This window comes from Canis lupus, chromosome X (genome assembly GCF_003254725.2).
Source record: "Canis lupus dingo isolate Sandy chromosome X, ASM325472v2, whole genome shotgun sequence".
Lineage (NCBI taxonomy): Eukaryota > Metazoa > Chordata > Mammalia > Carnivora > Canidae > Canis > Canis lupus.
Genome location: NC_064281.1, coordinates 91,488,708 through 91,560,395, shown reverse-complemented (window position 1 = coordinate 91,560,395; position 71,688 = coordinate 91,488,708). Strand labels below are relative to the sequence as shown.

The window sequence follows — 71,688 nt, the reverse complement described above, 5'->3', positions numbered from 1 at the left end:
ATCATGAAATGGGCAAAAGACATGAACAGAAATCTCACAGAAGAAGACATAGACATGGCCAACATGCACATGAGAAAATGCTCTGCATCACTTGCCATCAGGGAAATACAAATCAAAACCACAATGAGATACCACCTCACACCAGTGAGAATGGGAAAAATTAACAAGGCAGGAAACAACAAATGTTGGAGAGGATGTGGAGAAAAGGGAACCCTCTTACACTGTTGGTGGGAATGTGAACTGGTGCAGCCACTGTGGAAAACTGTGTGGAGGTTCCTCAAACAGTTAAAAATATACCTGCCCTATGACCCAGCAATTGCACTGTTGGGGATTTACCCCAAAGATACAAATGCAATGAAACGCTGGGACACCTGCACCCCGATGTTTATGGCAGCAATGGCCACGATAGCCAAACTGTGGAAGGAGCCTCGGTGTCCAACGAAAGATGAATGGATAAAGAAGATGTGGTTTATGTATACAATGGAATATTACTCAGCTATTAGAAATGACAAATACCCACCATTTGCTTCAACGTGGATGGAACTGGAGGGTATTATGCTGAGTGAAGTAAGTCAGTCGGAGAAGGACAAACATTATATGTTCTCATTCATTTGGGGAATATAAATAATAGTGAAAGGGAAAATAAGGGAAGGGAGAAGAAATGGGTGGGAAATATCAGAAAGGGAGACAGAACATAAAGACTGCTAACTCTGGGAAACGAACTAGGGGTGGTAGAAGGGGAGGAGGGCGGGGGGTGGGAGTGAATGGGTGACGGGCACTGGGTGTTATTCTGTATGTTAGTAAATTGAACACCAATAAAAAAAAAATTAAAAAAAAAAAAAAAAAAAAACAAAAAAACAAACAAACAAACAAAAAAAAAATAAAATAAATTTAAAGAATTAAAAAAAAAAGAAAGGCTATGGCAAATCGGTCATTTTGTTTCGAGGGTGGGGGGTGGGTAGTCAAAGCACAACCAGCTCTGAAATTGGCTTTCTGAGCCTGTTGTGGGAAAGACCTGGTAACATTTAATGGAAACTCACTTGCAGACTTTTCTTTCTCTGGAGGAAAAAAGAAGGATGGAAGGAAGGAAAAAAGAAAGAAAGAAAGGAAGGAGGAAAGAGGGGAGGAAGGAAAGAAGGAAGGAAGGAAGGAAGGAAGGAAGGAAGGAAGGAAGGAAGGAAGGAAGGAAGGGAGGGAGGGAGGAAGGAAGGAAGACATGCAGTGAAAAACATCTTGATTAATGCACTATTCCCAGAGAAAGAAACTAGCAAAATAGCCTTCAATTTGAGGACTGGTCAGTTCCACTGTCTGAGTATGTGAGAGTGACCAAGAGACACCTATAAGGGACATCAGAGGTGCAGGGAGCTCAGGGGGCATCCAGGTGGCCAAAGGATACTTTCTACTGACAGTAAGAACAATAGCACTTTTCTAAATGGGTTGGACAAACCATTCCATTAGCATAATTGTGGAAAAGCCTGGGACAACTCTGCCCTTGGCAGAAGTCTGACAAACAGAAGGTAGTTAGAGCATGATCTGTTTCTTACCATGCACAGGGGTAAGGGATGGGGGGCACAGAGAGAAGCCCGGGTCTCACACACAGCTCTGTGGGGTATGTGCCCTTTGATGTGACCAAACACATGCTTGGGGCTGGTCCTTAGGTTTTAAGAGGCAGAAATTTGATGGGGTCACTGCCTCCTCCTCTGGGGTGATTAGGTTCCAAGGAAAACATTCTCACTAACCAAGCTCATCACAGACTGATTTGCCAAAAGCTTTCCAAAATAATTGGGGGGCATGACTTCCTAATGATTCACAACCTTCAGGTACTCACCCTGTGACAGGAACTCTGAAAAAAAAATCATTTACGTGACTTATTTCATTTAAACTTCACAATAATCCTGCGCTGTAATATGGAGGAACTGTTTCATCCCCACATGGTCGGTAAGGAAATTAAGCCTCGGGTGGAGGAAGTCATCTATAGACGATAAATGGCAGCTCTGTGTGACTCCCAATCCATTAGGACATTCATAAAAGGAAGAGAGGACACAGCCCCCTCCTCAAGCAGCTAGGGAGACTAGGGGAGGAGAGAGAGAAGAAGGCATGCGAGAGGCAAACAGTCTCTAGCCTCCTGCCTATGACTCAGCCGCAGCTGAGTCTTCCCGGTGACTCAGGGAAGACTGAAGGTCACTGAGCAAGTTGGAAATGACCCTGGACTTTAGCATGAGAGCCAACGCTTGAGTGTGCTAGGGCTGCTTGTTAACCCCAGCTGCCACCTCTTCCCACCACTCCACACTCGCCTTCTTCCCATCTTTACTCCTACCTGCTTTCGGACAAATGGGATCAAATGGGACCACAAATAAGGTGCCCAAGTTGGCTGCCTGGAGGGGGGATGGAGAGGGGAGAGGTGGGTTCCGAGACCCAAAGGAGGTTGACCGAGGAGCCACTTCTAGGGTCCGGGAAGTGGTTTTGCACTGGCGTGCCTGGCGAGGTTAGGGACTCTGACCCCTCTGCAGGGGGCTGATGTTGATCAGGTGACAGACTTCCTCCCCGCCCGCCCCCCCAGGCGGAGGAGGGTGTGGGTGGGTGTCTCTCCTTTAGTGTATGACCCAGACTGGAAACAAATTTCCCTAAATCGAACCCCATTCTTAGCAGCAGGTGCAGAATAGAAGAACCGCCTTACATAATGCCCCGCAGGCCCCCACACCCAACGAAAACGGGTTGATTAATTTATTTCCGTCGCGTTTGCAGAGCTGTCGCTGAGATGAAAGAAACGAATGGTGGGTACTCCTTTCCCGCAGTCTCCGTGTTAATCCTCGGCTTTCACCTGACACTTGCAGGCACAACGGGAAGGGCCATGGTGGTTGTCAGAGGTCGTGGCATGCGAATGAGGGCAGGGGATGTGGCGACCCGGGCAGATTAGCCCATTTAATCTTGGAATTAAACCCCGCTGGCCCCCCAAGCGTGGGTTTGGTCTTGGTTGGGGGTTTTGCGCGCGTATACCCACGAGCAGGCACCTCCTGGGCTTTCTGGGTGTCTTGCCCACGCATGGCTCTGCTCTCACGGCCGGTGGCCTGGACTCGCCTGCGCCCTGGCCTCCCAGACAGAGGCCTGCCAGCTCTTGCCAGCGCAGCAGACCGTGGGGGGTCTCCTCGCCAAGGAGCGCCAGGCTTGCAGAGCCGGGTCTTAGGCTTTCTGCTGTGTCGTGTTCTTCTGTCCTCCGGCACCCCCCTCCTGAAGACCTAGCCGCCGCCACCACACTCCCAGTCCCCACAGCCTTCCCACACCAGGGCTGCCTGACCGGCCTCGGGCGTTTGTAAACACCTGCTGCCTCCTCCTCGGCCACTGGGGGAGTGGCCCGGGCGAAACCTTCGCTCACTCCAGTTACGTAACTAACTACTGGTCAGCCCATTCCCAGAAGGCTCTTCTCTGACCTACTTGCACCTCATAATGTAATGATTTCATAGGTTACAAGAGGTACAGCTGCCAGGTTGCTATAGAAACCTTTGCTCTACTGACCTTTTTTTTCCCCCCAGGAAAAAGCTATTTGTTTGTTTGTTTTTTTTTTTTTTAAAGATTTTATTTATTATTTATTCATGATAGTCACACAAAGAGAGAGAGAGGCAGAGACACAGGCAGAGGGAGAAGCAGGCTCCATGCAGGGAGCCTGACGTGGGATTCGATCCCGGGTCTCCAGGATCACGCCCTGGGCCAAAGGCAGGCGCCAAACCGCTGCGCCACCCAGGGATCCCTGTTTGTTTGTTTTTAAAAGTTAACTATTCAAGGAGGGATTGGGTAAACTTTTAAGTATAATATGCTCCTTCATACAGGGAATGCCCGAAGGCCTTCTACTTCAGACAAATTCAATTTGTCTCCTGGGTTTTTGGTTTTGTTTTGTTTTTTATTATTTATTTATTTGTTTTGTTTTTGAATTCATGAGAGACACAGAGAGAGAGGCGGAGACATAGGCAGAGGGAGAAGCAGGCCTCTTGCGGGGAGCCTGGTGCAGGACTCGATCTCAGGACCCCGGGACCGTGCCCTGAGCCAAAGGCAGATGCTCAACCACTGAGCCACCCAGGTACCACCCCCTGGGTTTTTTTGTTTTATTTTGCATTTTCACCTTTTCAGTTGAGTAATCCTATTGAGTTCCTCCAGAGGAGGAAGAAATCCGGAATCACCCCCTTAGCTGTCCGTGCTGCTGCCCAAGGATTAACTTCCAAGTCATGCCCGGACTCCACAGGCTGGAATGGAGCGAGGAAGACCAAGGGATTGCTAAGACACAGCTGAGGAAGGTTGGAGGTATCAGAAGTCCGAGTCAGAGCCTCAGGTCACATTAAAAATCCCTCAGCCGGGTGTTCCCCTTGCCGGCACCTCAGATGGCTGGAGCACTGCCCAAATTGCCTGATGCCCGAGATGCCTGACGTCACCCCCAGCAGACTTTGAACCTGCCTGACACTTAGCAGCATCTGTAACTGAGTGACCCTCAGGAGACTTTGTAGACCTGAATCATAGAAGTTGGTGGTCTTGATTAGAAGCCGCAGAAACCATTTCTAATGGATTTAGGGAGAAAATGTAGTTATTTCCAGGTGTTTAGTAGCTCCTAGAGTCCCGGGGGGGGGGGGGCCTAGGGAGACAAGATCAGGTCAGTGCAAGCAAGAATGATGACGAACTCCATCCTGATGCACCTTTTGCTGCTGCTAGAGAGGCCTTGCCCCCCGCCCCCCAGTGCTCATCAGTGGAGGCTTCCCCCAGCCCCATAAGCAGGAGGTTTAGAGCCTAGGAAGTAAAAAAGAGAGACCGGGTGTGTTCGCTAGAGCTGCCATGACAAATAAGAGACTGGAGGGCTTACGTGACAGGAATTTACTTTCCCACAGCTGTAAAGGCTGGAAGTCCAGCCGGCAGGCCTGGTGCTTCCTGCCTCTCTCCTTGGCTTGCAGATGGCCATCCTCTCTCTGTGTCCTCATGTGGCCCTTCCTCTTATAAGGACACCAGTCAGATGGGATCAGTGCTCACTCTGATGGCCTCATTTTACCTTAATTACCTCTCTAAATGCTGTATCTCCAAATACAGTCACATTCTGAGGTTCTGGGGACTTAGGGTTTGTGCATGTGAATTTTGTGTGTGTGTGTGGGGGGCACACAAATCAGCCCACAACAGGGACAAATGTCTATTTCCCCAAGTTTGCCACTCTGTCGTGGCCACCACTGGTTTGGGACAGCTCGCTACTCCACTCCCTCTCCCCCTTCCAAGGGCAAACCAGGCAATCTCTCCACCTTCCATCTTACCTAATGCTGCTTTCTCTTCTCTACCAGGTCTCTATCGAAGTCCCAGCCTGCTTCGTGGCTGCACTTTCCCAAATTAAAACACCTGGAGTTCTTAAACCTCCTGCTCCGATATTTTTCTAGATGAACTATTGAGACTCCAAACTGGCACAGTTAGTGGCACATTGTTCCTGTACAAGTATCAACTCATGTCCCAAGGACCAGATGAGTGGAGATACTTAGGAACATTTGACTATCATGTTCCTCAAGATAAGTTCTGGAGACAATGATTCAGAATGCAGTTCCACTGCCCTTGAAAAGATCACAGTATGGGACGCCTGGGTGGCTCAGCGTTTGAGCGTCTGCCTTCGGCTCAGGGCGTGACCCCGGGGTCCTGGGATCGAGTCCCACATCGGGATCCCCGAGGGGAACCTGCTTCTCTCTCTGCCTGTGTCTCTGCCTCTCTCTGTACGACTCTCATGAATAAATAAACAAAATCTTAAAAAAAATTACAGTGTATATGCATCACTGTTAATTTAAAAAGGCTAGGGAGAGATGCCATTTATTCATTATCAGAAATGCACTATTTTCTTCCCGCAATGTACTTTTAGGTCAATGAGGAATGTTCACCCAACAGTTATCTAGCTCCCATTTTGCAGATTTCCATAATCCTGTTTTGTAAACTGATAGTCCTTCTCTCCCCCCCACCCCCCGTTCATGGCTGTTAGTAGAATTGATCTAGCTAAAATGCTGTTTGAAGAGAATGAAATGAGGTCACTTTGTTTATGAGCCCCCACATATATGCCTATGGGTTCAATCTGATGATGTCTTTCCTTTAGCCAAGTAGAAACAATGTTCTAGTCTTTAGCTGCCCAGCTCAGGGGTGGGAGAGGTCGGGAGAGGTGCATTGCTACTCCTGGCAATGGGGGAGATTTGAATGGTAGAAGCCAAAGGAAGAGAGGATAGTCAGATTAGACTTAAAAAAATGTGTCACTGTGGCTTCCTGAGTTGTGGGGTTAAAAAAAGTTTTTTTATTCTTGAAGTATTATAGTTGGCAAACAATGTTATATTAATTTTTGGTGTACAATATAGTGATTTAATAATTTCACACATCTTGCAATGCTCATCACGTTAAGTGTAATCTCCTTCGTGGATTTTGTTTTGTTTTGGCAAAGCTGAAATCCATGGGAATCATCATCTCAATGCAAATCTGTGTTAGAAAGCCATAATGGACCTCTTCAGAAGAATAAGGTGCAGCCCATTTGTGGGAGACCCTGGGCTGGGAGAGCCATGCAGTGTTCAGAGGCTACTGGGGGAAGAGAGGACAGAACAGTGTCATGCCGGCCTCAAGAACATAAGCACTTAAAGGATCAGGGGAGGGAAACAGGAAATATGACAATGGATCCAGGACAGCAGGGCTCAAGTGTGGCGAGACAAGGACAGAGACAACCAGATGAGTAAGACAGGAAGTCAATGTCCACGTGGCTGTAGTCAGGATCCCTGGGTGGCGCAGCGGTTTGGTGCCTGCCTTTGGCCCAGGGCGCGATCCTGGAGACCCGGGATCGAATCCCACGTCGGGCTCCCAGTGCATGGAGCCTGCTTCTCCCTCTGCCTGTGTCTCTGCCTCTCTCTCTCTTTCTGTGTGTGTGTGTGTGTGTGTGTGTGAGTATCATAAAAAAAAAAAAACCCTAGAGTCAGAGGACTATTTCCAAGAAGGGTCCACATCAGAAGCCAGGAAGCAAATAGGGAACGATGGGTGATGGATACATGTCAGGGGGCTGAGAGCCCCCAGATATACGTACCTATGTATATGGCTTTTAACTGATTCTCAAAGGCAGAAAAACTTATATACATTTTCTCTTTACACAGAATGGCCCCAGAGAGACTTGGTGAGTATTTGTATTTGCTTGTCTACAGCTAAACAATTCTAGGCTGTAGCCCAGCAGCCAGCATGTCAGGGAGACTGAGTCAGAGGGAGGTGTGGGGGGCTGTCCTTGAACTTCTCAAACTGGAAAAGTTGGGAGTTTGGGTCAAGTCCAAATTCAGCATATCATCCTGATGTGCTGAACCACTACCAAGTCCCTGGACTGTGATGGGCTCTCATGTTAACCTTGGTGGCTTCAAAACACTTCTGGCTTACAGCTTCCTGTTCAAGATTGTGGACTTAAGTGTGTAGCAAGTTCATTTACAGAAAATACATGAATGGACTTCATGGATTCAGAGGTTTGTAAACTCTACACAGGGTATATTTAAAATAGTGCGTCTGTGTGCATGTGTTCACGTGGGCGTGTCTTTTTCTAAAGAGCAGATATGTAATGTTCTGCATTTGTGTGTGACACAATCATGATGACAACCACTGAGGTACAGCAATATAAAGAACGATGGAATAAAGCTCAACCATCTGCTCAGATGACCAAAGCGTCAGGACAAGATGGTCTTGGCCTGGAAGGTCTTTCAAGCTTTTGCTGTTTCTCCAGAAGCTACGGGGAGAGCCAGGGCCATGAAACCCAGTAGCCCTGATGGTAAATGTGAGGGACCGTCTGCTACCAAAAGCCACATGTCAGAACACAACATGGATGGGCAGCATTTGATCGAGGCCTTGCATTCACGGACACTGTTTTTCATACATTCACCAAGCTTCACCCACAGGACTGGACAAAGCCAATATTCACCATTTGACTTAAAATTCATGTTCCATTTCCAGAGCATACTGCATATAGCTTAGTACAAATTAGTTTTTATATAAACCCTGAGTTTGGATCTGCTTGCTTGTTTGTTTTTTTATTCTTTGGAAGGATCATACGATGGCAAGGATCGGGGACTTTCTCAGCTTCTGTGATTTTCTCACGTTAACACTCAAGTTCAGCCATTCGGCTAGTGCCCCTGTGTGTGCCAACCTGCAACGACCAGGCAGGAGGAAAAGGCTGGTCAGAGAGAGCAAGGGCTGAGCCCAGGCCGAGCCATGGGGAGGGCCACCAGGGCAGCCCTGATGGGAGAAAGCTCCCTGCCGTGGTGAGATGGGAGAGCTCTGGAAACAGGCTGACTGCCTCGTTTACATCTCCCTCCACCGCTTGATTGCTGTGTGCCTCCCTGCAAGTTCCTCAATCTCTCTGAGCCTCGGTTTGCTCGTCTATAAGATGAGGATGGTAATTAATAGTATTTGCCTTATAGACCTGTTGTTGAGTGTTAAGGCACATTGTAAGCACTCAATATCTATTAGCTGCTGCCAGCTATGATTATGATTATTATTTTTAATCCTTGTGTAGTGGTGGTGGAAGGAAAGCTCCCTAAGTTGGGAGTACCTGGGCTGGGAACAAAATGTACATCCATTTTTGTCACGACCTCAGTGGGAATGAATGGGATTCAGTGGCTTAATTCCACTGAAATCCTAAGCAGGGGGAATGATTGCAGCCTGTGGTTCAAAGGGGTGGGTGCTGACCGATGATCTTAAGCAAAAGCGTAGGAGATTGTAGTCTATCATGTACGTTTCTTTCTTTGAAAAAAAAAGATTTTATTTATTTTTTTTGAGAGAAAAAGAGCACAAGCAGCAAGGAGGGGCAGAGGGAGAGGGAGAAGCAGACTCCCCGCTGAGCAGGGACCACCTTGCAGGGCTCAGATCTCAGGACCCTGAGAGCATGACCTGAGCGGAAGGCAGACGCTTCATCAACTGAGCCCCCCAGGTACTCCTATCGTCTACATTTCGACCGCCTCTGGAAAGGCAGGTCTAAAAATATCTCTTGATCATACCATCATGGCCACTCCGGAAGATCTCTGCTGAAGAACAAACTACCTAAGAGCCCAAGCCAGAAATCTAGACTCCTGGCACTTCGCATATCCACATAAATTAGTTTTCAGGATTGCTCTTTTTCCTGAAAACAGCGATTGGCCTTGGAGGTAAGTACAGAGAGGGAGAAAGAAAAGGACCCAGAGCCAGGGGTGTGCTGGTAAAAATGCAGCAAATTGCTCTCAGGGAGGGGAGCCTAGTTTCTAGTGTGGTGTAAATACCCCCACCCTGGCTAATTTCAGCCAGGGACCTGACTTGTTACTGAACAGGGACTTGGAAAGAGATGCTCAGTGGCAAGCTATTATGTAGCATTTCCACCCTAAGGACACAGTAGGACCTAAATAAGAGCTTAGTATAAGAGTAAAAAGTGGTACAATCATTAGGATGTGATGAGCTTTGAGTATATACTTTGTTTCTAATGTAATCTATTTAATTGTGTATATATTTGTTTTTGAAGTAATCTATTTCATTGTAAGTGTATGCAATTTATCTTTAAAGTAAAGGCCGCAACAACTGGCTTGTAAGATTTCTGAAACCTTAACGATTGGCTCTCATTCCCACAAACCCTCGTTGTCTTCCTCCCCTCCCAACCCTGAGGGGGCTGCTGGGCTCAGCGCCAGAAGTCAGACGGTGCCAAGAGGTCACCCGTGGCGGTTACACAACAAACCCTGACCTGGTCAGCAAGCAGGGCTCTCGTTCACGAGGCCCCTCCGCCGTGCCGGGTGTGCCACCCAGGTCTCCCGAGGCCAGCTGGTGGTTTCAAGTCAGGGCAAAAAGAAAGTGTCCGAGATCGGGCCCTGCTTTCCCACTCTGCCGTCAGCCCTGTGCTCTGAGAGGCTGAATTGCTCACCATATTCTGGACGGCTGGCAAGTCCTCTTTCTATAGACCGCCAGATCCTTTCACATGTATCTTCTGCCTGGAATGTTCCTCAACCCTTTTCCATTCTTTCATCTGGAAAACTTATCCTTCATGATTCAGCTCCTGCATCACCTCCTCCAGGAAGCCTTCCCTGAAGCCCTCCCCAAGCAAGATGAGGTGCCTTTCCTCTGAGGCACCACTATGCTCTGTGTGACGCTCTGTGTTTTCCTCCCTAGGTTGCGAGCCGCTCAAGGGCGCAGAGAGTGTTGTGGTCCTCTCTGTACCCCAATGCCTAGCATATGTGTCCTGCAAACATTTGTTCCATTAAGAAGTGAATGAGCTGGGGGCATCTGGGTGGCTCGGCGCTAGTGTCTGCCTCTGGCTCAAGTAGTGCTCCCGGGATCCTGGGATGGAGTCCTGCATCAGGCTCCCTGCAGGGAGCCTGCTTCTCCCTCTGCCTATGTCTCTGCCTCTCTCTGTGTGTCTCTCATGAATAAATAAAAAAAATCTTTAAAAAAAAAGAAGTGAATGAGCTAGAGGTTTTAATGTCTGTATAGAGCCTGAACTAGAAATTGCCACTATAGCTGAGCCTCTATTTTCCTGGCAGTTCCTATAGGTGGAAATGCCTGTGGTGAACACCCCCACATCTGAACTTTGAGATAGATGTGAGTGCCAGAAGGTTCCTTTCCCACTTCATTTATTTTTTAATGTTAAACATGTTTAAGATTTTATTTAACTCATTAATTAGTAAGGGAACCAGTAAGATGTTACAACCTGCTCCCAGGAAAATTCAAAGCACCTTTAACCAACCGTAAAAGTTCCTTGTCTGTGGACTTACAACCCTGTATTGCTGATGGTCAACAAAACCCTCCCCTTCGGGGGAATCGGCTGAGTATGTGTTAATAGCCTGCCCCAGAAGGCCATGTTTGGACAAAAATGTAAATGAGGAGAGGAACCCATTCATCACCCGCTAAGATCACATATGTATTAAGTGGCAGGGGGCAAGAGTCTAACCTAAATAGCCTGACTCTAGAGTTTGTTGCTCCCAAATAGCAGGTTGGGAGAAATACAAGCTCCTTGAATGGAGAAGCCATCTGAAGAGAAAAAGGCGAGGCAGTGGGTGAATGGGGGCAGGGGGAAACACCGAGAAAGAATCATCCCCAAAGGGGCCTTACCAACTAGGCTGTAGCTGCTTTAAAAAAATTCTTTGTTCTTCCCAGTGAAAGCTCCATCTCCAAGATACCCGCCCCCATCAGAACATTCACCAGGTGAAGAGGGGCAGCTGGGAGCCCCCCTGGTGTGTAGAGTGTGCATCAAATATGAGGTTCTAAGTTGGCCATGACCTCATGGAGAACAATACCAGCCAGAAGCAGGAAACTGGGCTTGATGATTTCTTCAGGCCTCCTCCGGCTCTGGGATGTATGACTTTAGAACCATGTGGTTGCAGCATCTGGATTTTCTCCCTTGTTTTACCTTTTGGATCTCCAAATCTACACTTGTATTTCGCTGACGGGAGAAGAGTCAGGTAGCCACAGAAGTGGGTAGGGGAGAGGAGCTAGCTGGGCAAGCCGTGTTGACAGCCAGGCGCCCCTGAGTTTGTAGTCACTTAGGAGGAGGGCTCCAAAGATGGAAGAGGGGTAAGTCTCTGGGGGTTTAGAATTAGAAAGAATACACTAGAACACAGGAATTAAGGCCTGCCACTCTCCTCCCTGGGGCTCACAAAGGGAAAGCAACTCATGGAAGGCCACAAAGCAAGGAAGGAAGGAGGCCAGGCCTGGAATCCAGGCTGTCTGACCTCACAGTGTCCTCAGTCAACAGCGGGTAGCAATAGCACCTGCCTCAGGACTAACCCAGACTGTGATGAGCACAGTGCCCCCGCCTGTAGTGCACCCCCAATAAATGGGGGCTGCTAGTGCTGCTGTTTTGCTGTCATTATTATTGGAAGTTCCCCCGCAGGGTACCCACGAGCTGAGCCGCTGTCCTGGGTCCACGCCACTGCATCATGGGTGACTCATAGTAGCATTTAAAGGTGTGGCCTCTGGAATCAGACTGCCCGGATTTTCACTGGGAGGACCATAGGCAAGTCACATAACCAACCCTGTGCAGCAGTTTATTTACCCAGAATATGGGAATAGAGATCTACTCTGTAGATTATAGTGAGGCTCGAATGAGAAGCTAAATGCTTAAAAAGCAAAACAAAACACCCTAGTAAAGAGCCTGGCATGCAGTGAACATTTAATGGATATTAGCTGGGCCTGTGGATGCCTCGGGGTGTAAGAACATGACTCCTGCTTGCTGAATAGATGACCGCTGTTTGGGTTTGGGCATAAACAGCCTCCCTGATCAGGATGGAGGACCAAACCCAGTGACTATGAGAAGAGAACGCATGAAGCTCTGCCCAGGAAGTGAAATGTAGCAACTTCAGTCATCACAGTTAGCCACTTCCAAGTGAACTCATCCCTGTAGAGGGCCTAAACAGAGGGCTTGATGCCACTTGTGGGCACAATGTTCCCCCGTCATGGCTGGTCCTTGTAGGGCTTATAGGAGGAGCATGTGGCCCTGAGAATGTAGCTGTATGCTGGGAGTGGCAATAGGTAGCCTGAGGGCCAAAGGGGCAGTGATCTCCCTTGCCCCCATGACTCTGCTGAATATTCCTTCAATGTACCTCTAAAATGGAAGAGAAACAAGATTTTGAGAGCAAAACTGGACTTCGCGTGAGTGGGTTATTTCAGAACTTAATTTGTTGCACTTTGTGGCATCCAGAAATGGTTAATATGAACTCACTGGAAGCTAGGCAGCACTCTGCAGTGGGGTTTGGAGCCAGCACTTCAGTAGATGGAAGAGAAGGGTTTTTCAGGGCTTTTAAAGGTAATAATTATATTTGCTAATACATGTGTATAAAGGTGGGCAGTAAACATGGATGGCTGGTCAATCCAAGTATAGGTTGGAATGGGAAAGTCAATCACAGAAAACCAGAAAGTGGGGGGAAAGGGGGGCTCAGAGATCCAGAAGCAGGGCTCCTTGGGGCCTGTATCCTCCTTCCTTGACCAGGGCATGCCTTTACATTGGGCTGAACGTGGACAAATACAGTTGGGAAATTCCTGCATTACTTGGAAGAAGCCAATATGGGGAGTACTGACACCGGTCCCTCCCCATCCCACCTCAGCCCCTCCTGGGAGTGATGAAATCATCAGAGAGAGGAAGGAAAAGTTGAAGTATCTGGTAGCCTGTGGGTCTAGGGCATTTGTTCTTTCTTTTTCTTGCTCTGATCTCATTTTGAGACTGGGCGTTCCTTCCAGGGTGGCATCTTTGGCCCCAGAGAACTCATAGGAGCTGTGCCAGGGTGGATCCCAGAAAAGCAGCAGAAAGTGTTGGTTTTGGCTTTGCTCAAGGCCAGGAAGACAACTGCAAATGAGACCTTCTTTTTAGATGACCCAATGCAGTTCTCCAGAGAGGGTTATGCAGGCATTCTGGGCAGGACTGCCTGAGAGGGAAGACCGTGCCTTTGGCCAGGGTGCGCTCTATCTCCTGACCGCCAGAGAGTGGCAGACTGGGCACACAACTCCAAAAGAGCCAAGTGTTTCCTCCGGGATCTACTGGGATCTACGTGGTCAGGAGTTCTCCTTTTTCTCAATTACCCAAAAGACCTTGTCACACAAAGGTCAAGCCAAGTGGGATTTGCTATCATTCTAATTGTCCCGGCTCCACTTGTACTTTGTTTCCCAGGGGCAAAACAGAACTTGTGCAAAGTCACTGATGGCAGGAGACTAAAACTGGTACCGAAAAGGAGAGGTTGCTGAATCTCTCTTGCTGGACTCAGCTCGGTCAATATCGCTCACTATCCCAGGCAGTTTGACCAATTTTCTTGTCAAAAGGTTTGCGCTTTGGGCCTTAGCTTTAGCCTATCGTGGAGACTTGGTTTAATGGAAATAAAAACACGTAACTTGTTTTTCACAAACATTTTATAATGGCAGAGGAAACAGAGTAGGTAGTGTATTCTGCTTTAAGCAAACTCAACATACGAACAGATTTACAAACAAACCCGGGGTGGATTGTTGGCAAAAATGTTTACAACATAAGTCTTTAACAGGATTTTCTGGTGCATTTTTAAAAAACAGTTTATGGCCAGATTTTCTAACACATCAGTCACATTAACTAACTCACGGCAGCCTCACTCTCAAATACATGAGAGCTTACTCTCTGAGGGCAAGTCTACTTTCTTGAAAGATCTGGTCAAATGTATTATAAGCAAACAGGAACAAGAACAAAATAGATGGTCCGATAGCTTTCCTTTCTATTCTGCTTCCAACAAAATGATAACTTATTTTGGGTCATTCTTGACCTAAGGTTACGGGTACAGTTTCGTTAGATACAAAGTGAAACAACAGTAAACATTTCTAATGAATGAACAGCTTTCACAGCAACTGTCTGTATCAATCACATTGTTGTTACAACATAGATAAGCTGAAACTGCATTTTTGTACAGATCCGGAGGAAAGAAATCCCTAAAGAGAAACCAAGCATATAGAGGTAGTTGAATAGCAATGGGGGGGAAGCATTATCTTAATTCCCCTTTCAGTTTATTACAGTGCGAAAATAAAATGGCTGCTGAACAAACAACTAGACTAACAAACACACAGACATATTTGTGACTGTTTGAGTGGTTTGCTTGATATTTTAATCCTGGCATGACTGAGGGCTACATGAAATGATGGAACTAGTTTATCTAAATAAGCCTATGATGCCACATTGACCTATTTGCTCTCCTTTTATTTTGTTGTTTATTGTTGCTTTGACAATAGATAAATGTTAGGCAATTTTGAACATGACGCATAAGCTACAGTGGTGCTTTGTAAACTTCTGTTAATCACATTTGCTGCAACAAATTTTTAAACGGCTATAGAGTCATGAAGCAAAAGCTTTCAAATGACACCAAAAACAGAGATTACAGGCACTTCTCTCTCAAGGTTAACTTAGCGCATTTATAAGTGAAAATGTCTTTATTTCACCTCTGGATGTGCACTATCCAGAATCTTAAACAGTTGAACAGTGGGAGCTATCGTTCTAAGAGGAACTGAATGTGTACACTTTATGTGACTCCTTTTCCTTTTTTCTCTCTGCACTCAGGAAGGGCCACAAACTGAAACCCATGCAGCTGGCTGCTTTTCAGAACTGCTTTCAATCATAAATCAAAGCCTCATTTCTCAAGCCCCAGATGGGCTGAAAAAATGTGTCCTTTTCCATTATTTGGGCTGCCTTCCATTTGTATCTATATTATACACTTCTGATATGATTTTGCCTTGGTAAACAGAAATGGATGCAAAGTTAATTATGTTGGGAACTCAAGGAATGAGTCCTTAAATGAAGCTCCCAATTTGGAAAAGGAGTTAGCAGGGGGGAACACAATCCCCGATGGATTTTGGTCTATCAACAGCATGCAATCTGTTGACAGTAAGAGACCTCTGGGTGCTGTGAACCAGCCTCAGGAGCTCCACTGCTCCAATGGCCAGTCACAGGGGATTATCTGAGCCAGGCCAGCCCCACAGGCAGAGCTGGAAATGCCATGGGGCTAGAAGCAGTCAGCCTTCGGAAAAGGCAAATTCTCAACATAGTCAGTTCTCTGCTCCATTAAGTCAGGGGCAGGCACTCTTTTCTCCAGGATGTCTACAGAGAATTAGTTTATCATTGTTCATTTTCTACATTTTGCTGGTTATTAGCTAGCAGCAGTGGTACAGTACAAAGCAGAAAGGCATAATATCTGCTTGGTACCATATATATACGTATGTATACACACACACACACACACACACATATATATATATATATATATACACACACACACAAACACAGAGAAAATAATCTAGGTTATGATAAGAAAATTAACCAAATAAACGGCACTATCTACCAAAGGGGAAGTCTTGTACTTCTGGCCTAGACTTAGGCTTATGTTTTTTCTCTGTACACTCTTTATACCAGAACTTGGCAGCAAAATGGGCAGCCGGGGTGGCTCAGTGGTTTAGCGCCGCCTTCAGCCCAGGGCGTGATCGTGGAGATCCGGGATAGAGTCCCACGTCGTCGGGCTCCCTGAATGGAGCCTGCTTCTCCCTCCCTCCCTCCCTCTCTCTCTCTCTTTCTCTCTCTGTGTGTCTCATAAATAAATAAAATCTTAAAAAAAGAAGCGATGAATTGGTTATTCTAACGGAGGTAGAACTTCAGGTTTCCACTATATCAGAAATTCTAGACCTCCAAAGAGCACTACTTTTTAGTCCTACTGAAATAGGGAAAATGTACTGGCCTAGAAGTCTCCTTTGTCTCTAACCTCATTTGTTTTCTAGTCTTTTCATTTTCCCAAGCAGACCTGGCTCTAAAAGGAATTAACTGGAAAGCATCAAGTTATGGTCTCAGAATCAGTGGTGTGGATCCCTCCAACCACATTTAAAGGGGGTAGATATGGGTACTGTGTATAAAGCCAGTGTTTTATGCAAATGTGGGCCCTTGATGATATTCTATGACCATGAATAACCTAATCATGGCTATTATGTTTTTAATGTCTCATAGGTGCTAGGCACTCTGCTAAGTGATTTACATATACTACCTTATATAACGTTCATAACAACCCTATATGTGATAATTACTACCATTTGCTATATGAGGAACCTGTGGGCTCAAAAACAAGTTAAATCACAAAACAAAAACATCTACCAAGGGGAGATGCTTATGACATTTTCTTTGCTGCATTTACACTAGATAACAGGAGAATATTTTACTAGGACTGTGCTACGATTAGTGGTTGGGCACCGAGTGGGAGGGGGAGCCTTTAATTTCCCACTCCCTGAGCCTTGTAGAGTTTGCTTAGGCAATGACCATGCCTATACTTCCATTCTTCACTAGCTAAGTCTGGCTGCAAACATCAAGCCTGGTAACATAATGCTCTGACATATAGCATCCACTTAGGAAGTACAGAAAAGATCATTTGGTTTCTGCTTATGTGAATCTTTTTTCTGTTGCCTGGATCACCTCACTCTCCCTTCTCTGTTTCTGGCCAGAGGTGAGGACGGAAGAAGTCAGATTGGTTACGTGAGGCACTCACCTCTTCTCAATGAGGTGGATGGGCTGCACTGCATCCGTTTAGCATCTGTAAGGGGATCATTTGCAAGACAGTGCGAATGGTAGGATTCACTTCTTGCCTGCCCTAATCTCTTTACTCCATCACTGTATACCCCATTCTCATGGCATTTCTCAGATTCTCCTGGCACTAAAGGAATCACACCAGCACAAAGCAGGCTAAACAGGAGCTCCTTCTTACCTTCTTACTCACTATTCTTCCCCTATATTGAAATCTTTGGCCCACAGCAGCTAGGAGGAAAGGCAGTGCTTAGATAAAAACCACTGTTTCCTTTAAAGAGATTTACAAACCAAAACAACAGTTTGTTTTTTTTAAGGGTTCTACTTTTTCTACTGGCTTCTTTATACTTGTAGTAACAAACAGCCCTTTTTCATGTGTTTCTACACATGTTAGCCAGGTTGTGAATCTCAGAGCCCTGAGAAGAGGTGGGATATGGAGGCTATGATGTGACAAAGTGAAAACCATTCCCTCTGAAGGGTTAAATATCATCCTGCCTCAAAATCCCACTCCTAACTGCACTGAGGGGAAATGATTTACCTTTAGAATTAGACTGTTGAGATAAATGCCTATAATAGATCATACTAAATGATGCTCCTCTGATTCAACTCTTCATTCAAGGAAAAGCATTCCTTCAGCCCTGCTCTGTATAACATATAGAACATGTTTTATTTTACTTTACCATGGCTTATTCTATAATGTATACCAAATCGCTTATGTATTTTATATTGTTGAATTCAAACTGAAAGTCAAATGGAACCTGTGAAGATTGGTGATCTCAATGTCACTCTGAACTTCCTTTAAGCATCCAATGGGGTAGATAGAAAAATGGCTCGAGAACTGGGATCAAACATAGTAAAATGTGATAAAAGCAAAAATGGCACATTTCTAATACTGTTACTTCCCCCTTGGTAAATGGTAAACCACGTTAATAAATAAAGCAACTGGCTTTTCAGTAACGAACACTTAAATAGTTACATACTTGTAGAAAAAAGGATACAGTAGTGCAAAAAATAAATTATTAAAACAGAATGAAGGATGAACATTATTTTACACAATTCTGTATAAAACCTGAACCATTTGGAATGAGAACTCAAGTCAGTGAAACAACACAGCAACATTATTAGTATCTGTTCTTCACATTTCAATCACACACTTAACTATGCAAGAAAGAAAATTAAAAGCAAAACCACTTTAAACCTTCAGAGAAGTTTATGTTGAAATCAAATTAATTTTTTTTTCTGGGCTTTTAAACACCTCTGCTGAGCATGTAGTTGTGCAGCATGTCAAGAAGCATCTTAAGACAGAAAGTTTCAAACAGGTCCCATGCTTTTGGTCTTTCGACATAATTTCTCTCTGTGATCAACAGCAGGGAAATGCCTATTTGATACTTCCTTCTGTTAAGATGTTATTGCAATTAGATATATTTACAAGATGACTCCCCCCATGGGTGGTGGGGAGGATGGGAGCTCCTCTCCAGCAATCCACTCTCACTAGTTTTGGTTTCGGGATATAAAGGCCAGGACTCGCCGAATACCGTTCAGTCTATCCTTTAAGGACCTCATTGCTAGGAATGGGAGCTGAGCTCGGCTTTCCAATGGAAGAACTGCTAAGGTCCACCAGCACCAGGCTGGACCATTCGGGTTAATCTACAACAGAAAAACACGATGGGTTCATCCTATTCCCACAGAAATGAGATCAGTCTGCAGGTTTCCCAAGCCACAAGGTAAATATCCCAGGTGGAACTGCTTCTGTGTAAGGTAAACACTGCTATTTACCCCCCAGGTCTACTTCCTCCTTGCCTGAGCTGGTCATGTAGCCACGCAGAAAACAAAGGCTGCATTGCAGTTAGGGGAGGCGATGAGACAAAGTTCTGGCTAATGAGATGTAAAGGGAAGTTCTATGTGCAACTTCTGGGTCATGCTCTGGGAACAGGGCATGTGCCCTCTGCCTTACTCTTTCTCTCTTCCCCTCAGCTAGAGCATGAACATGGTGATGATCAGCCTTCTTCTATCAGGAAGACAGGGCAACATTCTAAGGATGGTAGAGCTTTGTGATGAACGAGACTGGATTTCTGAATGATCTCATCGAATAGAGCTGCTCTAGCCCTCTATCTGGCTCAAGCTACCTCTAGTTATTTTTAGTAGTTGTCAAAGTAAACAAATCAATATCCTAACAGATACCCTATACCTCCTAGCCACTGTGATTCTGTGAGCTAGAATGTTCACTACTCCATTTGTTCTACTTTGAAGATTCCATTTAGATTCTTTGGACTGACACACACCACATGTGAGCCTTCAATTCCCATGATCCCTTGTGCTTGGCATGTCTCTTAACTCCCTTTATTTTCTTGCTTCTGGCCGAAGGCAATATAGTACACACACCGTGTCACTCTAGAAGGCCACAGTTAGCTTCTCCTCCTCTGAAACCAAAGCTTATGATCCATAGCCCAAAAGTACAACAATCCCACTTTGCAAAAAGTCCAATTTGAAAACACCTTCACATTAGAAATGTATTCTGTTCCCAGGTTTCTTTTTAATAAAGAGCTTTCCCATTCCACACGAATTCTTCACCAATTCTGCTTGTCAGCAGCTTCACCGGCACATGATATAGTCACTACCGACTTATTTCCTACAAAGTCTGAAATGGGCTCTCAGCTCACAACTCTCAGAAGTTTAGACTATAGAGAATTTCATTTTGGTCAGACCACCTACATGTGGGACTATTTGCCTCCAAATTGGTTCACCTAATTCTCCCCCAAACCTTGCTCTTTCTTGGCTTCTCTGTGTCTGTAGCTTCATTTGAATTCTTTTTTGTCCCTCACTGTGATCTGTAACAGGCTCTCCCTCCTATTATTAGTTCTGAATGTGAAATTAACATATTCTAAACTTCTTTTCCCAGGGCTATTAACAAAGATATTTAAGCTGATGTTAATACTTGTGGTTCTTTCTGAGAAATCTCCTGAGGCTCAGAACATTTTTATTAATGGGACCACTGGGGCTGCAGCACTGACTGGATCAAACTGGTTGTTGTTGTTGTTGTTATTATTATTATTATTATTTTTGCTGCTGCTGCCAAAGCAACATGATAACAGTTCTAATAAGAAAGGAAATGAACCCAAGATTTCAGCTTTCTATGTCATCGAGCCCTTATGAATCACTCCGTGGCATCTGTGTTTTCTCTTGTGGAAGATGCTGTATCATTGCTGATTGCTACCTTCTGCCTGACTGAGGGAGAATGCTTTCCAGAAGGTGAAGGGGAACATTACACTTCATCGTGAGCTTGCTCAGAGCTCTGATGTAGTCCTGAGTCACAGTGGCCCAGAGCCAGGAGCTAGGTCACTGGGAAGTACTGACTGGCCTTTCTCCCTTCAACATTCATGATGCCTTTGCATGGGGGAAAAGAGCCACCTTTGTGGTCTGGAGAAAGTGAGATGTTTCAGCTCATTGGGGAACAGATTGGTGTCTTATAGCCCAGATGCAAGAGGAAGAGGGGACTTTAGAGATTTCTTCATCTACCTCCCTCATTTTAGAGCTGGGAGAAAGGTTGAGAAAAGGGAAGGGACTTACCCAAGTTCACACAGCTAGAATGCTAAGGATCAGTCTCTTGGCAGGGAAATCAGAACATACATATTCTATGTTACTATTGTAAAAGAGTCGGGAATGAGTCTTAAGTAAAGAATCAAGGAAATCAGGGAGTGCTGATGTAGAGGAGCCAGCTCAGAATGTAGGAAAGGTGATCATGGGCAAATATTTGACTAGGTTATCTCCAGCCTTGTTCTAGAGAGAATATTGTCTGATTTATACCAAGCAAGCAAAGTTTTGTGAAACTTAACTATCTCTACTTCCCTGAAGAGCTTCTGATCTACAACTTGATATCTCAAATGGATCTGTCCTCCCAGGAAACAGACTGATCCAGTAGAACCTAATGAACTGCTTTCTAGTGTAATTCAGCCAAGGGTAAATTTAAAGATTGTGTCTATTTGCTCATGACCGGCTCACCCCTGATGAAGACAATGACAAGGGTCTAGACCTACAGGGCTAAGTAGGGAGAGACCCAGGTGTGAAAAGATTCTGTGGTCTTGCAGTTGGAATCCTGTAAGGTAGCTGGTCCCATATCCAAGCTCCTGCAGCAATGGGGGAGAGGGTTATGAAGCTCCCCAGAAGTGGAAGCTTTTGGTCTTAGCTCCCAGGATACCCTTCTCTTAAGTCTGGCCTTTGCATGAATCTTGTCACTCCCACACATTACCGTGGTGTGAATCTGGACTCCCACAGAAGGTTCTTCTGTTGTTGGTGTCTGTGTTCCCAATCTGTCACTTGGCTTCTTTCTTAAAACCTGTCTTTGGATCTAAGTTCCTACCACTTTACTTTATTACTTCAATTCTGATTTGGGATCCTTTGGGTCTTACCCATGATGCCCACTGCTCAGCCAAACAATATCAAATTGGACTCATCTTCCTCTCTGCGCTTGCTCTGCCAAATGGCAACCATGCACCCATCTAATCCCAAACCCTAGGTTCTCTCATCTGGTGGGGGCATTCCATTACAAAGAGACATTTTTATATACCTGGGGATCAGCATCTTTCTCTGGCATTGGACCAAAGTGACTGAGTATCCGATTCTTCAGAGATGATTTGAGCGAATGAAACCACGATGATGCCTGCTCATAGACACAATTATGTAATCCCATGAGCTCTGCACAATCTTCTCCTTGAACCTGAAAGTATCAAAGTGGAAATGAAGCGCTCTATATTCTCCACTGCTCCCAAAGCCGCTGCTGACACTGACTCCCTTTGGGCAATCCAGCCTGCCTCTCTAGGAAGGCTCACCCTCCCAGCCTTCTCCTGTGTGGTGTGTGAAAGGTTCCTCAGCCAGAGGATGGGCTGTGTGTAACTGCCCATCTGCCAAGGGTAGAGGATGGAGAAAGGTTCCTTTGGGTAAATTAGCTGAAACAGCAAGATAGACAAAACCAGAGATGCCAACTGGCTTGGGTGGAGGCGTGCTGTTAAACTAGCTTATGCTGCTTTATGCCTCTCTCCTTTTCATGTTTTATATCTGCTTTTCCATTGTCCAGCGGGCAGAGAGACATGAGTGTATCTGTGTCTCACTGTGTAACTATTTTGCAAGTCAAATGTATTCATTCGTTGATCAAACATTTACTAATCTTGTATTGTGTAGTGAATGTAAATATAAATGAACATGGGTTATTTACCTCTTCTATTCATTAGTCCAGAACACCAAGAATTAACCAGACATGGTGTCTTTCTGCTTTACAGGATGATGGGTTATAGGGAAGAACTCTTAACCAGGTTGCACATTTAAAAATACAAATGTATGGAGGTGCCTGGGTGGCTCAGTCGGTTAAGAGTCTGCCTTTGGCTCAGGTCATGATCCCAGGGTCCTGGTATTGAGCCCAGCATTGGGCTTCGTGCTCAGCGGGGAGCCTGTTTCTCCCTCTCCCTCTGCCTGCCATTTCCCCTGCTTGTGCTCTGTCAAATAAATAAATATAATATTTTTTAAAAATACACATGTATGTGTGAATCCACAAATATCTCCAAAGAAAAAGTTTGAAAATATAAATAACTCAATAAATAAAGTGCACATGTATAGACATCGCTCCAGATCTATCCCTTGGTATCTCTGGCAAAGACCTAACTCCTAGGCTGAATGGGCCCCAGCGTTGTTGGTCTGGCTTGGCATTTCTTATGCATGAATACAACTCAGGAATGAAGCAGGGAAAGCCTGGACATGGAGTGCTCCTGATGCCATTCTAAAATTGAGCAGCAATCCAGCAGCCTTCAATGTTGCTGTAACAATTTGGTGAGAAATCCCAAGGCCCTCAACAGTGCTGAGAAATTCTTTTGCAAACATCTTTGTGTGCCAAGCTATCGGGTAGCCTGGCTTTGGGATTCTTGGCACTGGCCACCCTTACCTTTTGGTCTTCTATGTATTCAATGTCGGCTGTATTGTAACCATCTCGCTGGCCCTGGTGGAGGACCCTGAAGCGCCTCTTGCCTATACTGTCCACCACAGAGCGACCATCAGCAAAGAACTGAACATTTCTGATCTCCAGGATACACCCATACTCCGCGAACCTGCTTAATAGGCATGTATAAAAAAGTTAAATTCTTCATTTATTTCTGTGGCCTGGCCCCCAGCCATTTCTGTAATCCTAGGCTGTGCCTCGAGGGACTTCTGCCTATTTGCCTGTCCTGGGGTCCACAGCTGCAACTACACAACAGGCAGTGCCTGTGCAAAGAAAAATCTTTATGTAATAATATAACTGCTCTCATTTATTGAGCATATACTATGTGTTAGGTACTGTGCTCAGTGCTCTATGTGTATTAACTCACCAATCTTCCCAAAAAACCCAATGAGGTAGGCGCTATTATTGTACCCACTTTACAGATAAGGAAATTGAGTCACAGAAAGGTTAAGTAATTTGCCCAAAGTCAAACTTGCTCAAAGGCTGAAGCCAGAATATAAACCCAGGCAGTAAGACTCCAGTGCCCACAGTCTTACAGTAAAACAAATTTTATAGTATATACCCCTCATTTAACAAAAGATTAATCCGGGTAGGCAGCGTATTACATGGTAAAATAGAGACCAGGGAGACCCTGGTCTCTACAAACACACATGGTCACGAACTGGCTAAATCTCAGGAGCTGTGCCTCCCCATCTCCTGGGAGCATCCCAAAGTAAACCCAAATCCCTCTGCACCCAACCTCCCTTTACTCACATAGGTCCTCACTTACCCTTTGACAGGATCTCCAAGGCACATGCCAAACTGCCTTGTGCCTGTCTCAATGCATCTACGAATCATCAGACGGTAACAAGGCTCAAAGATGTGCAGGGGACAAGGAACGGTGGGATAGGCCATAGTACACACGAAAATAGGCACGTTCTTATTTAAGCTGTCAGGAAGAGCAAATGACGTGGATTTCTCAAAGCAATGGAGCAGAACACAGAAAGGTTGGTCAAACGTCACCTTGTGGTTCCCCCACAGGAAGGCAAGAAGACCTCAAGTTTTGATGGCTGATAAAAAAAAATACTGTGATGCAACCGACACTACAGGCTGAGTTCCACTGCCTGATGCAGAGGTTAGCCTGAGTACTGAGAGACTGAAACTGATACCCTGTACGTTCTAATTTGGCTAAAGACATCCTATAGTACCTTCATGTTGTAGGTGATAGTTATACCTCATATTTTTTTTTCTTTCTTTCCTGCTCTCTACTCAAAACAATCTCTTCAGGTGTCCTGCTGGTGGTAAAAGTGAACCTAGCTCTCCAGGGGGATGGTGGAAAAATCTCTGCAAGTTCTCCATAAGCATTTCAAATTTGCAAAGCCCCCAGGAGATCTGCTTGGCAGGCTCAGCTAGAAGGAGACAGGAGCAACAGAGGGGCAAGTGTAATCTAGCCCAGTGATGCTCAAACACTCCCGTGCATCAGAGTCACCAGGGGCCCTTAAATCCAGACAACCAGGTTACAGGACCCCCAGAGATACTGGTATATTAGCTCTGGAGTTAGGACCCAGGAATCTGCCCTTCAGCAAGTGCCCATGAAGATGCAGACACCCAGACTGATGGGAAACCACCAACTGGGCAAGCTCCTCCTGAATCACTGTTTTCTTTGTTGTCTGGTAAGTCCAATACTGGAAACTATCAATAGATATAAGACCATCTTCCCAAATCCCCAAAGGATTAAGTTTAGGATTTCTTCAAATAGATATTTCTCTGGTATCTTCCAGTGTTTATTAATAAGGCATTAAATGATATTGGAGAAAAGGGCTCAGAGAGACCGAGGCAAATTTAAGAATCAAAAATAAAGATGCCCTGAGTAGATCTACTATATAAGTCAATGGGAAAAAAAGGATTTAATTTTTAGCTTCCCAAGCAAACATCATTTGAAGTAAGAGGCCTACTCAAATAAACCAGGGGCAGTTTAGAAACGTTCTCTACAGGGTGGCCAGAAAACCAGAGCAGTTTTTGCCATCGGGAACCTTGCCCCCAGAATGCTATGAGGATTCCACTAGGGATTGGGAGGTGGAAGGGCAGCAGTAGGAGAGGCAGAAGTGAGAGACTGCCTCCTGCTTTTCCTCAGTGAGCTATTCTTCGAGACAAGCAGAAAGCTTGGAGCCCTACTTCCATCTCCCATCCTTACCCTTCACCTCCCATGTGCCTGGCAGAGGAGGCATAGAACAAACAGCAGTCTCACTATTACCATTGATTAAGTACTTACGTGCACCAGCTCATTTGATCTTCATAAGAAGTCCGTGAGGTAAGAACTGATTATTCCCAAGCTACAGATGAGGAAATTGAGGCCCAGAGAGGTCAATTGACTTGCCTAAGGCCCCGAAGTATACTCACTTTGTGGCAAAACTGGGTCAAAAGCCCAGGTATGTCTGGCACCAAAGTTCTTAACCTCATAGTACCTTCTAATGTATTTGCAGTCTTCTGTATGCTCCATAAGTTCCCCTGATTTAGCTACTACAACTTACTCCTACCAGCAACACCCAGTCACAAGGGCCAAGATGTGACCTGGTCTGTGGTTTGACTTATGCTTCTTCAGTGGTGTGCTGGTAAGCACTGAACAACTGGCTTATGGTGGGGGGTAAAGCTCTGGCTTATAGCATTTGCCAATTTCTGTAGTGTAGATACTCCCACCAAGGCCAATGTCAAGCTACCAACATGATATTGCCAAGTGAGAAGTTAGTACGAAATGTGCACATTCAATTCTGTGACCTGCTATGAGTGAAACTGAAAAAAGAGAAACATGCATATACATACTTAGAAAGTTCTTCCATCTCTTCTTCATAAAGCCGCCTTCGTTCCTTGAGTTCTTCTGGAAGGAATTTAGCTATTAGCTCTTCCATTATGACATTTTTGCTATATTTTCTGGATGCCAAGCACTATAGGGGGAACAGGGCAATGAGATATTATGCAGTCATTGGAAAACCACAAAGCACTTCTGATATAATGAGTAGAATAGCTCAGTGACCCACATATTGGAGTAACTTGGACCCACACATTAGCAGCTAATAACATCATAATGTGTATATTCTCTGGATGTTACATGCAACTAATTACTTTTATAATTAGACAAAAATATTTTAATAAGGGAAAAAGACCTGCATTGAAGTTTTAAAAAGTCTCACAGCTTTCCTAAACACCAAATTGAGATTATGTTCTTGTCCAAAAGGGGAGGAAACCCTTCCCTTTCCTTTTTCTGCTTACTGCATTTACAAGCTCACAAAAAAATGGTCTCCATCTGGGATATACTGAAAGTCTGTGGTCAAAAGGTTTAGGGAACAAAAAAGCCATTTTCAAGCACTTATCTTTTCCTGACCTATCCCACCCCCACTGTACCCCACCCCAATTCTCGGCTTCTGGATATTGCCAATCTAAATATTTTCCCCCCCTGCACTTCAGCTAAATACTGGTGATTTTGTCTATTTGTTTTAAAAATGTATCATCTAGGTATCACTGAAATTATGTTATAAACCATGAATTCAGAAGCAAACTCAGGTATATTTGTCACTGTTACTATCCTTCTGGATACCCCTGCTTCATGTGTATCCAGGGATTTGTAAGCAGTGGGAATTCAACTGTATGAACCAGACAATGGGAGTTAAAAACATCTGCCAATTGCTTGCTATGGACACTACCCACATAGATCCAGCAGGGGGAGCTCCTGAGTATAAAAATTGCTGGTTTGAGACCCTTTTTCCTTTCCCAGTATGGGCCCATATGTATCTATTCCGCAGTGAACAGGATTGGAATACAATATTTCTCTCTCTTGGAAATAGTGTTAAGTGCGCCCCTATGTCAATACACAGAGGCAGACAATAAGATCTTCTAGTCTCTGAGTCTGGGACCCCACAGCATCTGCTTCTAGGACGCCTTCTCAGTCACTGCCATCACCTGACTGCAGAAGATGAACTGCTTTGCCCAGCCCCAATCTTTGGGGGAAAAGCAATGACTCAGGAGGTAGCTAATCCAAGAAAGAGGTGACTCCTCCGCTGATGCTAAAACAAAAACCCAGGAAAGCCACATACTAAAATGTTAACAGTGGTTTTCTCCAGGTGCTGAACATTTGGGTAGATTTTTCTTCTTTCTGCTTATTTGAGTGTTGTAGTGTTACCACAACACAATGTGTTTTTTAAGGACCATGGACTCCTCACCTACAATCAAGCCAGCAGATCCCATCCCCCTGATCCAGGCAAGGTGTGATGGTGAGCCTCCCCTCCAAGTCCACATATACCTCCAGGGTTATCCTGGATGACTATTTCACTCGATTTCCTTAGTTCAAATGCTTGGGTGTTGGGAAAGCTCAACATGGGACTTCTCTGGACCTATATTCACCTAGAGATAGCCTTGCATGTCTGACCTCTTCTCGGGGACAACAGAGGTCAAAGAACACTAAGATTGACTGTAATGTGTCCTGCATAAGTCCCCAAGGGAGGGCAAACAAGATGAGCTTCCAGGGATTCCTGTTTTATTGGGAATTCCATCAAGGCCATCTGAAAAACAACAGTGGCAGCCTGTGTGGTTCCTTTTAGATGACCTGGAAGCCACAGAGCTTTCCAAGTAGCCAAGTATCTGCTAATAAGTACAGTGGCTCCTGGGGGGGAGGGGGAGAAGGACCACACTGAAGATCTGTGAGGTTTTTCTGGGGACCTGAGAGTGATCCCTTCAAACCACAGAATAAACACTGATGATGATGATGATGATGATGAGACTTCAGAGCTCATCTAGTCCAAGCCCAGAGAGGACAGAGGATTCACCTAAGGTTGCAGTGAAGCAGGTACCATGACAGACTTAGCATCAGGATACCTATTTTTCATCAATTGAATACTTTGGTTTCCACCACAAATCGATTTCACTATTGACAGTTCATAAAAAGCTGGATGTTGCCTCATTTTCCTGAAGGACTGGGTGAAGAGGGGAGAGGTAGCTCTAAAACAGGAAAAATAGATAGATGGTCTGAGGGAGTAGTCTGTCCTAGCACAGTGTACTGGCTTGGGATCCAACAGGCCACCATTTTAGTATCCAATTCCAAATAAGCTAACCTAATCAAGAAAGAAAGAATGTCTTACCTGTGAAAGACCATCTTTGCATAGCGGACACTTTGCATTGTGATCTAGGCATCTTTCAAGGCATTTTAAGCAAAATGTATGCCCACAAGGTGTTGTGACTGGCTCATAGAATAATCTGAAATTTAGGAATCAAAAGGGAAGAAATATGAACAAGACAAAAGACAGAGATACTTAGTGTTAAGGTTTTATAGTATTATTTAGAAAATTCCGTATGTGTAAGGGGAGGGGTCTTTTCTTTTTAAAATAATTTCCTGCTATTGTTGCACTTCAGAAAAGCATTTGCTTTCTTATTTCTGACCTGGATTTTAAAATAATGCATTTATCAATATTTATGACATAGCTGGATCATTTTGTAACATCAGTTATAGTCAGTCTCTTCTGACTGGCATCCAGATTGTTTTTCCCTGCCAGTCCCAGAAAAATAGAGATTAATTCCCAGAGTGTCTGAATAGATTAGGTTCTAAAATATTTAGCCAACCTGTTCTCCTAAGGTTATGTAAACACAGAGACAAACACACACACACACACACTGTCTCACACATTTACTCACTTATGTACTTTATATCACATATACAATGGAAAAAGACTTAGCTTCTTTGCTAACCTTGATTCCATTTTTCACCTAAGCAATGTTTACTGCCTGAAGGATCTCAATATTGTACCTGCAACACACACATAACTGCCCTTTATATGAATGGATTATTTTCTTAGAGGCAGTAGAGTAATACTATCAATGTGCTTACTGATACACACACATACACGTGTGTATGTATGTATATATATACGCACACACACAAATGTAGGTATGCATCCATATACTTCAATTAGATCCTACTTTCATTGCTTTGCAGGAGCTGGATATTTTCAAAGCAATCTGGGGAATCTTTTTAAAAGCTGTTCTATACATTCAGAGATTCACAGATTTACTTTGCTTAAAAAGAAAGGCTCACCTGCAGCAGGACCACTGGATGAGGGCGGCTGAAGATGGTGGTTCAGAAGTGGGGCTCGCTCTCACCAAAGGACAGGCAGAAGGGAAAGACAGATGCCTGACCAGCCTATTTTGACCTCACAAGAGTGTTCAGTTGAGAGGAAGAGGCAGCCAGCTGCACATCCCCCTCGTGTGGCCAGGAGGTGCATCAACAGCCTGGCCCACACAGCCAGGCTGAGCAGAACCAAAATGTCAGAGCTTGAAAAGTACTCCAGAAATATTTGAACCCACCAACTAGAATGAAACTGAGGTCCAGAGGGGGAGGAAGTTACTTATCTGTTAGCAGACGAAAGTCTATCCAACTTTCACCTTCCAGTCGTATACTCTTTCTGTTAAAACAATGATTCTCAACCATTGCTGCGTGTGAGAATCATCTGGGGAGCTTTTTCTTTAAATAGGTTTATTGATGTATAATTGACGTGCATAAACCGCACATACTGAAAGTGTACAATTTGGTAAGTTTCAACATATGTGCACACCTATGAAACCACCTCCATAATTGAGGTCACGAGCATACCTGTCACCCTCAAACATTTCCTTGTGTTCTTTTGTAAACCCTACCTCCTGCTCCTCCCCGCACCAGCCCTCACCGTCACCCGGGGAATTTTTTAAAACAATACATAGATCAATGGAACAGAATAGAGAATCCAGAAGTGGACCCTCAACTTTATGGTCAACTAATACTTGACAAAGCAGGAAAGACTATCCACTGGAAAAAAGACAGTCTCTTCAATAAATGGTGCTGGGAAAATTGGACATCCACATGCAGAAGAATGAAACTAGACCATTCTCTTACACCATACACAAAGATAAACTCAAAATGGATGAAAGATCTAAATGTGAGACAAGATTCCATCAAAATCCTAGAGAACACAGGCAATACCCTTTTTGAACTTGGCCACAGCAACTTCTTGCAAGATACATCCATGAAGGCAAGAGAAACAAAAGCAGGGATCCCTGGGTGGCGCAGCGGTTTGGCGCCTGTCTTTGGCCCAGGGCGCGATCCTGGAGACCCGGGATCGAGTCCCACATCGGGCTCCCGGTGCATGGAGACTGCTTCTCCCTCTGCCTGTGTCTCTGCCTCTCTCTCTCTCTCTGTGACTATCATAAATAAATTTAAAAATTTTAAAAAAAGAGAAACAAAAGCATAAATGAACTATTGGGACTTCATCAAGATAAGAAGCTTCTGCACAGCAAAAGAAACAGTCAACAAAACTAAAAGACAACCTACAGAATGGGAGAAGATATTTGCAAATGACCTATCAGATAAAGGGCTAGTATCCAAGATCTATAAAGAACTTATTAAACTCAACACCCAAGAAACAAACAATCCAATCATGAAATGGGCAAAAGACATGAACAGAAATTTCACAGAGGAAGACATAGACATGGCCAACACGCACATGAGAAAATGCTCCACATCACTGGCCATCAGGGAAATACAAATCAAAAGCATAACAAGATACCATTTCACATCAGTGAGAATGGTGAAAATTAACAAGACAGGAAACAATAAATGTTGGAGAGGATGTGGAGAAAGGGGAACCCTCTTGCACTGTTGGTGAACAGTGTGAACTGGTGCAGACACTCTGGAAAACTGTGTGGAGGTTCCTCAAAGAGTTAAAAATAGAACTGCCCTACAACCCAGCAATTGCACTGCTGGGGATTTACCCCAAAGATACAGATGCAGTGAAACACCGGGACAACTGTACCCCAATGTTTATAGCAGCAATGTTCACAATAGCCAAACTGTGGAAGGAGCCTCGGTGTCCATCGAAAGATGAACGGATAAAGAAGCTGTGATCTATGTATACAATGGAATATTACTCAGTCATTAGAAAGGATGAATACCCACCATTTGCTTCCATGTGGAGGGACCTGGAGGGTATTATGCTGAGTGAAATAAGTCAATCGGAAAAGGACAAACATTATATGGACTCATTCATTTGGGGAATATAAAAATTAGTGAAGGGGAATAAAGGGAAAGGAGTGAAAATATCAGTGAGGGTGACAAAACATGAGAGACACCTAACTCTGGGAAATGAACAAGGGGTAGTGGAAGGGGAAGTGGGCGGGGGGTTGGGGTGACTGGGTGATGGGCACTGAGGGAGGCACTTGGTGGGATGAGCACTGGGTGTTATGCTATATGTTGGCAAATTGAACTCCAATAAAAAAATTTTAGGGATCCCTGGGTGGCGCAGCGGTTTGGTGCCTGCCTTTGGCCCAGGGCGCGATCCTGGAGACCCGGGATCGAATCCCACATCAGGCTCCCGGTGCATGGAGCCTGCTTCTCCCTCTGCCTGTGTCTCTGCCTCTCTCTCTCTCTCTCTCTGTGACTATCATAAATTAAAAAAAAATTAAAAAAATTTTAAAAAACACAGATGTCAGGGACCACACCTGCAGAGACTCAGATCAGTTGGTCCAGGGTAAGGGTCAGGCACCAGGAATTTTTTTAAGGCTCCTAGGTGGTTTTTATGTGCAGCAAGGATTGAGAATCACTGTATTAAACAATTCTACTAATCTCTGCATAGGTGAATCTTCTCTGTATTGGTCTCCAAACCCAATTATCAGAGCCACTTGTAGAGCTTTAAAACCACAGACAGGGATCCCTGGGTGGCGCAGCGGTTTGGCGCCTGCCTTTGGCCCAGGGTGCGATCCTGGAGACCCGGGATCGAATCCCACGTCGGGCTCCCGGTGCATGGAGCCTGCTTCTCCCTCTGCCTGTGTCTCTGCCTCTCTCTCTCTCTCTCTCTCTCTCTCTCTGTGAGTATGGTAAATAAATAAAGATTTAAAAAAAATAAAAAAAATAAAACCACAGACATGGTGAAGCCCCGCTGGATAAGGTTTGTGATTCAGTGAGTCAAGGGGAGGGACAGAGATTTGATATTTTTAATAAGCCAATAAAAGACTAGCAGTTGCTTGCACATTCCCCTCTTTCTTTTTTTTAAATTTAAATATTTTCTTTATTTATTTGAGAGACACAGAGAGAATGTGAGAGAGAGCACGAGTTGGGTGAGGGGCGGAGGGAGAAGCAGACTCCCACTGAACAGGGACCTTGATGTGAGACTCAATCCTGGAACTCCAGGATCATGACCTGAGTAGAAAGCAGATGCTTAACTGACTGAGCCACACAGGCGCCCATCCCCTCCTTCTTGATTAAAAAAAATTCTAGTGGAATTTGAAGGGAAAGCATCTTGTGGGAAAGAAAGAAATAGTTTCTTAAAATAAATCAGTTTAAATTTAACAAGCTATCCACAAAACAGATTCTTACTTATTCATTCAGCAAACATGCTGTGTGCTGACAGAGCTAAGTGCTGGCAATATGACAAGTACAAGAAGGCATCTGACTTCTGGAAGATGACAGGATAGACACTGAACAGGTTATTGAAAAGGTGATATTTAATAAGTCTATACCAGTACAAATAAAAATTGTTAGAATGATGAAATTAAACAAAACAAGCAAATGAAGGTCTGGAGCAGGAGAGAGACTTTTGATAGATTCACCTTTTCTACTTTTTGAATGTTATATTCCTATTTTAGAAACTAGTTCATTTATTTAACAGAATTAATAAATTTTAGTTATTAAATCGGCCAAAAGTAAAATTAATTTTCAAAAACACTATGATGAAGGTCCTAACCAGTGTACTAAGGAAAGGTTTAGAATGAAAAAAAAAAAAACCAAATCTGTCATTATTTACACATAGTGTGATGGTGAACTGGTCAAATCTAAAAGAATCTACGAGGCGTACTGGGTGGCTCAGTTGGTTGAGCGTCTGACTCTTGATTTCAGCGCAGGTCCTGATCTCAGGGTCATGAGATTAAGCCTCGTGTCAGGCTCTGCACTCAGTGCAGAGTCTGCTTAAAGACTGCTTCTCCCTCTGCCTTCTCCTGCACCCCCCATTCTCTAAAATAAATAAATAAAAAATTTAAATTAAGAAACCTACAGAATGATTATTAGAATTCATGAGAATTGCTAGTATTAGCCAGGATGTTAGATAAATATACATACACACACAATTATATTCTATACACCAGCAAAAAAACATGAAAAACCCCAGATTTTAAGAAAGGTAACATTTACAGTTGTATTTAGAAACCAAGTATCGGGGATCCCTGGGTGGCGCAGTGGTTTAGCGCCTGCCTTTGGCCCAGGGCGCGATCCTGGAGACCCGGGATCGAGTCCCGCATCAGGCTCCCAGTGCATGGAGCCTGCTTCTCCCTCTGCCTATGTCTCTGCCTCTCTCTCTCTCTCTCTGTGTGTGACTATCATAAATAAATAAAATAAATAAAAAAAAGAAACTGAGTATCAGGAATAAATCCAACAAAAGTTGTACGAGACCTCTGTTGGAAAAAACTATAAACACCTCATTGAAAGGAAGTAAAGAAGACCTAATAATTAATCCTGATAAAAATCCCAGAGGCTTATTTCACTTGTTTGTTTTTATGAAACTTGACAAGTTGATTTCTAAACTGTATAAAAGCAAAGCAAAGGGTCAAGAGGAGCTGAGACACTTCTGAGAGCAGCAGTGTGGGAGGACTTGCTCTACCAGACACCAGACCTTATTATAAAGCTCTAGTGATTAAAACAGTGTAGTGCTAGCACAAGGACAAATAGATCCATGAATAGAACAGAAAGCCTAGAAATAGACCCAGACCCAGATTCTTGATTTATGACAACTGTGGCACTTCAAAGCGGAGGGGGGATTTTCAATACATGAATAGCATTCTCAATAAATGCTATTTGGGATAGCTGGCTGTCCATATGGAGAAGTGAAGTTGGGTTGTCTCTCACACCATACACAAAAATCACTTCCATGTGGGCTGGAAAGGTAAATGTGAAACAGTCAAGCTTATAAAAGACACAATAGAATATCTTGGTGATCTCAAGGTAAAAAAAAAAAAAAGATTTCTTAGGCAAGACGTGCACCAAAAAAATCCCCACTAAAAAATAAATGAAAAGATTAATAATTTCCATTACATTAAAACAAAGAACTTATAAGTTCATTAAAAGATGCCATTAAGAGAGCAAAAAGGCAAGCCACAAGTGGGAGAAGGTGTTTGCAGTACACATGACTAACAAAGGACTAATATCTAGAACATACATAAAGCCCTTATAAGTCAGTAAGAAAAAGAGAGATAACCCAATTGAAGATGGGCAAAGATTTATATGCATTAGCATACATAAAAACTGCTCATAGCAACGTTGTCTGTAATAGCTCCAAACTAGAAACAACTCAAATATCCATTTATGATAGAACTGGTAAAGAAATTGTGGTAGACTCACACAATGGGCCACCCTACATGAATGAAATATAAACAAACTTCACCAATATGCAGTAACATGAATAAACCTTAATAGTCTGGAAAAGAAGCCAGAACAAAAAGAACTGTGTTCTGGATAGTTCGATTTATATAAAGTTTTTAGTAAAAACTAAATTACACCATTTAGAGATGCATACATGGGTGGTAAAACTATTTTTAAAAAGAAGAAAGTCAGGACAGTGGTTTTGGAGGGCAAAGGGCAAGGAGTCATGATTCAGAAGTGGCACAAGGAAGGCTTCTGGGATCCTGGCCATGTTTTATTTTTTGAACTGAGAATGGTTGCAGCAGTAGCCTCTTTAAAATATTTTGTTAAGAGAATACATTTTTAATTTTATGTACTTCTCCATTGTGTATATTTCACAATTTAGAATGTGTCTCACAAGTGTGACTTGCAGGCTGATTTGGAAACCATTGCTGTGATCTACCGGAGCAGCCAAATCAGAAAATCTCACTTCTTCAGTAATTTGAGTCTTATGAATCTGAAAACTTGTTACACATTAGTCAATGACACTAATGATGATGATGATTGAGGAATCCGTACCTGCTAAATTGTTTATCCTGAGAGCTTCAAAATTGGGCCTTTTATAAAACAGCAGTGATATTACTAGCTAATCAACTGCAATAAATGCTGACATTTAATGAGCAGATGAATGAAACAGACACAAAAGGAAACAGCAACTCTTAGCAAGAATTGTGATTAAAATGCCCCTGATCTGAGTGGTCACAGACAAGAAGACTGCTACAGATGCTATATAATGTTTGCTTTGAAATAATTCTAAGTTCAGATGCTCAGAATATATCACCATTCAAGTCTCAATTTGCTTCTATATTCAGGGCTACTTTGCTCCTCTACAGAGGCTGATGGAATAAAGTGACAAGAAACAGGTGGAATATATTTCTCTTGCTATTCTGGGTGTGTGTAATACTGTTTTTCAAATAAATTAACTTCATATGTTAATAGGCAATAATGATGACTAGTTCCATTTTACTACTGAGGAAAATAAGACCTAGACAGGTTAAATGACTTGCCCAAGGTCACACATCTAGCTAGGAAGTAGCTGGGCTTAGGGTATGAAGTCACACCTGATTCTCAAGCTCCTCTTCCTTCTCCACTATATGACACAGCTGCAACAGTGTGCACATCTCTTAGAACAGACAGCATCCATCCATGTGTAGACACACATACAGACAACACAGTTCTCTCTCTCCCTTCCATTTCTCTCCACCCCAGAAAGACAGAGAGAGAGAGAGAACTCTGTATATATAGATAGAGCTAGAAATAGGTATATACTTGAAGTTCTCTCCCTTTTATTTACCACTTTAGGTAATGATTGCAGGAAACACTTCAGGGAAGCATTTATAAATCAGAGTAGACACAGATTTTCTCACAAGAAAGCATTTTACATTGTCAAAATGGTGGAGTAAACAATAGTAATAATAAATGCTTTCAGTTAGATGTCAGCCCGGATTAAATGCTTGGCTTGTCTGGAAATAGCTATCTTTTCCCACCAGTTACATCCTTGTATTGTGTTCTTTTGCTGCTATCAAATGAGAGAAGAAGGAATAAGAAGGAGGGGGTGGAGAAAGAGAAAGAAAAAGAGAGAGGGAAGGAAGGAAGGAGAGAGACAGTGTGAGGGGGAACCTCCTTAATACCCAGCTATCTGAGTAGCTAAAACTAGGTTAAATACAACAAAGTTTCATTTCAATTGACAAGGAGGTCACTGGGCCATAAGGTAAGTGGTTAAAATATCAAACATTCTTGTTCCACATCTCAAAATATCCTGTCACCCCAAAGGTGGTGTTCCACAACAGCTCCAGAGGTGGTCCCCAGTGTCAAGAGTATCCAGCTGGTAAATCTCAAGGGAAGGTTTCCAGTCACAAAAGATTGAGGGGCAGAGTTCCAAAGGATTAGAATTACGGAGCAACTTCCCTCAACAGAGCTCTCCCAATCCAGCCAGGGGGACTTGGAGATTGGAGTGTCTCATTAATGCATGCTCCAGTTCTTGTCCCATTCTCTTTTCCTATCCTTTTCCCTGCAAAACATACAAGTTGCTCCTGAGTTTCTCTCTAGAGTCAGATGGATTTCATACTCCAACTTGTCTTCTACCAGTGCAGCACCACAGGATTAGAGTTCATTCTAGAAACTTGTACAGGAGGTACAAATGTCTAGTTTCATGACCCAGCAGATGGTTTGAAAATATCTCAACCCTTAAACACCCTCTCCCCAAAAGACACATGAAGGTCATAATAGAACCTGACAATAATCCTAATGACAATAAAAAGGGGGGGAGTACTAGAGAGGTGGATACAGGAACTTTGTCAAGACTGTGTTCAAACTAAAGCATGTATATGAAATAGTCTCTTTCAACAGCTGATTTCTGCATTACAGACAAACCCTGTTGGAAGGGGAATTACATTCCTCTGATCAAGGTCTACAGTTTTAAGAGCCTTGAGGTCAGAAATGTTCTCTGGACTTGGCGTGTTCCTTTGCTCCCTAAAGCAGCTAGAGTCCCCCTATCACCTACCAGCCTATACAACAGTTACCCCAGACAAAGATGGGCTTTTGTTTTGAAGTCTCACTTAGAACAGAGGGGCAGGATAAGGGAAATAATGGCTTTTAAACTCAGGGTGAATAAACCAGAAGGGGGTCTTATCCTCTTGGTGTTTATTTCTTGGAGCAAATTTCTAACCCTTCTCTGAAGCCCCCTGTTGAGATCAGGGACAAACAAGATGAAAGGGAGAAATCAGAGGAAACAGAACAAAAGAACTTCAACCCAGGATTCTGAGCCCTCAGTGAAAACACAAACAGGATGAGTCTGTGTGTTTGATTTTGTGTTGGCTGGATGTTGGGAGTAGTGTTAAGGAGGATACATCCAGCAAAGACTTGGGCTTTCTGAACAAGCTAAACCAAGTATGGCAAAGTCTGACACCTGAAAGACTGTGGCTCACATTGCAGGCTTAGAGGCATGATGGTGGAGGCCCATTTCTCTGCTGCGAAGCAGAGTTTCTCTGCCTCTTACCTTGGCTCCACCATGACCCACCTGCTGCTTTGTTGTGAGGGGTCAAAGGTACCTGGTTATATAGTCCACCCCACTCTCACTCACTCCACCTAAAATTCCTGATTGTATCTGGAAGGCTTTCTTTGGGTGCTACTGCATTCCGTCTGTCGAACTGTTCGTTTTCAGGTCTGCCTGGGCTCAGCAGCCAATCTGACAACTCAATTTCTTTTTAAGAGAAAGAAAAAGTACATGTCCAGGTAATGGCCACCTTACTCATTTTTATGTGGACAAGAAAAGTCCTTCCAAATACAAATGCATGTGATTGATATGGAAGGCATACGTGCTTGCAAAGGGCAAGAAAACATCTCAGGATTCTTGGGAAGCTGGATCCCAGTGTGTGGTAGATCAAAAGATTTTTCTTGACATCTCTTGGGCCAACCATCTCTACTTTTATGCAAATACCTCAGTCTTTTTTTAATGCTATCTTGGAAAAAAAAAGACACTTTTGAGACTCTACTGCAATCTGTGGACCTTGTTCTGGAAACACACACACACACACACACACACACACATTTTTACATAAAACTTCAGGGAATTCACAGGTCTATTAGAATCCATACACAGAACTTCCTTCAGCATCCGTGGGCCTAAAGTTAAAGAATCTCTGGCTTAGAAAAAGTTAATATTTATGGAGTATTTACTATATGTCAGGCACTATTCTAAGTGTTTTAAATAGATTCTCTCAATTAATCATAACAACCTCATAGGATAGGTACTATTCTTCTCCATTTTACTGACAAGAAAACAGTGGCAGAGAAAATCACTTGCTCTAGGTCAAACAGCCAGTAAGTGGCAGAGCCAGGGTTCAAGCCCAGGCCATCTGGCTTTGGAGCAACTCTTCTTAGCCACAAAGTCACAGCTGTGAAATGAAACAAATGAAAGTAATTTTTTTCACACAGCCCCAAAAAAGTCCACCAGCTTCTTTTTCTGAGGGCATGGGCAGGTGTGTGGATAATTTGCTTCCCCACTGGGTAGAGAAGGGATGCCTGGTCAAGTAGTACACGGCTACTACTAATATTGTTCAAAATGAAAAATCAGTCCTCTACTTGGCTTCCAAAGAATAGGCCTTTGGCATTCACAAGAGCCCTTGAGGTTTGAGATCTTGATCCAGTAGTTGAGATTAGTTCCAGGGTCATGAACTCAAATACCTACAAGGTACTAGGAAAGTAATGCAAATATGAGATACAGGCTGGTGTAAGGCAGTCCGGAGAGAGGGGAATCATGGCCAACTGGAGATTATATGTCCTATCTCCGAACATTCACATCTAACAACAACCAAAAAAAAAAAAAAATCTCAGGAAGGCCCAATTAAAGACATTCAGGATGTAGCCATCAGTCTATGACTTCTAAGCAGACCATTTTCTTCCCACTTTTTAGGTATTTCCAAGTCAGGAGTGCAGGTAATATAATCTGTAAACAAAGGAAACAAGCTAGCCCGTGTGACAAACAACAGAGTGATTTTCATTCTGTTAGAACTGTGCATTTCTGTGCTAACCAACTGAACAAGAGGTTACTGGCCGAAAGGCCAAGACTCCCCAGAAGAAGAAGCCTCAGGCAAGAAGTGATAGTACCCATCACATACCTCATGCATAGGGCGCATTCAAGGTCAGACGCGTCAACAAACAATGGCAGTGGAACACTGACAGCAGCTCTGGCCTCCTGGTCAGCAGGAGGATCTGTGATTGAGAAAGCAGTAAATCAGAGATGGACCAACCTTACTTTCACAGACAACACTTCTGAGGCAAAAGAACCGCATTCATTTTTCAGCTTGCCGCTCTCACCCTGCCTCCCAGAGAGTAGATTCAATGGCCACTGGGAATGGGATCCCCTGAAGAAGGCTTCAGGAGGTTTCTAGGAGCCCCACAGGAAGAGAAATGCGAGCAGGGAATGTCTAAGAGCCCTGGGGACTTGACTCCAATGCAACAGGCATCTCACTCAACAGCAGCAGGAGCAGCTGCCATTCCATGGACCAAGCCAGCCCTGCAAGGCTGGTACCGAATCCTGGCACTGCCAACCTGTCCTGGAAAGAAGTGAGGCTGCCGCTGCCACTTCTGATGTCTACCTCTGGGCACCCCGCTGGGAAGGAGGAGGGCGAGGCCTGATCGTATCTCCCTGCTCCCCCATTCCTGAGATGGAGATGAGAATAGGGACAGGTGGGCCTGAAAAGAGGTAATACCATTAAGGGCATGAGATGCCATTACTTGATACGGGGCCTGACCTCATGACTTGACTTTTCCTTATTATCAATGAGCCCTGGCAGTATGCTAGGAACTGTGCATGCTCTCACAGAGGCCTCATAGTGCCCTGAGGTGGCACAGCTGAGTGCCAGAGCTAGGTGGCACACCCAGAGCCCTCCAATGGAGGCTCAGTAACCCGCATACGCTGGTGAGCCCCGGCACCTCATCCAAGCCCCTTTCTCTCTGGGTAGAGTCAGTACCTGGCTTTGAGGCTTTAGTGGGCACCTCTGGATCTTGGGTTCCAGTCTGACAATGCTTCCTTTTCTTTTCTTGGCATTTGCCAGCCTTGGCAGAGGTAGCTTCTGCAGAGGCAGCGTCCCCCTTCTCCTCTCCTGCCTGGCCTTCCTGGTCGCCTTGCTGCCCCTCCCCCTCTACTTTAACTGGGTTTGCCAGGCTGCCGCAGTCTCCCCCTGCCGCTGCTTCCTCCTGACTAGAACAGTGTGGGAGCTCCGGATTTTCCTGGACGAAGAAAGAGCCAAATATTAGTATCACCTCAGGACCAGCATTGTCCTCTGACACTGCTACCCACCGGGGACAGAGAGAAAACCGCATAGCCCTGATCACTGAGTGGACACACAGCTTAACTGGGGTGTGTGTGTGTGGTGATAAGACATATCTCCTACTTCTGGCCACAGGGTATCTGCAACGAAGACATGCTAGGCTTGGGTGAAACAGAGGAACTTCCCTAGGCAAGGAAAGAAAGGCATGTAGGGGACAGACACCCTGGGCTATGGTGAAGGGGACAGATGTAGAGTGTGGCACCCATCCCTCTCCTAGCCAAATCTTTCCCCAGTTACCACCTGAGGGAAACCAAGGCATGCAGTGAGAGTAGATCCTATCACTCAATCCTTCTGGCAGCTTTCACTGCCATTCCAGGCCATCTGCCCCACCCCCAGCTCCAAAAGGACTTTTGCTAAGGCTTTGGCACAGGTTTGTTCACAGGCCTGTGGAGTTACCTCAGGTTCTAGAGCTCCGTGTTATACTAGTCAAAAGCACTAGGGACAAGCTACTCTTTTGACTAGATTTTGGGTGAAAAGTCTGAAAAAGATACAAGTCGTTTGGGAAAACGATCAATTATCTCTAGCCTTTTCAAGACTTTTTGTCCAGGAGAGGGTATTTGACAATGGATCTGGAAATAAATCCAATGACAGAGTGTTTGTGCAGATTTACCTGGAGAACCCTGAACTGTACTCTAAATTCATAGTCCACGGATCCACATGCTCATGTTGTTTTCTTGCCCTCCAACCCCTAGCCACCCCCGCCCCCCAAATGGTAGATAGATGGAAAATAGTGTATAGTCAGGAGAGAACAGTGAGGTAAGGAGAAGAAGGATGTAGTTTTTCACAGTATCTAACCTGGGGAGTTCAGGGGTTTTGCAGCACCCCAGCAGGGCTGCACCCTCAACTTTCCATGAGCCCCAGGCATTGTCCACATGAGAGTACACTGCTTCACAAAGCAAAGTTGGTGTAGCAGCCCAATCCCTCACTCCCCAGCTGGCTCACCCTGGAAAGCCAAGGGTGCTATTTTCCCTCATTTCTGATTGAGCTGCAATGAGAAGTCACTCCAGGCACTTCTTCAGTTCACTATTAATGCTCTCAATCATGTACTAATTATTTCAAACATTACTGAAATGCACTAAGGGTCTCTGACTTCAGAAGATCTGCCTCCACTCCCACCCCCACCCCCGCCTTTAAATCAGGCACACCTGCATTTTATCACTTCTCAGGAGCAGGGAGAGAAGCAGGGAAAAAGTAAGTTTCCTGCCTATTAGAGAACCCAAGAAGCCATGGAGATCACAGGGCTTCCATACAGGAGAAGAACACATGGCACGAATGGAAGGTAGACTGTTGCTTCAAGGTGCCTCGGTTTTCAGTGCTAAATCCTGCCTTCACGTCTGGACTTCTGAGCCCCAGCTTCTGCCCACTTGCCCTGTTCTGGGAAAGCCAGAGCCTGGAGCCAATCTCTCCATGGTTCCCTATTCCCCTGTCTTCAAAAATGGGCATAAATGTCCATCCTTCCTTCCAAGGACTTAATTCTTCCCCAATTGCTTCCCTCTTCCTGGCTACAAATATGTACTGGAAGTCTACTGATGTGTAAGACACAGTGAGGGAATATAAAATTACTTCCACTTGGGGATCAAATGGAGTTGTCTCTGCACAAAGAACTCAGCTGGTGCTCAAAGACCAGCAGCTTGAACAAACAAAAAAAGCAGGAAAGGAGGGGTTGTTAGGCCTCTTCCCAGGCTCCGCCCCTAAGCTGATAAAGCCACCCAGACTGAATGGTTCCAGGGGAAGCAGGCCAACTCCTTTTTACTTCTATCAAATCTCTCTCAGCTGGATCTGACCAAGAACTGAAAAATGAAGGTAATGAAACCAAAAACCCCCAGGACCATGTCTGAAATCCAGTTTTATCTGTAAGAAAGAACCTTCTAGCAAAGAACACAACCACTAGTGGCTCCATTTCTTCCTTCTCAGGAACCGAAGGAGAGGTAGGGCTCACTCCCACGTTTGCCCACACAACAGCCAAACGAAGCATCGCGAGCGAGCTGGGCGAGTTGAGTTTTACCTGTGACAACTTTGGTAGATTATGACTGGTGCCTTCAGTAGCCATTGATTCTACGTGTTCCTTTAATCTAGGGTGAGGTGCCAACAACTTCAGGATATCGGGAAAATGTTCCTGAGAATCCCCCGGGACTGATGGTGAAAAGAAACTAAGGAGAAGCTGTGACATAAAACAGAAGACTTCACTACTTAAGTTTCTACAGGTGCTTGGGTGATGGGGGGGGAGGGGAGGGAAGGGGCAGGGGACATGAATTGCAGGGTGAAACTCCAGGGAGGCAGCCTGGAACCAGAGACCCCAACATACCAGGGCGGGGGGGCTCCATTCAGCATATGTCAGAGGTACCTGGGGAGCTTATGAACATTCCAGGTTCCAAGTTCCCACGCCTGGCTCCCCCAGGTCTGAAGCGTGGCCCCAGAATCTGGATTTCAAAAAGGCACCACAGATGCCTCCGTCACCCTAGCCAAAGTTAAGAACCATCACTCCCACACTACCATTCCATAGAAATATCTGCAGTGGGAATTCAAGACCTATCTAGGAGAAAAGAGACAGGGAGATAAAGGTAGGAGACGAACCCCATCGGGGGACCTGCAATCACATCTATACACTCCCACAGGTAGAACGTTCACACGTCTTCTAGGTTCTTCCATGTCTTTCCCCTGCCAGCCCAGTTTGCTCATTCCTCCCTGGATTATCCTCCTTGGACCTTTAATCCCTTCCACAGTGAAGTGGTGGGAATAGCAGAACCCAGCCTCTCCTTCCTCATTCTGGCCTTCACTGTGCCAAGACTGTTGGGTAACTTCAAGGACTGGAGGCAGGCAGGTTCCAGTCTGGGACCAGTTTCCCTTGTGGCCGGAGAAGGTGGGGGGTGGGCGAGGGGGCAGCTAAAGACCCAGAGGCGCCAGAAAGGCCTGGGAGTCAAGGATGAGTGCAGGCTTCCCCATGAGCTTGCTTCAATTCTCCCCTGTGCCAGCATGGGTTGCAGACAGACATGTGTACATACTGCATGTAACATGACACACAAGCAGCTAGCTTGGCTTCTCACACATGTTGAAGTGTTTACCACTGGGCAGCTACTGCAGTACCTGGAGACCCACTAAAAGATGCTCCACACCCTTGCTCATTATTAACTGATCAAGGGGGTCTGACAGAAACTCTGACCATACTCTGTCCAGTTTGATTTGTTCCCTTGCTGGCCCCTAGAAGTGCCTTCACAAGATTCCTTCAGATGTCAGCACTTTCCATGTAGCCAAAGCCCACTCAGTCTCCAAGGCTAGCTCCAGGGCTATACCTCCAGCCTCCCTGATCTCACTCGTCCGATCATGCTCTCTCCCGCACCATAATGGAGTGCCTCATATTACATGGTCTTGCCTTGGTCTGAAATTGTGCCACACATGGAAGTCTTTCTCTCTAACCAGAGGGCCAGCTTTTGGATGCACAGGACAGATGTCCAATACATACTTTCACCCCGGGTGGAAGTGAATTAGGACACTTCTTCATCCTGGGGCCCAGGCAGAGGCTGAGCATTCAAGCCCAAAGCCCTGAGACAGATCACTGTCTCCTTCCAGCTCTGGGAAACCCATTTTCCAGGTCTAAGGTGGTAAAGGAGCAAGATGTGGAGGTACTCGCACCACCCAGGGCCATAAATGCCAGCTTTCAGAGGCCCCTCCTCCCCAGGAACCAAAGTTGGCCTTCAGGAAAGCCCTTCTGAGTGGCCCAACAGTACCAACCCACTTCTGAAGCAGTCTCCCTGGAGCTCTCCCCCAAAGGGCATGGTGCTTGCTTGTCAGGATGAACACCGGGTGATGTATGCAACTGTTGAATCACTATGCTGTACACCTGAAACTAATATGACAGTGTATGTTAACTAACTGGATCGAAGTAAAAACTTTGGAAAAGAGAGCATGGTGCTCTTCAGTGGCAGCCACATAGCATCCCAAGGTACAGGGTTAAAAGGGCAGAGCAAGGACAGGGGTGGGAAGGGAGGCAGAGGGGAGAAATCGAAGGAAACAAGGCAGAAATGGCAACAGCACTTCACTTCTTACCTTTACTACCTAAGACCTCATTCTAGACCTTCCCAATGACTTTGGAAAACAAAAGTTGGGGTCAATACAAATGTTAAAAAGAAACCCAGGCCTGGGAGTGTCTAAGGTAGCTAATTACTGCCAAGTGAACCTGAAACATCTTTGTCAAATCTTCTGCCCTGAAACTGGAAAGGTACAGTAAATAAGAACTGCTGAGGGCCCTCATCACAGTCAGTGGAAATTCGCTTCTAAATTCTTGGCTCCGCTTCTGAACTCTGGGACACTCATTATGGGCAAATGCTCCCTTTTGTATCGTCTGGCATTTATAGTGCCTTGTGTAACACAGGCAGCATTGGAAGGTCCTTGAGGACTGAGACTGTGGCTTATGCCTCTTTGCGTCTCCAGAGCTTAGCACAGCGCCTTGCCCTGTAATGTTGCCCCAGAGAGAGGTCAACCCAGCTGACGACACTACAGCCTCTCAGGCCAAGTAGGAAATGGACGAATGGAGTAAAGAAACCCCTCGCCCCTGGATCTGACACTTGCCTCTGTTGGCTTTTGCACACTCTTTCCCCAAAGTCAAGATTCTTCTAACTAACCTTTGTCCATCCCCCACCCCCAGAACTGGATGGTCCCATGGCTATTCTACACCACACCCTAGCAGTGACGCCAAACTCCCTGGCATGTCCTCCTGGGATAGAAGAATGGAGGAATGGCTAAGAAGACAGACTCTGGAAGCAGATGGAGTTGGGTTTGTATGCCCTTTCATCAATCACCAGCTGCATGACCTTGGGAAAGTCACCAAGTCTTGGCTTCCTCATTTGTCTCATCTGTAACATGGGGATAAATAACATCACCTATCCTCATAGGGATGTTGCGGGGATTAAATTATATCCTCCACAGAAAGCCCTAGCACAGTGTCTGGTGCACTGGAAATGCTCGATAAATGTTAGCTGTTATTATTATTATTCACACTATAGACTACATTTAAGATTCGGGGAAGGGTCCACAGCCTGGAATGATTCTCTGTCACCAGTACTCCTCTCAAGAACACCTTGCCCACTTTCCCAAACCAGGTCAAAACAACTCTCTAGAGAAGAAATATGTGTGAGGCACAACCTCCAGAGCTCAGCTTCCCCTAGTTCATTGGTTCTGCTAAAGATTCCTTTCTGGAGCTTTCAGAAACCAAGCTCCCTTTCTTCATCCATGGCTCTGCCAAACCTCACTGGGAGAGAGGCACTTGAGACAGGTGGTGAGTAGGGGGAGGGGCACAAGGAGGGCAGAGGCTACCACTGATTGTCAGCATCCAACTTCCAGGCCAATTAGCTACATACCATGGAAGCACACTGCAGACCAGTAAACAATGCAGACCAGGAACTGAGGATGCTTGAGCCTTTACTAATGCTAACATTTCATGAATTAAAAGGCAAAACAAAATAATCACATTCTCCTGGGATGCAAGAGTTAGAATGACTACTTAGATTATATCGTAATGATCCCTGACTTACATTTGTGAGATAGTGTGTATTCTATTTCTAGCAAAGGCTGAAGGCTGGAGTTCTGCATATAGCAGGGGAGATGGTGACCAACATTCCTGATGAGAAGCTGCCTGCCCTGTGTGGCTGGTGAAGCTGTGACTCAGCCAAAGCAAAGTTCTACAACTGCAGGCAGTCCCACACCCCTGACCTCTCAACAGCCAGATTCTCTTCAGTGAGACTCCATCCCCATGTTAACTTGTTTGGTTTGCTTTGGTTTGGTTTTCCTACTCACAACCCAGACTCTGGATCTAAAAAGCAAGAATATTCCTCAGAAGCTCCTCCAAAAATGCAGGAACTGCTCAATCCGATTGCGTATGCCAAGAGGCAATTGGCTCTTGTGTCTCCTTCCTGCCCCTTAACCAAGGGGGCCACACACTCAGGGCTTAAATGTCAGGGAGGGCAGTTCCCTCACTCCCCTCCCTGGAGAAGACAGAGAAGTGGGAGTCCACTGGGCAGCTGGACCTGACGTCATCTCAACTCACCCTCTGGGCTTCAGATCTTGCTCTTTTGTTCTTTCCATCGAGGGACACACAATATAGAAACTCCCTTAGTGCTTCCTCCACCTTGCCTAAGGTGGCTAAGGCTTGTGCTTTTCTGAAGTGTGCCTGGAAGAAAACATTAGCATTCAATCCTGTCCTTATTCACCTATTGACTTATTGACACTAGCCAAACACTTAGCGAGTGTTCACTACCGTGTGAAGGGTTTTAGGACTACCTTATCTACGGCCCTATCATGTAGGCAAAATGTTCCAAAGCCCATTTTACAGAAGATAAAGCTGAGATCCAGAAAAGTGACTTGCCCAAAGTAACACAGCTGGTAAATTGTGGAATCAGGGGTTTAAGTCTGGGACTGATCAATACCAAAGTCCAAAAAAAAAAAAAAAAAAAACAAAACAAAAAACAAAAAACACCAAAGTCCAGGGATCCCTGGGTGGCGCAGCGGTTTAGCGCCTGCCTTTGGCCCAGGGCGCGATCCTGGAGACCCGGGATCGAATCCCACGTCGGGCTCCCGGTACATGGAGCCTGCTTCTCCCTCTGCCTGTGTCTCTGCCTCTCTCTCTCTCTGTGTGTGACTATCATAAATAAATAAAAAAATTAAAAAAAATACTAAAGTCCAATTTCCTAACCTCTGTGCCATACGACCTCCCCACTAACCCACTGTCATATTGGAGGCATTGCCAAATGTAGCAGGAATCCTCATTTAAGCACATATTAGCCAGCTTCCAGGACCCACACAGATAGGCCTTCCTACTAACTAGTCTGTCAAGTGGAGACCTAGTCCACATTACTGGCTGAGTGATCACCTATACTAGCTGATCATTTTTCAGAAGAGGCCCAAAGGAAGGGGCATGATCTCTCCAAGACCTCAAGGTAGTTAGTGGCAAAACTGGAACTAGAACTGTAGTCTAGGACCCCCAGAATGCTCTTCCCCACAAAACAGACTTCACTTTAGAGGGTTAGCCAGGGACTGAGGACTGGTTAGTGCTTTCCCTCCTGTGGACTCAGCTCACTTCTGTTCCCTTCCCACATCTCTAAAAAGTATAAAGAAGTTTTAGGAGCACCTGAGTGGCTCAGTTGGTTAAGCATCCAACTTTTGGATTCAGTTCAGGTCCTGATATCCTGGCTCATGAGATCTAGCCCCGCATCTGGCTCCCCAGTCAGTGGGAGTCTGCTTGGATATTCTCTCCCTTTGCTCCTTCCCCCACTCCCTCTCCCTCTCCCTCAAATAAATAGATAACTCTTCTTTTAAAAAGTATAAGGTTTTAGGCCTCCCTGGGGTCCCTGCTCAACTGTCCTGGCAGAGAAACTCTAGAGGTAGCAGAGGAGCATCCTGGGAAAGAGCGGGGAACAAAAAAAGAGGTAGGAAGAGGGCTACACTCTGTGCCTCAGGACAGGTGGTCGTTGCAACTTGGCTGGGAGGGTATTGCTCCTGAAGTCATCTAGGGTGCCCCTGGGGGCCTGCTCCCTACTCCCTTGCCTCCACGGCTGACCCTGAATCTAACTTAGAGAAGGAAATGATCCAGATTGCAGCTGCTGGGCACTCCCAGCTTCCCCTCCTAACATGCTTCTACAGGCCCTGGGGTGGTGCCCTCTGGCTCCGGCCTGGCTACAGGCGCTGACAGGGATCTGCCTTCTCAAGCAGTGGCCCCCACTCCAAACCTCTTGAGGTCCTCCCCTGTGCCCCTCAAGCTCCTCCTGGAACCTAATCTCAGCTGATACTTGGGTGCTGACAGCTTCCCTCATTGTTCCTTTCTGCAGCATTTACCAGGGCCCCCTGGAGAAAAGCTTGCATGACATTTCAGGGGGCTAGAAGGGATAAGTGTTGGAAGACTGGAGAGGACTCTAGGACCCCTCAATCATACCAAATAGCAACCCATGTACTCCACCTGATCAGGGCAGCCAGCCCACCCACCAAGAGTTGTACCACCTGCAGGATATGTTGAGTACCACTGCGCCTGGCTGGAGTGGCTGGAATAGGGCTGCAGGAGGTGCACTCCTCCCCTAAGGGGCATCCTGTCTCAACCCTCAAGACAGTACCATTCATTTTCTACACTGCTCTCCCACTTAGCCCAGCACTTTGGCCAAATGAAACTCCTGTTTACTACTTCCACCAACTCTGATTTCACTGGGAAGTCACTTTTCCCATTTCATCTGAAATGGTCCACTACTCAGCCCTGCTTCCCACTGTACTATGAAAGCTCCCACCCTTAGGCCCAAAGTTTATGGTGGGAGCAGAAGAAGGTGCAAGAGAAGTCCTCCTACCCCTAGGCAGCTTCCTCACCTGCACTGCTATAAAGCATGAAATGTTCTCACTGAAGCTCCTTTGGGTCAAGACTTTGGTGACTTTAGTAAACTATAAATCTGTTCCTTGGGAAGGAGAACATACAACTCTGCCATCGCCTGTGAAAACCTTCTCATCAAAGAACATAAGGGATTCAATCTGACACTAATGGCCCAGTATGCAGGTCCACAAATGCTTTATCTGAGGTTCCCAGTTCCAGAAACAGTCTGATAATCTGAAGTTTCATAAGCTTGGCATAAAAAGTCATTAGGTGGCAAAACCTAACCTACAATGATATGAAGTATGTTATAATCTTTATCTCACTTAGTATGAACCTTCACTTAACGTACTGCAGAAATATTAGTGTGTATGCCTATGGGATGCTGTCCAGAACTCACTGAGGTTATCACCTAGTATATGGTCTTTCTGAAATCAGAAACATTCTGGACTCTGAACACTTCTGGCCCCATGGGATGCAGATAAGGGATCACAGATCTGGACATAGGTAAGGTGGATTTCCGAGGTGGCATCCTGGGGATTATGTAGAGAGAGCACTGCACTAAGGCCCAGCAAATGGTAGAGCTCCCAGAATGACCTCTTGGTCATGCTCACATGTGACCCTCACATCACACCCTTAGGAAGCAACTGGGGTGGACAGCGATAGCTGTGCTTTGCAAATGAGAACACTTGGGGTCCAGAGAGTGAAGTAACTTCCCCGTGGTCACTTAGCTTGCAAGTAGTAGAGCCCAGGCTCAAACTTCATCTCCTAAACAAAATATTGACATGTGGCTAAGGTCCAGTCCTGAGGCCAGAGATGCAGCAAGTGACACTTCGCATCCTAGCATCCCAAGAGGTGCTTAGCCTTTCTCTGACCATCCCTTCATGTGACCTAGATGTTTGGGGATACCAGCAGGCTGAGTGTATTAAGGACTCAAAATAACACAACCAGCCAGTAATACTTTTTTTCACATTCTTCTTTCTACTGTCCCTGAGAATGATAGAACATATAATGCTATGTGCCAGGCATTGTTCTAGGCATTTTACATATATTAGTTCGTGTAATCCTCACAATGAACCCTGTTAAGTAGGTGCTTTGAATATCCCCCCATTTTATAGATGATGACATGAGGCACAGAGAGGTTAAGTAACTTGCCTGGGACCACACAGCTGGTAGAAGTAGCAGAGCTGGGGTGGTCTGACTGCTAAGTCCATGTTCTGAAAAGTCATAAAGCCTAAGCTGTTCTGCAGGTCATCAGGTAAAGAAGTAAATTGGGCAAGAATCCAGTTCTTTGCAGACCCCTGAGTCACCCTTTGCCAAGGGACCCCCAGCTCCTTTACAAAGCCTTTTCCCTGCTTTGCTGGAGCCCTAGTGCCCCAAGCCCCCAGGGAGGTAGGACTTCCTGCCAATTCCCATCTATAGTACAACCAACCCATTGCCATCCCTCTCATCCCACTCACCTTAAAACCCATTGGGCGGAGCTTACATGCTATTTCTGCATCATGCAGTGCGTCCTCATGAGACTCCAAGGTGAAATATATTTGAGACCGGTTGCTATAAAGTAGATGGTCATTTGGAGCTGCCAGAATGAGGAGGGAAAAAACAGCTCTCATTAGTGGTCCCAGCACAAACACATAATAAGTCCTGTATGAGGACAGATCTTGAGCAAATGGCACGTTATCTAGGATTTTTCTACTGGGGATCCAAAGGGTTAGCCTCGATTTCCAGCCCTGATATTGCCCTGCCTGCCACACCCCCCAACCACTCTGGGTCTGAGCTTCCCCAACTATAAAGAACTAATTTTTAAAGTTTATTTTTATTTATGTATTTATTTTATTAGAGAGAGAGAGAGAGAGAGAGAGAGAGAGAGAGAGAGAGAGAGATAAGGGGCAGAGGGAGAGAAAGAGAATCCCAAGCAGGCTCAATGCTCAGGGCTCCATCTTACAACCCTGAGATCATGACCTGAGCTGAAATCAGGAGTTGGGATGCTTAACCAACTGAGCCACCCAGGTGCTTCATAAAGAAATAATTTTTGCTCCTTTCTCAAGCAGATCCTTACAGGCCCTGTGGGGTCAGGGGTGCATTAGCAGCTCTGACATAGAAGAAACCCTGGCCCCCTACTTTGTGACTATGCATGGCTAACTGGCAGCCTGGCTTCTGAGTGAGTTATCACCCACGAAGAAACAGGCCAGGGACAAGAGAAAGGGAGATGGCCAGATGTGACCCCCATCATGTCCACCAGGAAGACAAGTCCAGGTTAGTCTTCTAGTGACATTGGCAACTCTCTGTCTACAGAGCCCAGTGCATATGAAGTTTCTCTGAATGCACTTGGAAGGTAATCACATTAGATGGCCAAACGTGAGTGAACCTAAACAAGGCTGCTGGGAAAAAAGTGAGCTTGGCTCTCACTAACACTATGAATCACTAGATGCCAGGGCTGGACAGGCATTTAGAGATCACCTGGCTCAACCAACCCATTCTTCAGATGAGGAAAATCAAGCCCAGGGAGCAGAAAGCATCCACTCCAAGTCATACAGCTAGCTGGTCAGACTTTGAAGCTTTTGAAGCTGGGGTGGGGGACATGTTCCTTTTTTTTTTAAGGTGTTCAGTACTTAGAATAATGAGACACTGGCCACCTTCCAGCACATAGATACTCGCCTCCTGGAGAGGCCCCTTACTTCTTAAAACGGTAAGGCCGTCACGATTTTGTCACCCTGACCGTTCATATTAACAAAGGTGAAGGGAGAACCCCCAGGGGGAAAGTGGTAGCAGCAACAAAGGAGGAGGAAGAGAGCGGGAAGGGGCTTTCCTGGTCCCTTTGGTTCTGCAGCACTCGCCTGCCCAGGTGCACCTGGCCATGTGCCTCGCCTGGGCACAGGACGTGCGTGGAGGGAGGGGTCTCCCTCTTCCTCGAGCGCCAGCCTTGCACAGCCAGCCTACGCTCCTCCCCTCCCCCCGCTACTTGTTGCAAATTCGGGGAGCGACTCCACACGTGGAGCCCCGAGCCCAGTCCCTCCTCCACCCGTCGGGAGTCGGTCGGGCTCAGGGTGCCCACGGATTCCAGAGTCCCAGCTGCCCGGCCCCGCCACCTAGGAGGCCCCGCCCGCTTCCAGCGCCAGACGCCGCGCCCCGCCGGCAGAGCTCTCGGCAGCTGGACCGAGCTGGGCATTACCGGCCCCGCGCCTCGGCAGCCACTTCCTGGGTCGGGACGCGGAGGATCGGCGGGAGCCTCTCCTCGAGGGAGCTTGGGCGCCCCGCTGCGGCCAGAGCCGCGGGGCTGCCCACGTTGCCCTTGAAGCTGCCAAGCCCACCCGCCCTCCGGCCCGCAGCGCGGCAGCGGGGGACCGAGGCGCCCCCCCCCCCCCACTGCCAGCCCACGGTCCCCGGGGATCCCTGAGCAGTTGCGCCGCGCGGGCGCCGGCCGGGCCTGCGGGGTAAGGGTTCGAGGAGAGGGCGCAGGCTGCGGGCGGGGCGGGGCGGGGGGGGGCGTCTATTTCAGCCGAGGACCGTGTGATAGGAAGCGGTGACAATGAGTCACAGGGCAGCGGGGCGCGAACGCTCCCCTCCCCCCGCACACGCTCGCGGGATGGTTTCTGAGGCGAGCGTGGCCCACTTCGGTTACCTCAGCCGTTACACAATCCCGCCCGCGCGGAGGAGGGGCCGCCCTGCCCCGGCCGCTCGCGGCCCTTATGCAACCAGTGCTCTCCTGACCTAATTCCACGCCGGACCCACCCCACCGGGAGCCGCGGCCCCGGAAGGGCCAACTCCCGCCGCCGCCGCGGCCCCGGGGCCGGGCGGGAGCGGGGGACGCCCGCGCGGACCGAACGTCGCGGGCCGGCGGGAACCCGGCGGCCCCCGCGCGAGCGTCTGAAGGGTGCGAAGTTCCTCCGCGGGCGGGGAAGGTGCAGGCAGGTGCAAGGAGCCGGGTGCGGGCAGGAAGAGGCCGAGGCGACCCACACAGGGACGGCGACCCCGCGCACGAAACGGGGACACAAAGATGCCAAAGGCCCGCGAAAAGAGACAGTGACCGAGACAGAAACCGGCTGGGAGACTCGGGATTATGGGCTATGAGGAGACACAGGAAAAGACGAAGAGCGACAGAGACAGGGACACAGAAAGGGCCATAAATTGGTAGCGACGGAGACCAAGTCAGAGACGGAACTCCAGACACCCCTCCCCCACTCCGGGACGTCCCCCCTCTCCCTCCACGGTCGCCCGTGTCCCCGTGGGCCCCAGCCCACCACCTCCCGAGTCCCCGTCGCGTTCTTTCCCGGCCGCGCCCGGTGGGCTCACCTAGGCGAACCGCCTCGTTGTACTTCAGCAACGCCGCCTCCACCTGGCGCTCTCGGTACAGCCGGTTGCCCTCGTGCCGGAGTTGCGACGCCCGTGCGGGGCCGGGGAACAACTTGCCCAGGAGGCCGCTGAGCACCACGTTGACCCGCAGCGGCGGCGGCGGCGGCGGCGGCGGCGGCGGCGGCTGCGGCTGCGGCGTTTCGGCGGCTTCCGCCTGCTGCCCGGCTCTCCGGACGCCGCGGGCCCTGCTGGCGGCCACCATCAATGCCGAGAGCTTAACCCCGCACAGAGCGCAGCGCCGGTCGGCTGCCCTCCCGCGTTCCAGGCACAGTTTACAGAAGGTGTGGCCGCACGACAAGGACACGGGGTCTGACAGAAATCCATTGCACTTCCGGCACTTGAAACCGTCCCACACTTCGGTGGCCTCGGCCGCGGCCGCTGTCACCCCTGCCTCCTCCGCCACCGCCTCACAGCTCGCCGCGCCGCTCCCGTCCGGGGGCGCCGGCGGCAGCGCCTCGCTTTCTGAGACTTTCTGGGCCAGGCAGCGCACCAGCTGTTCCAGCTGCTCGGCCACCAACTGCTGCCGCTCGGAGAGCTGTCTGTACACCTCAAGGGCTTCCTGGAGGCGCCCCCCAGACGCCAGGGCGTCAGCCTGCTGGAGCAGGACTTTGCTCTCGGGCGTCGAGGTCTCGGGAAGCTGCTCCTCCGGCCCCGGCTCCTGAGTGGCTGGAGGAGCGGGGCCTTTGGTAGCCGCCTCCGGCTGGGGGTCGGTATCTACGCGGGCCGCTGATGTCGCGGGCTCCGCCGGCTCCGGCTCCGCCAGTTCTAAGTTGTTGCCGCCGAGCTCGGCGGGCAAGCTCAACATCTGTCCAGTCTGAAGCGAATCCATGGCGAGAGGCAGGCGCACAGGGAAGAGGCGTCTAGGGCTAGAGACCTAGAACAGAGAGCGACGGCTGAAGGGACTCCGGGCTGCCACGGCCACAGCGTTGCCGCGTGCCGGTCCTTGCCGCGCCTCCGGGAGCTCCATGCCGGCCGCCCCGCGCCGCCGCTAATAACTGTCTTGTCTCAGCAAAGTGTTATATAAGACAGTACCACGTGACGCGCCGCCACGCCGCTCATTGGCCGGCGGCAGGGAAATTGTTACAAAACCAGACAGTTTTGTAACAGTGTTGCGCTTGCTTCTCTTGGCTCCGCTTTTCTTGGCTTCTTTTGGAGGTTGTTTGTGTGTTTACTCTCCCCCTTATCCCCCCCTCGCAATGTGGTTCCTTTTCTGAGGAGAGGCGGGGGAAGAAAACCCAAAGTTTTCTCTCAGGCTTCTCCGTCACCCGACCGTACCGGATCCCACCCTCAGACCCGCCGGCAAACAGGTCCCCTCAGCCAGCCGCTCGCTAGCGGCCCTTCCCCCAACCCGTCCCCAGAGACGCCGAGATCTCGCGCGCAGCCCACCTGGTCTCTGAGAGGCAGAAGGCTTGCCCTCCTAGGGGCTACGGCTGACGTCTGCGAAGGGAAGCGTGTTGGGACGGTCCCCCGGGAAGCCCACAACGCCCCCCCTCTCGTTCCTGCCCTGGGAACCCCGTCCCGGCTGCTCACATTAGGGGTCCCTAATCGCCTTCCCCGAGGGCCGCCCCCCCCCAAAGGTAGTGAGTGTAGTCGTCCGAGGGTGCTTGCTCTTCTGCACTGGGAGCCACCCGGAGCAGGGAGGGCCCGGCGGGCGCAGAAGTTGGGTGGCGCTCGCCGAGCGGTGAGGGACGCGTCAGGAAGATGCGCTTGCCGCCGGAGCCCAGGGAAGGCGCCTCGCGTGCGCGGCTCCTCACCTCTCGCGCCAGCCAGAGCCCGAGCCTGCGCTGAGGGCGGGGGGAGGTTGGGCACGCGGTCCTGGGGACTCCCCGTCCCCGGCCAAGGGACGCGGCCCTGAGAACTTGGCCCGCTGGGCTCAGTGGGTGCCCTGGGGAGGTGGGAGAACCGCAGGTGGGACTGGACCCGAGGGTGCTCCTCGGGGGAAAGTCCACGAGTCCCGGCGCACTCGAGCGGCGGGGCCCAGCCGCCTCCAGGGTCGCAGCTCCCGAACCTCGGCGCGGCACAGCGGGGGGCTGCTGTGTGTGCGCCCCGGGCCGTGGTGCTGGGGCGCGCGAGTAGCCAGGCGGCCTCGAGGGTGCCCTGCTTACTTCCAGAGGGCCGTGTGAACGCTCGCGGGATCTCTCTCCGCACTCTCCCCCTTCACCTCCCCCCCCCCCCCCCCCCCCCCCCCCCCGCGCAGTCCTCACACTTCTGACGGGAGCCACCAGCACAAACAAATACGGCTTAGAGACCTAGCGGAATATTGCACACCCCCCAAGGCCACGCTGCTGCGAGCAGAGAGGCGGGGGCTGGGCTTGCCTGGCTCCGTTAGCCTCCTCGGCTTGCGGGCTCCTCGGCTTGCGGGCTCCTCGGCCTTGCCTGGAGCCTCGCGCTGGGGCCACGCGCCGTCCCAGTGCCCGAGGACCTACAGCTGGCTCCTGCTGTGGCCATTTCTTAGTTGAGTGACCTTGGGCAAATGACCTAAGCTCTAGGAGCGGACGTTTCCGGTTCTGAACACATGCCAGGGATGATCTTAGTCGGGATAAAGTCATGTTTCAGAGCTGGGGACCACCGGCTCCGTCAGGGCTCTGTGTCTTTTTAGGCCATTAATGTCCCGTGGAGTCAACATTAGGTCCCAAACAACAAGTACACTGTCATGCAGTGGTATCTAGAGCCTCCCTCTGGTGAGACAGGACTGGGGAAAGGGTCAGAGGGGAAAGTGACCAAGAAAAGAAACCAAGGAATGCAGGATGTAGCCAGGAAGGCATAAGGCGCTCCTAGGAAAACTTGGCTTGCAGCCTTGGCTTTGCCATGACTCGCTCCCTATGAGACTTCAGGCAAGTTCTCCACTCAGGCCTTAGTTTCTCCTGATCTCCAAGGTTCCCTCCAGCCCTCACCTTCAGTGGCTTCTATCCTAAGACTGAAATTTCATGACACCAACTCAACTACTTAAGTACAAGACTAGTCCAAATGCTATGTGGTATGTGTGCGGTGGGGGGGGGAGGGGATGGCTTGGACAAGGGGGTGAGGTCAGCAGCAGCAGCAGTAGTAGGAAGGCAGGGTGGCTAGACTGCTGTCCTCTTCATCGGGGTCAGGCCTGAGCTGGCTTTTGAAGATAGAGAGGTCAGGGGACTGGCCAAGAGGGGAGGAGATGGCCATGCCAGGCAGCGGAGGAGAAGCTGGGGCTCCCAGTAACGTACTAAGTAAGGGAAGCTCCTTTCACCCTTCAAATTCCCCCACTGTTGAATAGGCTCTGTCTTAGTCCATTCAGGTTGCCATAACAAAATACCATAAACTGGGTGGCTTATAAGAAACAGAAATTTATTTATCACACTTTTGGAGGCTGAACAAGATCAAGATCAAGACTCTAGCAGATTCGGTGTCTGGTGAGGGCCCACTTCCTGGTTCATAGACAGCCATCTTCTGGCTATGTCCCCAAATGGTGGAAGGTGAGGGGATCTCTCCGGGGTCTCTTTTATAAGGGCACTAATTCCATTCACGAGAGTGAGAGCCCTTTTAACTTAATCACCTCCCAAGGGCTCCAATTCCAAATACCATCACATTGGGGATTAGGTTTCAACATATGAATGGGGTGGGCGACACAAACATTCAGTCCAGAGCAGACAAAGCAGACAGAGCAGACAGACTTCAGGAGAGTTTTCCATTGTATTTGCATATCAGGACTGCCTGTAGGATAACACCGAATGGGCTTCTATTGAATTCTGGAAAACATTACCGCAATGACTTTCTTTCCTTCTTTATTTAAAGTAAACAAACATTACCTCGAAATACATTTGTGGACCAACTCGAAAGTGTCCTACTCAAAACTTCCTCAACTCTGCTCTTACTCATTGGAGCTCCCTACGAGGAGGGGAGAGGAGAGATTGACAACAGTTTTTCAGATGCAAATATTCCGTTTGGAGCGCCTGGTTCTTCAAAGCTCCATTTATTTTGTTAGGATGCTAAGGTGTGGCTGGGATGCTAAGGATGCCACCATGTGGCTAAGGTTAATGAGAAGGGAAAAAGAGCAAGGGTTGATCTGCACCTCCTTTCCCAGTGACTACAGCAAATTTTCCAACTGGGCACCGAGGAACCTTTCTGGGCCCACAGGAGACAGCTGGCAGGGCTCTACCCTAGCTCCCTCTCCCAGGGCAGCATTGCAACTGTCTGTCTGTTTTGTAGTGAGCTTTGGGGTATAATATCATTGAAGAAAGGCTTTCTCTTTTTCTTTTTTTTTAAATTTAAATTCAATTAGCCAACATCCCTTCTTTAAAACAAAAAGTTTCACAAGAGGGAATCAGAGCGGGAGACAAACCATAAGAGACTCTTAATCATAGGAAGCAAACTGAGGGTGGCTGGAGGGAGGAAAGTGGGGGGGGGATGAGGTAACTGGGCGATGGGCATTAAGGAGGGGACATGATGTAATGAGCACTGGGTGTGAGGTACAACTGATGAATCACTGAACTCTACTTCTGAAACTAATAATACACTATGTTAATAGAATTTAAATAAAAATAAATAAAATAAGAAGTTTGAAAGCCATAGTAATTTTCACCTATTTTCATTTATTTGTAGGGCATCTTCTATATACCAGGCACTGTTGTAGGTACTGGAGATATATCAAAGCAGCACTTGGCTCTCAGATGCTCCCTTTACAGATGGTTGCACGTACTTTTCCCACACATTCTTATCCCAACTTGCTAGACAGACTAGAAGTTCTATGAGGGCAAGACTAGTGCCTTGCATCTCCTCCTCAAAGGACAGTATTTGTGTTTTGTTTTGTTTTGTTTTGTTTTGTTTTGTTTTAGAGAGGGACGGGAGAGAGACGGAGGGAGAGAATCTTCAAGCAGTGAGTGTAGAGACTGAAGGTTCGATCCCACCACCCTGAGATCATGACCTGAGCCAAAATCAAGAGTTGGACACTTAATCCACTGAGCCCCCCAGTTGCCCCTCAAAGGACAGAATTTGAACAGATCTTACTGAAAATGGCAGTGGACATTTTGGCTCTGGTTGGGAGAGTGCCGAGGGACAAACGGACATCCAGCTAGAAGGTCATACCTTTGCCCTGGGTCATTCACAGAGGAGATAGCAGGCACGCAGATAATAAAGAGTTGACAGTTCTGTGCTCACTTGGGCAGCACATATACTAAAATTGGAAAGAGCTGACAGTCCCATACAACCCTGCACACATGCTGTGCATGGAAGCTTGGCCAAAGCACTTACTCTTCACTTGAGTTTCTCAGTTTATAAATGGGGGGTGACCCAACAATTGTGCAGCCCTTATAGGGGAAGAAAAAATGGCACCATGGGTGTTAAAGACACTGCCATGAAAAAGGCTGCCCCTTGCTATCTAGAGTAACCCAAACACAGAGCTAAAAACTAAACGTGTAAAAACTTTACAGCTCAGCCCTGGCTTCACAAATGAGGGAATTGAGGGCTAGTGAAAGCTGATGACCTGCCGTGGGTCATAGAGGGAATTCATGACACAGCCAGGATGGGAAGCTAGATCTCCTGTCTCTTTGATTAACGTTCTTTCCATGTGAGCAAAGAGCTTCCAAAGGACACAGAACATCTCCCCAAATAAGTTGGAAGTTATTTCGGGTTTCTTACGAGGTTTGCAATTCAACAAATATTTATTGAACATATACTATGTGCTGATGGAGCTGGCATTTGTGGGCAATAATAGAAAGAGATGGCATAGTTCTTATCCTCCAGTAGCTAACTGAGGAAACAAGAGGCAAAGCTTTGAAATAGTTAAATAAAAATAACAGGCAGTATGTGAGAAGTGCCAAAATTGGGGGAACAGTGAGTCCAAGCGACAGCTCAAAGGAGATAGTCGGCATCACTCTTCGTCTCATAGAGAAGTTGCCTTTAAGCTGAGCTAGAGAGGATTTAGCTAGAGAAGTTAAAGACTGCCTCACTTCTCAACTAGAGGGGGATTCCCTTCACATTAGGGGCCACCTGGCTGCAAAAGAAGGAGAAATTCAAGTAAGCAGGGTTGGTTAAGGCCCAGGAATTTCTATTTTTAAAGGCCACCCGTGTGATTATGATGCTCAGCCAAGTTTGGTTGTAAAGGATAATGCAGAATGGATTGGATAAGTACATCCCAATCCTTCTCTCCCTAGCCTATCTCCAGTTTCTCTGAGGGATAGGTATCAATGATTCTTTTTTTAAAAAAGATTTTATTTATTTATTCATGACAGACACAGAGAGGCAGAGACGTAGGCAGAGGGAGAAGTCCCTGTGGGGAACCCAACACAGGACTCGATCCCAGGACCCTGGGATCATGCCCCCAGCAGACGCTCAACCACTGAGCCACCCAGGCGTCCTGGTATCAATAAAGCTTGTCTACATTTTACTGAAGGGAAAACTGAGGATCCAGAGACTCTGTTGATGGTTTGGTGTTGTTTTGTTTTGTTTTGCTTTGCTTTGTTTTGTTTTGCTCCAGACTTTCAATGAGATGTTCAAGGTCATTCAACAAGTAGTGTGGTCTCTGGTTTCCTGCCAACCTGTAGAAATAGAAAGATTGCAAGATATCATCTCAAGGAAGGTTTTGCTTCACTTCTCTGCAAGACAAATCAGACCCATTTGGTTGGCCCGAGTTGGTTGCCCAGGGTACAAAAAGGAGCAAGTCTCTGGGGCTGCCAGGTGTGTGGGACAAAGCCCAGGCGAGGTTATAGGCCGGGAGCTCCGAGTTCTAACTTTGCTATGGGACTCAGCCCAAGCCACTTCCTCTCTCTCTTTGGGTGTCCTTCACCTATTAATAATGATGCCCAATGTCACTGTTGGGATTAGCTACCAGTGATGGAAAGTGCACAGGGCAGTTAGTCCTGGTATGATTCCTAGGAACAGAAGGGATCCACGGCCATCTGCCAACAGTGTAAGTAGACTGTACTGACTGCCTTCAGAGTAGAAGCCTTTTCTTCCCAGGAGAGTGAGCTAAAGGCCTGAGGAGAGGCCCTGACCTCCGCAGGGGTACTGGCCAATGTGGAGGTCCGGAAGGTCCTGGCAGAGGGCAGTCTGGTCTTAAGAGGAAAAACAAATCAAAGGCAGATTATCTGCAGGTTAAACAGCAAACATTCATCAGATGGAAATTACCTGAAAACTGGCAGGCCTGGGAATGGTTAAAATCTTTTATATATTGTGGCAAAATATACAAAACATAAAACTCACCATTTTAACCATTTCAAGTGTACAGTTTGGTGGTAGCAAGTACCTTTGCATCATGATGCAACCATTACCACCATCCACCTCCAGAACTTTTTTCATCTTGCAAAACTAAACCTCTGTACCCATTGAAAAGCAACTCTCCATCCCCCCCCACTCCAGCTCCTGGCAACCATTATTCTACTATCTGTCTCCATGAATCTAACAACCCTAGGTACTTCGAATAAGTGGAATCATATAGTATTTGTCTTTTTGTGGCTGGCTTACTTCACGCAGTATAATGTCATCAATGTTCATTCATGTTGTGGCATATGTCAGAATTTCTTTCCTTTGAAAGGCTGAGTAATATTCCACTGTATGTATATACATCTCACTTTCTTGCTTATTCGTTCGTCAGCCAATGGACTTTTGGGTTGTTTCCACCTTTTGACTATTGTAAATAATACTGCTATAAGCATGAGTATGCAAATCTCTCTTCCAGATTCTGCTTTCACTTCCTTGGGATCTATACCCAAAGGAAGAACTGTGGGATTATATGGTGACTGGCTGGCAATTCCAATCTTTGCTTTTCTGAGGAACCACCATATTGTTCTTCACAGCAGCTGCCCCATTTTCCATTCCTACCAGCAATCCATACGGCTCCAATTTTTCCATAGCCTTGTCAACACTTGTTATTTTCTCTTGCTTTCTTTTCATGAGAGCCACCATAATGGGTGTGAGGTGGCATCTCATTGTGGTTTTGATTTGCATTTTCTTGATGATGAGTGATTTGAGCATTTTTTTTTCATTTGCCTACTGGTCATTTGTATGTCTTCTTTGGAGAAATGCCTATTCAAGTACTTTGTTGATTTTTTAGATCGGTTGTTTGTTGTTTTGTTGTTGGGTATTAATCCTTTATCAGACATGTGACTTGCCATTTTTTTCTCCCCTGTCTCCCATTCTATGGATTGCTTTTTTTTTTATGGGTTGCTTTTCACTGCCAATAGTGTCCTTATCTGAAAACGTTGGGAGAACTGGGAGATGCCAAAATTCAGGTTTGGATCTATTTGAGGTTGTGTAAGTTATTTAAGCTCTTTGAGCCTGCCTTAGTTCTTCCACCCAAAAAATGGGGATGATGCTTATCATAGAACCTAGCTCATAAAATTGCTATGATGACGCATAAATGAGATCACATGTCTCCAATCTTACCGCAGAACCTAGCCCAGGTTAAATACTCCGTAAGTGGTAGCCTTTATTAGTATTGGCTTTAAGAAGGAACCAGAATGATGTAATTGAAATGTGATATTCGTTATTATCAAATGGGTGAGGAGGCCAACAATATTGAATAACCAACCCAAACATGACAATATTACATAATACTGAACACTTGTGCAGCAAGTTGCGATTTACAAAGCATTTGAACATTCATCATTCATTCAACAGGCCCCACTGGAAATATACTGATGAGTAAGACAGCCCTGTAGAATCGAGTGGGACAGACTGACAGAGAAAAAGGCAGTATTAATCAGGAGAGGAGGGCTAAAAAGAAGAAGCATAGAGGAGATCAGTTCAAGGGAGGATTTCTCCAGCGGGCAATGTGAACCCAGACTTCTGCAGGATTTGGGGGCTAGGGGGAGGTGAAGCATGCTGGAAGGGGCTGAGCATTCAAGCTAGAGGGAAATGCCACTACAAAGCCTGGAGGTGAGAGACGCTGGCTTGCTAAGGAACCGCCACTTAGTGTATCATGGCTGGAGCCAAGATTTAAGAGAGAGGAACAGGGTGAGACAAGTCTAGAGAGTTAGGCAGGTGCCAGGCCATGAAGGGCTGTGTGGACCAGGGTGAGGACTTATGATTTTATCCCGAGAGGGAGAAGATGCTGTTGAAGGGTTTAAAGCAGATTCATGATGTGACTGGCTTTGCTGCTTTATAAGATCCTTGGCTGCAGTGTGGAGAGTGCAAAGACAAGGCCTGAGGGAGACCAGGTAGAAAGGTGAACTAAAGGAAGGACAGCAAGGCTAGGGAGAAATGAGGGCTCAAGAGATATTTAGGATAAAATGGAGCAGATATGGGGACTGACTAGATGACCTTAGTTGACTCTTTGGGGACAATTTAGATATTAGCATTATTTTTTCACTTCAGACGAGCAACAGACTGAGGAAGGATCAGTGATTTGTACGGGGTCCCAGAGCCAGAAGGAATCTGATCAGGACCCTGGCTTTCCACCCTGACACCTCCTGTTCACTCCTCCAGAATTTGCTGTTACATGAGTTTCCAGATCTTTACTCTAAATCCCTTTTAAGGAATTCAAGTCTTGTTTCCCCATTGACTGCTTTACAGCATATAATCATTTCAGAGGTACTTTATCTGAGTTTTTAATTGGTTGTCAAGGTACAATGGCTTCACACCCCTGAGCTTCAAGACATTCCTTTTCCTTTCTTTCTACTTAGTGTTTAATGAGTAGTCTGGAAGCAAACCCTTCTATCCCAGGGAGGCTCAAATGAAGAGTCTGGGGCTCAGAAAGAATGAGCCTAAGTCCTAGGCTTGGCCACTAATTAGCTGTGGGATAGAGCAAGTCACTTTCTATAAACTCCCATCTGAAAACCCTGGGGGCTAGAACCTACGAATGCATACTCGCTCAAATTCAATAACTGTATGAGTCTCTTCTAAAAAAGTATACCTTCAAACTGAATAACCACTCTCTTATGAATCTGTTTGGTAAGTTGGGTTTCTGACTCCATAATATGCTCATAGTATTACAGATTTTCCCTGAAACTCTACTGTTTGCTCACCAGGGAATATATCTCTGCTCTGTAATTGCCAACTGGAGTGTTATCAGACTTAACTGTCAACCAAGATGCATGGATTTGTTTGTACTTCTCTCAGGCATTTGTACTGCTAAAGCTTTTTTTTTTTTTTTTTTTTTTTTGGTAGAGTTGGAGGAGAACAATTCTCTAAATTATAAAACCAGAAGGGAGAGAAAAAAATGAATGAAGAAGGTGAATTTACACTTTATGGAAAACCCACTACCTAATATGCCTATAGCAAGGCATCAATGAGATGGTGGAGAAGTATCTCTGTGAATGGCAAGGCCCTGCACAAGTGGAGGGTGCTATGGCATTATCCTTGCTTTAAACCCCGTGAGCTCGGTGAGCCTGTGAGGGAAGAAGAGCCTTTGGCAGTGCCAACTCACCCAGGACCAGGGCCCAGCCGGGCTGCAAATCCTGCTCGACAGGGAGTATGGAGACCTGACCATCCATCCCACTGCCAGGTGCTGGGCTCCAGGTCCTGGGCCTGTGCTGTGACCCTCCTGGGACAAGGTCTAGGCCCAAGAGACCAGCACTCCTGTAGGTCCCCCGCCCCTCCCATGGCTTCCACGAACAGCAGGAGGTGCTGGGCTTGAGGACCTTTTCCCTGAGGGCTTGGGGCTCTTGCAGGGGATGGCACCCCTGTATGGGTACTTCTCTCAGCTGAGCACCCACAGTGCAGTCTGGCTGTGACACACTGGGACTAGGAGACCAGGGATGGGCTGAGTCACTCTTTGTGCAGGGCCAAGGCAGGGTCTCACCTGGGGGTTGCGGTCCTTCACTAGGAGGCTGTGGAGAGGATCTAAAGAGAGAGAGAAGAAGGAGGATAAGGCCCTTTGCAGACGGTCAAGCCCTAGGTGGGTAGAAGAGAGATGCCGTCGATCGTGACAGTGACTGCAAAGCTCTTGGGAGTCCGTCAACAAACGTTTGCCAAACGCCTACCCGAGCAAAGACACCATGGGTGTTACAACCTTGAAGGTCCGGATGTTTCTCCCCAGTGGCCGGTGCTCACAGGGAGCTAGACAATGTCCACACACGTCACTGTAATTCAGGACAGGCTGTGGGGGTGGTGGGGGGAGTAGACACAGAAAAGAAGGCTGCCTGGAGGTGGTGAGTTTTGGACCGGGCTGGGCTGTGAAGGAAAGCTCTAGACTGGTTTTTGGGGAGCGGCCCTGGCCATGCCTGACATTCAAGGGAGCCCTCCCCAAGTTGGTGTGGCCTTGGGTCCTTCCTCCTGTCCCACTCTGACCCTGGTGACAGGACTGCAAAGGGCAAGGACTCAACCACATCTATTGACTAACAAGGGGAGAGAGGTGAGGAAAGAGAGCGCCTTTCCCTAAGGAACTCTGTCATCATGCAAGTGTCTTCCTCCCTAGACCATGAAATAAGGCAAACACTAGTCATAGGCACCCGTGAATCCCCAGCCACTAGCACAATTCCCTGTATATAGTAGGTGTTCAACACATGCCCAGTGAAGGATTGAATGACTAACATCTGGAATATTTGTCCTGTAACTTTAAGTGGACAGCCCAGCTTTTCATGACCTAGGAAGACACTGGTTTTCCTGTAAAAAAAACTATATCCCTGGGAACATTTGATTTTGCAGTTAGGCAAAGGAGCTGCCTTATTAGTCATCCCACTCATCACAGGACTTCCATCAAATCCCCCAGGTCTGTCCTCAGACCAGCACAATATCCTTGTGCTTTCCTACCCCAAGACTCAGGCTTTTCTTACAGCCAAGGAACCTCTGAGGCCTTGTGTGCATTTTAACACAACACCTTGTGGAGACAATGTCCTAGCTTCAGTGCCCCCAACCCAGTCAGGGCATGCTGCCTATCTTTTAAACCCAAATTCTTCTTCCCTCTGGAGACCTTTCTTGAGAAGAGTCCACACACCATGACCCGTCCTGATTGTCTTGGCTGCTCAGTTGAGTGAGGCATTCATTATATTACAGGTTATCACGCTTGATTCACAGAGATGTTTTGTGTACTGCCTTTTCTCCAAATAGATGGTGAGCCCCTTGTTGCCAGAGATGATAGCACCTGCTTCTCTGTCCCCAGGAATGTCTCCCAAACATGCGTTGCACATAGGTGTGCAATAAATGCTTGCTGATTGAGGGGGAAAGCAGAGAACTGATCTGGCCTTTTGAGGGATCTTCGAGTCCCAGACATTTGCTTTGTCTATGACTGGATAATTAACCTTCTGCTGTCGAGTTGCCCTGGGAGCTGGACAGACAAGAAGCAATGCTGTCTCAACTTTGGATTAGATATCAGGAAATCTTGATTATGGACCTGACTCTGTCACTAAGTAGCATGAACTTTGGTAAGCCAGCCAGCTGCTCTTGGCCTCAGTTTCCCCAATTAAAAAATAGGGAGACTGCTACTTCTGGCTAAGGATTTGTATTTACCCCCCTGCATGAAACAGCCAAAAAATTTTTTAAAAAGGACAACATGAAGCAACAGTTTTCAAGACACTAGATATTAGACAACAAATGATAGTGATCCCAGAGAGAAAACAAAGATGAGCCCTATGAATGCTTCAGTTTATTTTTTTAACGGTTTTGTTGAGATGCAATCCATATGCCATGCAATTCACCTGTTCAAAGTGGACAATTCAATGGTTTTTTTTTAGCATATTTGCAGATATGGGCAAACTTCACCAAATTTAGAACAAGTTCATCACCTCATAAAGAAATCCCATACTCTTTAGCTGTCTATTCCTTTCTGCTCCAGCCCTACGCAACCCCTTATCTACCTTCTGTCTATAGATTTCCCTATTCTGGACATTTCAAGTAAGTGGTATCATACACTATGTGGACTTTTGTAACTGGCTTCTTTCACTTGATATAATGTTTTCAAGATTCTTCCATGTTGTAGTATGCATCAGTGTATATTTCATTCCTTTATACAACCAAATCATGTTCCATTGCATGGATATAGCACATTTTATCTATACGTTTTTCAGCTGATGGACATCAGGGCTGTTTTCACCTTTTGGTTATTATGAATAATGTTGCTAGGTACAAACTATTTTGTGTACATATATTTTCCTTTCTCTGATGTACATACCTTGGAAGAGAATCACTGGTTCATATGGTAACTCTGTTTAAACTTTTCAGGAACTACCAGACTGTTTTTCAAAGTGGCTGCATCATTTAAAATATCCACCAACAATGTACAAGTGTTCCGATTTTTCCCCATTCTTGCCAATATTTGTTATTAGCTGACTTTTTTATTACAGCCATTCTAATGGGCATAAAGTGGCATGATTTGCATTTCTCTGATGACAGAGAGCTTTCTTTCTTTCTTTCTTTCTTTCTTTCTTTTTTTCTTTCTTTCTTTCTTTCTTTCTTTCTTCTTCTTCTTCTTCTTCTTCTTCTTCTTCTTCTTCTTCTTCTTCTTCTTCTTTTTAGGGAGCGACTTCTCATGTGCTTATTGATCATTTGTATATCTTCCCTGGGGAAATATCTCTTCATATCCTTTGCTCATTTTTAAATTGAGTTATTTATATTTTTATTGAGTTATAAGAATACTATATATAGTTTAGATACAACTCCCTTATAAGATTAATGACTTGCAAATATTTTTTTCCATTCTGTAGGTAATCTTTGTACTTTCATGAGTATTCTTTGAAGCACAAAAGTATTTAATTTTGATGAGGTCCAATTTACTTTTGCCTTTTGTTGCTTACCCTTTTGGTGTAATAAATAAAAACCCTTTGCCAGGGCATCTGGGTGGCTCAGTCAGTTGGGCATCTGACTCTTGGTTTTGGCTCAGATTATGATTGCAGGGTCACAAGATCAAGCCCATGTCTGGCTCAGCTCTGCGAGTGGAGCCTGCTTAGGATTCTCTCCCCCATCTTCTATCTCTCTCTCCTCTAAAAAATTTTTAAAAATTAAATAAATTCTTTGCTAAATCTGAGGTCATGAAGATTTACCCCTATTTTTTCTTTTAAGAGTTTTATAGTTTTAGCTCTTATATTTAGGTTTTAAAATCCATTTTGAATTGATGTTTGCATATGGTGTGGGACATGGTCCAACTTCATTCTTTTACATGTGGTTATCCAGCTGTCAGCACTATTTTTGAAAAGACTATTCTTTCACCATTGAATGATCTTGGCACTCTTGTCAAAAATCAGTTGACTATAGACACATGGTTTTATTTCTGGATTCTCCATTTTATTCCATTGATTTATATGTCTATCTTCATGCCAGTACCACACTGTCTTGATTGTCATTGCTTTGTAGTAAATTTTGAAACTGGGAAGTGTGAATCCTCCTACTTTGTTCTTCTTTTTCAAGATTGTTTTGGCTATTCTAGGTCACATGCAATTCCATATGAATTTTAGAATCTGCTTGCCAATTTCTAAAGAGAAGCCAGCTGAGATTATTATAGGGACTGTATTATATCCATAGATCAATCTGAGAAGTATTGCCACTTTAACCATATTAAATCTTTCAGTCCATGAGCATGAGATGTGTTTCCACTTACTGAGATCATTAATTTCTTTCAACAGTGTGTTAAAGTTTTCACAGTATATAAGCTTTGTGCTCCTTTTCTTAACTTTATTGCTAAGTATTTTATTCTTTCTGATGCTACTGTAAATGGAATTGTTTTCTTTTTTCAAAGATTTTATTTAATGAGACAGAGGAACAGAGAGCACGAGCAGGGGAGGACAGAGGGAGAGGGATAAACAGATTCCCCACTGAGCATGGAGCCCTAATGGATGTGGGGCTCCATCCCAGGACTCTGAGATCATGACCTGAGCTGACGTCAGATGCTTAATTGATTGAGCCACCCAGGTGCCCCTGGAATTGTTTTCTTAATCTCATTTTGGGATTGTTCATTGTAAATATATAGACATACTGTTGATTATTGTATATTAATCTTGTATCCTACAACCTTGCTGAACTTTTTTATTAGCTGTAATAGTTGGATTTATGTGTGTGTGTATTCCTTAAAATTTTCTACATACAAGATCATGTTATCCAAAAATAGAGATAATTTTACTTCTTTCCTCTCCATTCTGGATGTCTCCTATTTCCTTTTTCTTGCCTAAGTTCCCTGGCTAGAACTCCAGTAAAATGTTGAGCCGTAGACATTTTTATTCTGTTCCTAATTTTAAGGGTAAATCATCTTCTCTTTCACCATTAGGTATGTTGTTAGCTGTGGGTCTTTTGTATATGTTCTTTGTTGAGGAAGTTCCCTCCTATTCCTAGTTTGTTGAGTGCTTTTGTCATGAAAGGGTGTTGGATTTTGTCAAATTCTTTTTTTGCATCTATTGAGATGATCATGTGATTCTGTTTTGTATTCGATTGCTATGATGTATTACATTAATTGATTTTTAGATATTAAACCAGTCTTTTATTCTTAGGATAAATACCACTTTTCATGGTGCATAATTCTTTTTATATGTTTTTAGATTCAGTTTGCTACTATTTTGATGTACGTTTTTGTACTCATATTTGTAACAGATAATGATCTCTAGTTTTCTTGTGATGTCTTTGGTTTTGGTATTAGGGTAATCAGAGTGATATCAGGCCTCAGAATGAATTGAGAATGGTTCTGAGTTTGTGAATATAGTATTAATCCTTTGAATGTTGTAATTCAATGATAAGCCATCTGAACCTGGCTTTTTTCCTTTGTGGGCAGATTTTTTTTAAAAAATTTCTAATTCAGTCTCTTATAGTAGATCTATTCATATTATTTTTTCTTCTGGAATCAGTTTCAGTAATTTGTGTTTCTCTAGGAATGTGCCTATTTCATCTGTCTAATTTGTTGGCATATAATTGTCCACAGAATTCCTTTATATTTATGTAAGGTCATTTCTAATTCTAGAAATTTGAATCTTCTCTCTTTTTTTTCTTGGTCAGTCTAACTAAAAGTTTGTCAATTTGGGGGATCCCTGGGTGGCTCAGCGGTTTGGCGCCTGCCTTTGGCCCAGGGCATGATCCTGGAGTCCCGGGATTGAGTCCCATGTCGGGCTCCCGGCATGGATCCTGCTTCTCCCTCCTCCTGTGTCTCTGTCTCTGTCTCTCTCTCTCTCTCTCTCTCTCTCTTTCTCTTTCTCTCTACCATAAATAAATAAATAAATTTAAAAAAAATAAAAGTTTGTCAATTTTGTTAACAAAAGAAAGTTTTTGGTTTCACCGATTTTTCTCTTTTGTTTTTCTATTCTCTCTCCCATTAATTTCCACTCTGATCTTTATTATTTCCTCCTGACTTGCCTTAGATCGAATTTGCCCTTCTTTTTCCAGTGTCTTAAGGTGGAAGATTTGGCCCAACTTGTTGCCTTCGGAAAGTTTCCAGGATAGGGCGTGGGGAAGGGAAGCTGAGGTAGAGCCTGGCAGACTCCCTGAGTTGAGGACATAAATCTGAGAGTTCAGGAAACCAAGTCAGGTGCAGTTTGTATATTTTGTCCTGGTTTTTGGTTGTTTCAAGTGAGAGGGTAAATCCAGTACCTGTCACTCGGTCAGAAGTGGAAACTGTGCACAGCTTTGTTTAAATTCCAGAATGAAAAAAAAAAATAAATTCCAGAATGGCCTTTCTAAAAAAAAAAGAAAGAAAGAAAGAAAGAAAGAAAGAAAGAAGAAAGAAAGAAAGAAAGAAAGAGAGAGGAGGAGGAGAGAAGGAAGGAGGGAGAGGCAAGTGTTTGTGGTTTGGGGCAACAGAGACAAGGCAGGTGTGATCAGGGGTTGAAGCCATCAGATACACAGGATTCCAAATTACAAACAGAAAATGTATTTTCTTTTCCCCTTATTGAGATATAGTATGCACATACATAAGACTATTTTCTTAGATTTAGAAAGTCCCTGGTGCAGGTTAATGTTGTCTAATAATTAGTTTTCTCTTATTTTGCCCTGTAGTTGGAAGGAAAAAGATGGAGAAAAAAGAAAGCATCTGTTCTTCACTCTTTTTAGTTTTTTGTTTTGTTTTGTTTTGCCCAGGGAATTTTATCAACACTGATATTTACTCCAAAGTTCTTCACCCAAAAAGCGATATCCACTAATATCTGACTTTTATCCTAAATTCTACACATATATTTGCCAGCATTCCTTCAACTTAGAAATTAAAGTTTGTTTTAAATGAATAAACTTGAGTGTGGACAGATTTCTTTTTAGGTAAATAACACTGAATGAAATCTTTCCCTACACTGTTTTTGTTTTGGCCCACCTTAACTTCTTTGAAAGCCATCACTTTGCATCATTGGGTAAGCCTATTTTGAGTTCTTTTACTGGTATCCAGAATAAATTAAAATGTCAAGTTAAAACAATTTTTGTAAAGAGAGAGATGCACAGCTAGCCTCTGGATCCTTGTTACTAAATATGTGGTCCATGCATCAACAACATTAGCAACACTTCAAAGCTTTGTAGAAATATAGAATCTCTGGGCCTCCCTGGACCTTCACAATCACATTTTAACAAGGTTATCAGGTAATTCCTACACACATTAAACTTTTAGACACACACTGCTGTAGAAAGCATAGTGATCAAAGGAAACCCTATATATAATATATAGTATTATATATATGTATGTGTGCATGTATAGGCATGCATGGCAATGATGCATATAAATGTAGCATCTATACAAAAACATGCATAGGAATTATAACACATTTAGGATAGTGGCTATCTCTTGGAAGGTGTATTAGTTTTCATGTGGTATAACAAATTACCCCCAAACATAGCTGCTTAAAACATATATTTTCCGGAATCCAGGTATGGCTTAGTTGGGTCTTCTGCTTCAAGCTCTCTTACAAGGTTACAATCAAGTGTTGGCCAGGGATGCAGTCTCATCTGAAGGCTCTACCGCAGAACATTGGCTTCCAGGTTCATTCATATGGTTCTTGGAAGGATTCAGTTTTTCACAAGCTGTTGGACTAAAGATTTATTTCCTCATAAACTGTTGGCTAGAGGCCTGTCTTGAGTTTTTGCCATGTGGGTCTCCTATAGAGTATCTCAAAACATGGGCAGCAGGCTGTATCAGAGCAAGTGAGAGGGCAAGAGAGAGTGCTAGCAGGATGGAAGTCACAATCTTTTGCAACCTAATTACAGAAGTGACACATCCCATCTTTTTTGTCATATTCTAGACATTAGAATCGAGTCACTAAGTCCAGCCCACACTCAAAGGGAGGGCATGAATACCAGAAGATGAGGTTCAATGAGAGTCATCTTTGAAAGTCGCTAGTTAAAAACAGAGAGTGTCAGTAAAAGAGAATTCTAGGGTGTGGGAACACAGGGGGCTTCGATTATATCTGTAATATTTTACTTCTTATGATGAATTGTGGGCACATGGCCATTTATTGTAATGTTTTATGTAACTGTTTTTAGGTCAGAACTATTCCCTAATAAAGAAAAAGGGGGGGGTGCCTGGGTGGCTCAGGCAGTTAAGCGTCTGACTCTTGGTTTCAGCTCAGGTCATGAGAGCTGAAATGAGCTGCATGCTTGTTGTGCATCCTGCTTGGGATTCTCTCTCCATCCCTCTCCCTCTGCTCCTCCTTCCTCCTGCACTTGCTCTCTAATAAAAAAAAGAAAGAAAGAAAGAAAGAAAAGAAAAAGAAAAAAGAAAAAAAAATAAAACAAACAAAAAAACCCCATTAAGGTCGAATGGGCCTAATAACTGACTCTGTTTAAGAGAAAAAGGGTGAAGGGGTGGTTATTCAGAAAAGGGGAATGAGAGAAGGGCAAGGGCCCAGAGGTTTGAGGGTCGATAGAATCATTTCTATTTTTAGTGAAAGCTTCTTAGATGCTCTCTAAGCATCTAGTTAGCAT

At 45.8% G+C, this 71,688-nt stretch overlaps 1 protein-coding gene across 7 annotated transcripts; it reads right to left on the bottom strand.

Moving 5' to 3' along the window:
• Positions 1–13,842: 13,842 nt before the first annotated feature.
• LONRF3 (LON peptidase N-terminal domain and ring finger 3) lies at positions 13,843–53,997 on the bottom strand. 7 transcript variants are annotated; one of them, XM_025431288.3, is made up of 12 exons: positions 52,912–53,992; positions 50,079–50,197; positions 46,321–46,443; positions 42,286–42,441; positions 39,921–40,179; positions 39,066–39,159; positions 28,115–28,229; positions 25,806–25,927; positions 23,776–23,934; positions 22,953–23,115; positions 21,588–21,737; positions 13,843–18,670 (listed from the first exon to the last, which is right to left on the bottom strand). In XM_025431288.3, exons 1-12 carry the CDS (start codon positions 53,798–53,800, stop codon positions 18,515–18,517), a joined length of 2,505 nt encoding a protein of 834 aa, XP_025287073.1. In that variant the 5' UTR covers positions 53,801–53,992; the 3' UTR covers positions 13,843–18,514. The 7 variants fall into 7 exon arrangements, with proteins under 7 accessions (XP_025287073.1, XP_025287071.1, XP_025287076.1 ...); XM_025431286.3 differs by having other exon boundaries at positions 22,953–23,118; positions 52,912–53,991; XM_025431289.3 differs by lacking the exon at positions 13,843–18,670 and adding an exon at positions 18,678–21,147 and having other exon boundaries at positions 22,953–23,118; positions 52,912–53,997.
• Between the last annotated feature and the right edge of the window lie 17,691 nt (positions 53,998–71,688).

What these genes read in the sequence shown, in the direction of transcription:
- LONRF3 (XM_025431286.3), bottom strand. Translation starts at nt 53,800, where the DNA reads ATGGATTCGCTTCAGACTGGACAGATGTTGAGCTTGCCCGCCGAGCTC. An exon ending in TCCGCCCAATGGGTTTTAAG is followed by an intron (nt 46,444 to 50,078) that starts GTGAGTGGGATG and finishes GTTTTCTTCCAG; the next exon opens with GCACACTTCAGAAAAGCACA. An exon ending in CACTAAAGCCTCAAAGCCAG is followed by an intron (nt 39,160 to 39,920) that starts GTACTGACTCTA and finishes TCTCAATCACAG; the next exon opens with ATCCTCCTGCTGACCAGGAG.